This window comes from Triturus cristatus, chromosome 3_1 (genome assembly GCF_964204655.1).
Source record: "Triturus cristatus chromosome 3_1, aTriCri1.1, whole genome shotgun sequence".
In the NCBI taxonomy this organism is placed as follows: domain Eukaryota; kingdom Metazoa; phylum Chordata; class Amphibia; order Caudata; family Salamandridae; genus Triturus; species Triturus cristatus.
The window spans coordinates 1,102,845,181-1,102,917,269 of record NC_140583.1 but is presented as its reverse complement, the minus strand read 5'-3'; positions in this window follow the sequence as shown (position 1 = coordinate 1,102,917,269).

The following is a 72,089-nucleotide window of genomic DNA, read 5'->3' as shown; positions in this document are numbered from 1 at the left end:
TGCTTTCCAGCTCGAGACTATGCACGGGGACATATTTCCCCAAACTGCCATGTACAACAGATGGCAGGATTGGAAGCCATTTTGCCTGGGGCACATGAATTATGCATCAGGGGAGCGCTAAATTATGTGGCAGTGTTGACCAAAGTGTGCGTCAAGAAAAGAAAACATATGCGGCATAATGCAGCACATGTGTTAGTACTGCTCCTTATTTTGAAATTTTTACACATGGTAATGCTTTGTAGGCAAGGATTTCTCCTCATTACTAAGAGTTTAACCACCACATACAGATATAAGCAACTGAAAGATGACCAGGTAAACCTTGCTAAGGGCCTCTGTCATGAACACATTTCAACACATTGTTTGTTACTTTTGATCCGTTTGAGCTAGGAACTGTTTTTATAGTGAAAATCTGAGGATTATGCAGCAGATTATGGATTATGTGGCAAATAGATATTTTTTATTTTTAAACTGCAGAATGTAATCATTCCAGTGGCCCAGCCTCTTGGTATATTACACTCTTAACTGGTCTAAGGCGTTGCCTTCTAGCTGAAGGAAGAGGAGAATATAGAGAGCATTGTTAATGTTGTACAATTGCTTGCAAGTATATTCCCTAGCTTTCACATTCTAAATGGTTTTTGCTCGGAGCCGATAATGCTCTGAGACCAATCCCGTAAAATACAACCTGCCATTAAATAACATTAAAGAGGGTGGGACAGTTACTGCATGGAGATTTTAATGGATTTCTTAATTTTAAACAATTGAGAGTGTAAAATACTTGATGAGTAACAATGTAAGTGGTGCAAGAAACTGTTTCACTGCAGTAATATTTGCATTTTCGAAGGTTACACGGACCCAATGTACTGTATGGAACAGTCTCTTAAACAATGAAGCATGCAGGGTGCAACGACAAACACACCCCTGGCACATCTGCTACCCAAAATGATTGTGTACTGCATGCTTGCATGTGCACATATTGAGAGGAGAGAAGTGTAGGTTGGAAGGACTTCCCATTTCTGTTGCCTTTCTGTCTGTCACCATGCATCTTGGCCTATCTTTTTGTGTTCCTGTAACCTGTAACTAATCAAGTACTTGAAAGTTTGGAATCATGGAAAGTGGTGGTGTGGATGGGCATGTCGGATGGCATTCATCGGTAAATTAATCTGTATAGGTTTTACATGCTGATATTTGGGAAAAGGTAAGGGAGATTTAGAAACAATTATGGTAATGTAATTTCCCCATTGACTTTCAATTAAAAGAAAGCAGCTTTAAGCAGAGGGAGATGTGGCCTTGCGGCTATTGCTGCTGATTTTGCAACTGGAGAACAGGCTCAAATTTCAGCCTGTGATCAATATCCTGCAATTTTGGGCAAATCACCTTTAATCCAAATGTAAAAGCAGATTTGATTAATTCTGATGCACAGATGTGGATGAGACACTCAGCAACTGTCTGATACTCAGTCTTTAAAGAATTCTATATATGTTTATTTATTTGATGTGAAAAACAAATATTCATGTCATGAAAATTGAGTGAATTGCAAAACGTTTTAGAATCCATACATGAGAGGTGAGATCAGTCTTTTTGGGCCAACAGAATATCTTCTTGCTCCAACCTTTGCAATTCAGGTAAAGCCAGAAGAGATCATCCTTTCATACCTAACCTCCTCTACTCTTTGGTCCTTCAGGTCCTTATTTGTGAAGCAACATCACCCCAGAGGCAGGAACTTATCTGCAAATAGAATTCTTCCCACATCATTGCACGACTTTAGTTTTATCTGGCTTCTGAGAGATGCAAAAGAATGGTTCAGGCAGCTGCAGAGTTGCTGTTTTGTCTGTCTTCCTCTCATGCAGTAAAAGACTAGTGCAAGCAGTGGATATCTGTGGTCTCTCTTGTGGATACGGTTCTCCCATTGAGGGATGATACTTTAGACACCTTTTGATGTTCTCTGGGCTTGATCCGTGCAGCTGTTAGCCCTAGTCAAAAGAGCTGGTGACCCATTTATTGGATCCTTGTGGATCAGCCTTGGTGAGGTGTTCTTGAAATTTTTATGTGGTGCTCCCTAACACAATACCATGCTGACAGCAAACTACCAAGCATCGGAGGCATGAAGCAGAGGTCAGAGACCAGACATCTCTGATTTGGTTGACTGATTTATCTGCAATGCAAAACATGTGCTGATGTGAAACTCGTCTGCCATTTTTCACGTGGCTGATCAGAGTAAATCATACATGTTGTAAATAATACAAGTCATCATGTGGCTGCTGGTGTGAGCATTTTAGTTTGTGACATAATTATAGTACAACAGACTCAAAAGTGAATGTACCTAAACGTAGATCAAAATGCACTGTTTACACTGAATTTCAAGCCGTTCTTAAGAGTGTCAAATGCCACTGACTGTAGCTTGCTGTGCTTGCATGCACAGTGAGTCATTGGATGTTTTTGGTCCACATAGTCTTGCCTGCAGTGCACAGACACATTGCATTGCATTGCCGCACACAGAGGAAACAAATTAGAAGGAACAATTCCCCATAACCTCTCTGGTCCATGATCATTATCATGTCTTCTACTGCAGAAGTAATGACAGCTTCTGTAGAGAAGCCAGATATGATGTCTGCCTGTGTGGATGTAAGTGTTTTTTGAGTATCAACAAACTCTTGTAACTGTCTTGTGGTCACTTTCTCAAGAGTTTGGCTTTAAAAGAGAAGAGTGAAATATGCCTGAAATTTGCTGGGAGAGGTGAGGTACAATATTTATTGCAACGCAGGATTCCCTACTCGGGTTAGTATGCAAGAAGTTTCTTTGCTGGTAGATGTGCTGCAGTCTGGAACGGGCATATTCGCTGATTGTTGGATGTGGCCAGGCACAATGGACTTACTTTTGGTGCACCAGTGGCATATCTGCCCTGCAGACACCATTTTAGGGTGCCAAAAGCAATGCTTTAGGGGGAGCAGGCAATTAAATCCTGGCTCCGCCTATAATCATATGGAAGTCAGGTAACAAAGGGGAAAACAAAAACTAGCAGCAAATGAATAAATCTAAAATAAAGAATGCTAATCAATAAGAGCAGACAGGCACCCTCATAGAGGGGTACAAGGAACTGAAATGTAAACATAAAATAAATTGATTAAAATAACAATGGGGTCATGAGGGCAAGGAACCCCTCAGTCAGAGTGTTGAGTTACAAGGATTGCAAAACTGGTGATTGGGAGCTAAATTGCATCCGCGTGATCGCCCTCAGGTGAGAGGTGCAGGTTTATTTGACCAAGGAAGGTAGTGCTCCACAGAGACCTGGGTGGACTGCTTGTCCAACCAAAACTGGTAACTGACATTTAGATTCCCAGAGGGAAGTCAGACTGGGAAGAAACAAGTTGTGCCACTGTACTTAAGCGCCTGGAGGCCACTAGCAGAGGAAAGGAGCAAGCCAACTCTGCATGCGATGTGATTGCTCAAGGCAAGCCAGAAGCAGCTGACCACAGACCTTGAAGTTCCGTCTACTCAGGAAGACAGAGGAGAATGATCTACCTGCTCCATGAGCAGGAGCACAGTCGCTACCCACGAATAACCGTCACCTTGGCACTCTGATGAAGTAGTGCCTGAGCAGGTCTTGCCCCTGCAACACTGTGAAGCCATTCCCCAGGAGACTTCCTGTGCAACATCGTGAAGTTGACCTAGAGCAGACAGTGCCATTGAGATGACATGAAGGTGTGCCTGAGTGGACTGGGCCATTGTGACTTTCAACTGTACTTCAGTGGACTGTGCTAGTAATTCATCAGCATGGACTGTAGTGGGGTCACACTGCCGGGAAAGGAGAACCTCAAGACTGCCCTGTGACCCTTGACCTCACAGCCCACTACTTTAAATCACCAGAAGCCCAAGTACAGTTGCCTCACATCAATGAATAATCCATATTTGTGACCTGTAGTGTTGAGTTTTCTGTGTGCGTTCAAGTTCTTTTTTTATTGTACTATTGGGTGATTATTGAGTTTTGGGCTTAAGGCATCCTAAAACTACCTCACTGGGAAGCCTGTGTCTGCTAGTCCTCACTATCACTGAGAGTCAAGTGCTGAGTGAGTTCTACATGGCCCAGTGTGCAGAGCCATAGTGGGACGGGTCCGATTATATTCAAGACACCCTTCCATATACATTCAAGTAAGAAAGGCTTAAAGAACAGGCCACCCTATGGAAAATGTGCTGGTATGTTAATGCATCTAGCTCTGTTTGTCCTGTAATTTAAAGGGCCAAGTATGTTAAAATCAGTGCTGAGGCTGTTTTTGGGGCCCCCTAATTGAGATTACCAAGTGAAAGGTATTAGCAACAGGGAAACATGCAGTTTTTGGCTTGTGTATTCTTTCAAACATTCCACCACGGATTTTCTTATTATTTAGAAGATATAAATTGAAAACCACTGTAAAGCTATCTACTTGACAGCAGTTACTCCTATTGTACACACTTAAAGTTTTTTCATCAAGAGCACATGAAATGAACTAAGTACCATAACATCCTACATCTAGCTTACACGTCCCATACTAGTAAACATTCATTCTCTAGCCTACCAACCATGTAGCACAACACTATAGTTTCACAAATTACAATCAGTCATCATCACCACCTGATCTTTCCACAAACAGCATATTCATCAGAAGTCTGTATACCATTACCCACCAATGTGTTAGGTTTAATGGCCTAATTCTACTAATCTGTCCTTCTTCACGTATCATAAAATGAATGACACTCACTAAAATATACTGAAACTACTTTTAAATTGCCTACTGTATACAAGCATGCGCATATCTTGAAGGAAGGATTGACTGGGGGGTGGTGGCAGTGGGGAAGTGATGTAACACAAAATGAGGGGAACCCCTCCTTTGCAGCGTGTGAAGAAGGGCCACTGAGACTCCTATATCTGATGGATTTTCATTGTCCTTGGACTGATGGGGACAAATGGCTTGGAAGCCCCTGAAGGGCTGAGGTGCCTTTCACCACAGGAGCTGCAGGGGCCTGTGGTACGCCACTGCACTGGGGCAATATATGCAATTTCTTTTGCAAAAACATTATATAAATAATTTCCATTTAGACTTTATTTGGACGTAAGAGTTCTCTGCAAGGTAACAGACTTGCACCCCTGCCCTTAGTGCCCAACTGTACTGTAGTCTGGATCCCTAATGCTTACTTTTGTTGTGACAGGCAAATACGGATCATGCATGGGTGCCATGACACAGATTGCAGTTTTGTTGGACTGGGAGGGGCACTCAAAATGCTACCCTCCTAGTTGTGGAAGGCTAGTTCCTTCACCAGGAGTTAAGCAGCATGAGCACAGTGGTGGCAGCATACCGTGTAGTGATCAGTAGGAGTAAACAGGTCTTTTTGATCTATGTCACTGAGTGAGGCCTACAGGCTCTCTCACTTTTAAAGTTCTGCTGCTGTGTACTTAACTCATCCTTGGCCTTCATCGGTTTGGTGTGAATTGCTGCACAGCGTAGAAGTGGTATATCTATGCTGCGAGTGTGTGTGCCTAGAAAGGAGACAATACAGGGAGAATGCAGTACTGCACAGTGTATACATGGTAAATGCATCGGCTGGATGTATGTGTGCCTATGAGCGGTACGGTGCAAGGTGAATGTAGTGTTGTGCAGGGCATGCAGGATAAAGGCATTTGCTGGGTGTATGTGCACTTGTGAGTGGTACAATACATGAAGGCTGGACAGTTTGTACATATTAAATGCAGATAGCTGGTGGTAGGTGTACCTATGAGTGGTAATGTACGTGGAGGATTTGGTACTGTCCAGTGTATGTATACTGTATAAATGCACTGGGTGTATGGGTGCCTGTGAATGGTACAATACATGGATGACCCTGGGTTCCATTTTTGGAGACCCAGGCCTGCATGGTAAAACATGGAGAGGAGGTAGAGAAATACCCCCAAAAATGTTTGTGAATTGCTGCTTTCCTGTAAGCTAGGTGGTGGACATCTGAGGAAGGAGATGGGGATAAAGAAATAATCAAAAAGAGTAGGGTTGGGGACCCCTGGGCTAACCTTTTGATGCACATATCACTGTGGTTGACTTCCAGGTGTGAACTCTAGTCACTCTCATGGTCTTTTTTGTTAGATTACCAGCTTCGGAGACGATCCTGCTGTAAGAGACTGCTTTTCAAGAGGAAGAGGAAGCAGAGGAGTGGACACTACCAATGTAACTGAACTGCAACATAAAACTTTAACGACTCAGACCCTATATCACATTTGGGGGCCGATTCTGATTCCGGCCGCAAAACGAACCGACCGACACGGACCCGGACCGAATACCGACCGACACGGACCAGCGCCGTACAACCCGTGCAGTACGATGCAACGTGAGTGAATTACAACCAACACATTCGGAATACAAGCCGTACGACTGAGCTATAGGGAAAATAGTGATCCGGCCGGAAAACCGACGTGATTTTCACCGACCGACACGAACCCGTAATGAACCCGACCAATCCGTACCGGCGATGTTCGATCCGCGCAGTATGATGAAATGCATGTAAAACCAGACCGACTCGCACGGAAACCAAGCCGCACGACCGACACGCACAGACAACCAGGCACACAAGCAATAGAGACCGCCGCGACCGACGCGTATCAAACACAGAAGATAGGCAGCGTGAACGAGGGGGAGAAGCCGCACGAGACAACAGCAGCATCCGTTTCCGTCACATGAACGTCTCCTTCATGCCTACAAAACCCAAAGGAAAAAAGACAAAAAAGGACCAAACAAGCAATGACAAAGCCAATAAATACCAAATAAAAAAAATGGGACAAAGACACACCCACAACTCCAACTATATAAAGGACTACAATCACTACCATCATCCCTTGCAAACAGGAGACACAGCCAGCAGCAAACACCATTACCCAGCAACCACAGACACACTCACAACTCACCCATCACACAACTCACACACCATCAGCACCTCATACAAAAGCACACACACATACACCCAGCAAAACCAACACCAAATCACCCTCACTTGCACCCTCACACACACATCCCTCACCACCACCACCCATCACCATGCCCCCAAAGAAGAATCCAAAGTTCACAGATAGTGAGTTAGAAGTGCTGGTAGACAAGATCATCAGAGTAGAGCCACATTTGTTTGGTACATTGGTCCAAAGGACCCCCATCTCACAGAAAACCAAGATGTGGGCAAGGATTGTGGACAAGGTGAACGCTCAAGCACCAGCAAGGCGCACAAAGGATGATATCCAGAACAGGTGGTATGACGTGCGCAGGAGGGTCAAGAAACTCATCAAAAAAGATCACGCCGGGGGAGGAGCCTAGCGCGCAACCAAGATGGCCGCGTAGGTGCGAGGCTCCTGAGGACCTCCGCGACCTCCTATCACTATCCTGAACATATCCTGTCCCAGATGAGGGGACTGTGTTGGTGAGCCCGAGCTGAGGTGGCGCCCGTTTTCCGCTTCCAAATCGGACCTCGGACACCGACTTTAACACCGATTGAGGTTTGCGGCCTTCTCCTAGCCGAACCCCGGATTTGCGTTGTGGGGCGATCCAGTGACGAAGTGAATAACAGCGGCGGGCAGGGCTTGGTGGCTCGCGTAACCCGCACTTTCACTTTCGCTTTCGTACCCTCCTTGCTGTCTATGCGAGGTTGGGTCACGGGGCTTGGTGTGTTGGTGTGGCCTCGCTGGGGGACCCTGCCTGCCCGCCGGCTGTGATCCGCCCCGCAGATCTGGGGTGGCACCCCCCCCGGAGCCCGTGGACCGGCTTGCCCGCCCTTCACGACGTGGCTGGTGCGATCGGGAGACTGGGACCATGGCCACGAAACAAGATGGCGATCGGGCAAAGGTAAAATCGACCCGGCGTGGCGCAGCCCATCAGTCTAACAGCATGGATCGCTATACCCTCCAGAAGGGGTCTCCTGAGGTGCCACGCACGCAGGTCCCCTGAGGGCCCTACTGATGCCCCCGATCTGCCCACGGATCTGACTCTGCGGGATGTCATGGGCGCCATCGCCGAGATGAAGGCCTCTGTGGGCCAGCGTTTTGACACACTGGCGCAGAAGATCGACTCGGTCCTCGTAGATGTTGGCCTGATAAGGGCCGATCTCTCCAAGACCAACGACCGAGTCGATTCTTTGGCCCACACCGCATCGGGCCTTACAACAGATGTGGGTGCCCTGCAAACGGAGGTGCGCCGACTTGCTCGGGCGAGTGCGCTGATGGATCGTCGCCTGGAGGACTCCGAGAGTCGGGCCCGGCGGAACAACATCCGTATCATCGGGGTGCCTGAGGGACGTGAGGAAGCGGCGGCGGACCTTTTCGTGGAAGACCTGATCGTTACCCATCTCCAGCCACGGGGACTGAGTAAATTCTTTGCTGTGGAGAGGGCCCACAGGGTTCCCGGGGGAAGGCCTAAGGTCGGAGCCGCTCCGAGACCTCTCATCGCCCGGATTTTTAATTTTCGGGACAGAGACGCTATCCTGCAATCCTCCAGACTACAGGGACCGATTAGACTTGATAATATGGACATTAATTTCTATCCTGATTTCACCCCTGCGGTCCAGAAGCAGAGACTGAGCCTCCTTGGTGTCAAGCGCCGTCTTCGGGACCTAAATCTCAAATACGCCATGCTCTTCCCAGCTAAGCTGCGAGTGGAGGTGGAAGGTCGCACACACTTTTTTGATCGTCCCGAAGCGGCCGGGGACTGGCTGGATACTCTGTCTGGAGATCGGGATCGGGGTGGCGGGGGGGGAGCGGCCGGGGGAGAGGGCTCGCCGGATAAAGACTGAGGGACTAATATTAGGCCTCGCTCGGGACAAAAATGATGCCACTTTTGACTATACGTCGGATTGTTTAAGTTCCCCTCCTATGGAGGTTGTGTGGGGTCTCTTGGGGGTTCTCCCTCCTCCTCTGGGGGTCTAGTTAGTTTAACTATCTATGGGGCGACAGGCACACTGCACGTTGGGGGGGCTGTTTGGGCTCATGCAGGGGTGCAGGGAGGGGGGAGTTTTGTTGGGGTGGGTGGGCAGGGATGGGGTGTTGTTCGTTATTATCACAAGGCAACCCTTTTTTTGTGTTGGTTCTACTGTGCTCTCGGGGGGACGAATGATGGTTTTTGTGTATGATGGGGGGTAGGGAATTAACTTTGTTGTCTTGGAACGTCAATGGACTGGGGGACAGGATTAAACGAGGTGTGGTCCTGCAGAATCTGAAGCGACTCTCGCTTGATGTGGTCTTCCTGCAGGAGACACACCTTATTGGCAATTCCTTCTGCGCCATGAATCGGCGTGGCTACCGCCTCGTGGCCCATTCGGGCTTCACGTCAGGCTCGAGGGGTGTGGGTATCATGGTAAAGAACTCGCTCCCGTTAGAAATTGATGAGGTGCTCCACGACGACAGGGGACGTTACACTGTCTTGGTGGGGAGAATGGAGGGCAAAGTGGTTGTCTTTGTGTCAGTGTACGTCCCACCGGGGCTGCAGTCGACCACCTTTGCAGATCTGGGGCGCCTCCTCCTTGGCCTTCCGGGGGGGTCTTCTGGTGGTGGGGGGGGATTTCAACGCGGTGGTTTCTGGGACTGTGGATCGTCACCCCCCTAGGGACCTCCCCCGGGCACAGGCGTGGCTATCCGGCCTCTTGGATACACTGGGATTGGTGGACTGCTGGCGCTTAAAACATCCCACGCAGCTGCAATTCACTTTCCACTCGGGGGCCCATGGTAGTCTCTCACGGCTTGATTATGTCCTTGTCCCCGCGGCCCATGTCGGGAGGGTGGGGGAGGTGCGCCATTTGGCACGGGGTATCTCGGACCACTCCCCGCTATTGTTGCATTTTGATGTCTTTCCGAGGGCTGAGAGTAGGGTGGTCCCAATCAATTCCTGGTACTTGCGCGACCCCACCATTCGCGCTGACTTGATTAAATCCCTCCAGCGCTATTTTGAGGAGAATGTGGGGTCAGTGCCTTCAGCTATCTCCCTGTGGGAGGCCTTCAAAACAGTACTTAAAGGGGAGGCCCTGTCCCTTATTTCCCACGCCCGGAGGCGCGAGCGGGAGGAGGTGACCCGGGTGGAGGCTGAAATAGCTGAGCTGGAGGGTAATCTAGAAGATGGGGTGACGGATGCTGCATTACATGTCCTCCAGCTCAAGCAGGCGGCTTATAGGGCCCTCGTTACGGAGGCGGCCAGGGGCCTCAGTAGGGAGCAACAGGGGCGACTGTATGATGTGGGTGATAAGGCTGGTAAACTGATAGCGTGGTTGGATAAAAAGGAGAGAGCGAATTGTGTGGTCCCGCTGATCGAGAAAACGAATGGTGTATGTGTAACTGAGCCAAAAGAAATTGTCTCCTGTTTCGCGGAGTATTTCCGCGAGGTGTATTCCCCGGTCTCTTCTTGCTCGGAAGAGGATTCCCGTGCTCTGCTCAGGGATATCGCGCTGCCTTCCTTGTCCGGGGAGGACAGGGTGTCGCTGGACGCCGCTCCCACCTCCGACGAAATCGCCCTCGCCATACGCTCGGTCGCTTCTGGCAAGGCCATGGGCCCGAACGGTATCCCTATCGAGCTGTATAAGCTGCGACCGGATACATTGGCGCCTCACCTCCGCGCAATGTTCCTCGCGGCCCACTCGCTGGGCTCCCTCCCGCTTGACCAACGTCTGGCTACAATTGTGGTGATCCACAAGGAAGGGAGACCTCGGGATCGGGTTACTTCCTTTCGGCCTATCTCACTACTGAATGCGGAGCCCAAAATTCTCGCTAAGGTACTCGCCAATCGGCTGGTCGGTGTGGTGGGCGATCTGGTTCATCAGGACCAATCTGGCTTTATTCCCCATCGCAATACAGCCCTTAATCTGCGGCGTTTGCATGGGGTGCTTGCGCGTGTCCCGTCTATACGGGAGCCGGCCATTTTGGCGTCCTTAGACGCCACCATGGCGTTTGACACGCTTGAGTGGCCATACATCTGGGCGATGCTTGCGAAGTTCGGGTTTGGCCCAGGATTTATCAGTTGGGTCAAATTGTTGTATGCGGGCCCATTGTCGCAGGTGGTCATGAACGGAAGAGTATCGGCCCCGTTTGAGCTGGGCCGGGGCACGCGACAGGGCTGTCCCCTGTCGCCGCTTCTTTTTGCGCTTGCCTTGGAGCCCCTGGCGGAGTGGCTGCGGTGGGAGCCTTCCATCCGTGGTCTCCGTTGGACCCCCGAGTATGAGGACCGCGTATCCCTATACGCTGATGACATCCTTCTGTACCTAGCCTCCCCACGTAAATCGCTTATAGTCCTAGTTGATGTTTTACACTCGTTTGGTCGTAACTCCGGTCTCGTCATCAACTGGGCTAAATCGTGTGTGTATGTTCTCTCTGGGGAGGCTCCTATTCTCCCGCGGGGCTGTCCGATCCAGATCGCCCCGCAGGGATTTCGGTACCTGGGTGTCTTCATTACTCTGGACCCGGAGGCCCGGTATGAACGGAATCCTCCAGCGTTTGCGGGTAGATGTCGCACGCTGGCGGCGCCTGCCGCTTTCGCCGCTCGGCCGGGCGGCACTGTTCAAGATGATGTCTCTGCCGCGTTTTCTGTACGCTCTGCAGAACACTATGGACTTGGTCCCGGCGCGCTACTTCCGTGAGGTGGAGAGTCTGCAACGCCGCCTGTTCTGGGACGGGAGGCCGCGTATTGCTCTGGCTAAGCTGACGCTCCCATGGTTTGACGGGGGGATTGCCCTCCCAGATATTAAACGGTACTATTGGGCCTCCCAGCTCGCTGCCATTAACCACGGCCTCTATGGGCCCGCCTTAAACCCGGCATTTGAAATGGACAAGATGCTCCTGCCAGGTGGCGATTACAATCGAGCGCTCTACTCTAGCGCGCCCGACGCTCGTCTGACGGGCCCCACGCGTGTCATGGTGCAAGTCTGGCACGCGGCCAATGCAGCTATGGGGTGGAAGGACCGTTTGACCCGGGCATCACCACTATACGCGTCTGAGCGGTTAGGTTCCCTGTGGACCTCTAAGGGCTTCGAGAAGTGGGACATAATAGGTATCAGTAAAGTGGGGGATCTTTGGACGAGGGGAGGATTTAAAACGTTCGATATGCTGCAGACGGAATTTCAGTTGCAAGGCAGTGAATACTTCCGGTATTTGCAGGTCCGACATGCGCTGGGCTCCGTCTTCTCGGACGCTGCCTCCATCCCGGAATATTCCCCCCTGGAAGATAGAATGCTGGATGGGCACGTCCCGGACAGCACGATCTCACTTATATACAAAAAGCTGATAAACGACCGTTCAGGCCTGTTGACTGCCCTTCGTGCGACTTGGGTTGCCGACGGGCTGGAGTTGGACGACGAGGACTGGACCTCCGCGGTGGCCTCCCCGAAGGAGGTGGCCATACCGGCTCGCCTCCGCTTCGTCCAGCTCAAGATACTCCACCGGGTCTACATGACGGGGCCAAACCTTCTGCGTATGGGCTATGCTGGAGATGGGTTGTGTAAGCGTGGGTGTGGTGCTTTGGGGACCTTTATGCATATTTTGTGGGAGTGCCCGGAGGTAGAGGGGTTCTGGCGTGGTGTACATGAGGTGCTGCGACTGGTTACGCATGTGGCGCTGTTGCCTGAAGCGAGGAGATGCCTGCTGAATGTGTGGGAACCGACTGATTACTCAGCGCCGCAGACGTGGTGGGTGACTCTGGGATATATGATAGCCAAGCGTGATATTGCTCAACTGTGGGGATCCCAGAGGCCCCCGACGGTCTCGGCCTGGAAAGAACACATGGATTGGTGCATGTTTCGCGAAAAAGTGGTGTATGTGGCGAGGGGTAAGCCTGGGACATGGGTGAAAGTATGGGGCCCCTGGAACGCCTACCGAGGGGGTATCTGCGCGCCACCGCTGCTGCCTGATCCCTCGCCAGCCCCATCCCCTTAGCCGACTTGTTCCCCCGCCGCCGGGCATTGGGTTCCCCCAGTCCTCGCTTTGCTCTCTTCCCCCTCTTCACACTTCTGTGTATAGTTGGGATCCCCCTGTTGGGGAGCACGTGCTGCTATTTTTGATTGTGGGTTGCCTTGTGGGTGTGGTTTTAATTTTTGTTGTTCTTAATTTAAAATGAAACCGCATAATGGGGCCTGGATGCTGTGGCTTTTGACATTGGTATCTACTGAGAAATGCTCCTCCTGTAATACCACGTGTTCCATAAATGTATGTCGTATGTTCCTACCATTGCTAGCGGCCGGCCGGAAGGTTGTGGGCCCATACTTGTATACTTTTAAGACCTGTAATAAACGGTTTCAAAAAAAAAAAAAAAAAAAGATCACGCCCTGAATCAGTGCACTGGCGGTGGCCCTCCTGCCAAACCAGTCTACTTCAGGACCTGGGAGGAGATGGTGTGGGACATCCTACCACCAGAGAGCGTCCATGACCTAACAGACATCCCAGAGCCTGGTCAGTACACAAACAACATACCCAAGATTGTGTGGCAAGGGGACAGTGAAACCATGCACCGCAAGCAAAGCCACAGTAACCAATAGATAATCATCCCAAGATGTGTATGCCAGTCAGACAAACACAATACCTGCCATCTCATAGTGACTGGGAACTGTGTCATGACATGCACCAACCTACAAACAAATAGAGCAAGCCAGTGGCACAAAGCCAAATAGACCCTGCCAGACAGTTTGCCACCACAAACACACCACCTCACAGTGCAGCTGACTGACAGGAAGGAATAGTGGGGATGCAGGTGAAGTGAGTGTATCCAAAAGCATGATGGGGCCTGTAGTCACAGATAATGCTCCCCCTCCTGATTGGCCCATCAAGACCTCTCTGAAACATGCCCACATCACAGGGAGTGGAAAATGACTGACAAGATGGCTGACACTGGGTCCGGCTGTGGGGAGCACAAGGCCCTGCTCGGGGTTGTGTGCAAATCAGAAGCAGGACACCACTGACTGACATCCTGAAAGACAACTTGCACGCCCTACAGTGGAAGCACGTTTCATGATGGGAAAGAGGACTGACAGCCCTGACCATACTTACCAGCATGTGGAGACACCCCCCCTCAACACAAACTCCACACAACTCACCGGGTAGAATGCATTGACACACACCTCATTGAAATATCAGCAAAAGATACCCCGTACTGGGTGCTGCTGTGTGAAGCACAGGGGCTCACTTTGGACTTGTAGCCAAACAAACACCAGGATTTCACAGTCAGCCATCTTGCCATTGCTGTCATACCCCTCACAGGGAAGCAGAGTAAAGAGGGAGGAAGTATGGGCAGGCTGGGAAGGGGGTGTAGCCAAGGGTATGATGGGAGTTGCAGTCACAGACAATCTACACCCACCCACATGGCCCAGCAAGATCAAACTGAACCATACTCGCCTCACAGGGAGTGGGAAGGGACTGCCAAGATGTCTGACACTGGGCTCTGTTGTGGGGAGCACAAGGCCATGCTTGGAAATGGCCAACAACAAACACCAGGGCTACACAGTCAGCCATCTTGCCATTGCTGTCACACCCCCTCACAGGGAAGCAGAGTCAAGAGGAAGGAAGTATGGGCATGCTGGGAAGGGGGTGTAGCCAAGAGTATGATGGGAGTCGCAGTCACAGACAATCTACACCCACCCACATGGCCCAACAAGATCAAACTGAACCATACTCGCCTCACAGGGAGTGGGAAGGGACTGCCAAGATGTCTGACACTGGGCTCTGTTGTGGGGAGCACAAGGCCATGCTGGGAAATGGCCAACAATAATATCAAACTCTGTCCGTGACAAGCTGGAAAAAAGCAGTGTTCAGGCAGGCATCTGTTCGAAAAGTAGAAAATGTCATGTTTGTGAACCATCGATGCATGTTGAAACATAACTCATATTGTGTGTCTCTTCCAAACACAGGTGGTACTGGGCAACCAGCATCAAATGATGAGTATACCCAGTCCTAGACTCTGGCGGACACTGAGCTCTTTGGTCTGACTCTCTCTCTGTCCTCTTCGGATGACGACGACCAACCTGGCCCCTCCGGTGTGAGCCATCATGCAGCACCATCAGCATCAACATCTGCACCCCCTGTACCCACGCCTCCAGCATCTGGACACCAACCGGGCACCCCCGCCAACACGGACAGACCAAGGCCAATCAACACCCACAGCACAGAGACACAGGACCCCCCGGAAGCTACAGCAAACACCACCAGCAACACCACCAAAGGGTTCCCAGTGTTACCTCTGCGTCCCGCCGCTGGTCCTGCCCGTGTGGATAGGGGTGCTAGGAGGGGTGGGAGGCAGAGGGCGCGCCTTGCAGAGGGGTCTGGACTGCATGATGACCCCCACCTGGCATGCATCTTAGATGCGTACCAGGATAGCACTGGAGGATTTGGCCAAGTAGTGGGGATCCTCAAGGACATGCAACACGAGCAGGTCGCACACCATGCCCGCATGGAGGCCAAGTGGGATGAAATTACTGCGGTGCATCGGGACATACTCCAATGCCTCAGCCAGATCAACACCAACCTGTCCACACCTCCCTGTGTGGCCACAACATCTGTCGCAACACCATCTGCCAGCGCCACAGGGAGGGAGGAGGACTCTGGCGGAGAGTCTCCTGCACCGCAGAGGCCTGCACATGAGGATCCCCCCCCGGAAGAAGAGGGGTCGTCCGAAGAAGAACATGTGAGAGGCAGATGTCCCAGCACATCCCCCAGGGCCTCTAAACCTGTTCTGGACAATGTCCTTTGTGCGCAACCCGTTCACCTTGTCCAATCGCACACAACTTGCCCACATGACATGGAGGGTTCATGTTGGGCCAATGTAGCAGATGACTGTAGACTTTACTCTGGACATTTCATCTACCAGCACTTCCAACTCTAATGTGAACTTTGGATTCACAAACCAATGTACAGCACCCACCATCCTGTGCACTTCCCTCACACATGTGTGAAAATAAACTCACCAGTACACCATACTTGCCTCTGTTGTGATTCCAACTTGTCATGTCCAGGGAGATGTCGATCTGCTACACAACACTGTGCATGCCAAATACTGCAACAATGTGACCAACGTAAGGTGAGTCATGGTGATGTGACACATGTGAGGGAGACACACCACTATGGCAACACAACACATACTCACCATGGCCATGTTACTCATCACACACAATGATGTTGACCTGAAATACATTGGCATGCACAGACACACCACACACCAACCCCAGTCAGTGGTAACAAGTCCACAGGTGAGGTAAGCAGATTATTTTTTTTTTTTACAATTTATTTATTTTTACAATTTATAAAGCGCAACGTTTGCCCTTAGGCGTCTTGGCGCTAAGACTTCAGCAACAATCAAAGGGGATGAGTAAGACTTCAGCAATAATCAAAGGGGTTGAGTAATAGCAAAAACAGTAAGCATAGTTATTGGTTAAATAGCCAAGTTTTCAGTAATTTCCTGAACTGAAGAAGAGTTTGACTTAATTTGATGTGTAGTGGTAACATATTCCACATTCTAGCTGCTGATACCACAAAACGTCTGTCTCCCCAAGACACAGTTTTTGTGCGTGGGACAATGATTTGTAAACTCATCATCGATCTCAGGGATCTGGTGGGTTGATATAAGGTTAATTGATCTTGAAGAACTTGTGGACCTTGCTTGTTTAGGGCTTTAAAAGTAAGACATAAGGTCTTAAATTTGATCCTGTTCCTGATTGTAAGCCAGTGAAAATCCCTAATGGTTTGACTAATAGAATCAAATTTGGGGGTTTTAGAAAGCAGTCTTGCCACCGCATTCTGGATTGACTGCATTTTTGCTATCACCCGAGTTTGAGCATTTGCGAAAAGGCCATTACAGTAGTCTAAAGATGAGAGAACTAAAGTGCTCACTACTGTTTTAGCCGCGTTGTCAGGTAGGAATGGAATGACTTTTTTAATAATCCTTAATTTCTGAAATGCAGTTGAGGCCGTCTGATTTGCATGAGAGGCGAAATTAAGTTTATCATCGAAGATGATACCTAGGTTCCTAACTTTAGATACCGGAGTCGGCAGCGTTCCCATAGATGGAGGCCACCAGACGGATGACCACCCTGGGGAAAGTTTTCCAAAGATGATCACCTCAGTCTTCTCAGAATTTAATTTCAGGCAATTCGCTGCCATCCAGTCTCTGACTGCCAGCATACTATCCTGGAACCTTACCGCTACCTCCTCCCCATCGTTCTTAATGGCAAGCACAAGCTGGGTATCATCCGCATAAGAGGTCAGGCTCATCCGGTGTTGTTTAATAACCGTAGCTAAGTCCGACACATAGATATTGAATAGTGTCGGGCTTAGGAATGAGCCCTGCGGAACCCCACAAGGCAACGCCAGGCTTGCCGATTTAAAAGGGCCTAGCGTTACCGCCTGTGTTCTGCCTGATAAGAAGGAGGCAAGCAGGTCCTTGGCTTTTGCTTGAATGCCTAGGTTTCCGACACGATCAATCAAGATGGAATGATTGACCGTGTCGAAGGCTGCTGTCCCCCCTTGGTCTTTGATGATTCTGATGTCATCTGCGGCTTTAATCAGATGTCACTCAGATGTGGGAAGACAGACAATGCACATAAGAAAGCATAGCACAGGTTCATTACACATCAGCAACACGTTTATTCCACAATAGTTGCACGGTAATTCTACGTAACAGTGGACACACACTCACAATGTGTTGGAGAATGGAAGTCCAGGGATGTGTGGTACATCAGTTGATGGGAATTGTCAACTTCCACACTGTTGTTGGCTTCTGGGTGTTGGGGGTCAGTGTTGACATAACAACAGGCAAAGTACCCTGGGAAGGACAGACACAAGACACAGTCAAAAGCACAGAAGAACAGGAGAGAACTGCAATACACATGCACAAAACAAGTTGCAAGACACCTACACAAAAACTAGTTAGCAGTACTTCCCTATTGTGGAGTACACACCACCTGAATGGACACATGACTGCACGCATCCAGTCAAGTGGCACACAGACACACTCATACAGCAACAGAGCTGCCACAACACATTCCAGGCTACCTCCATACATTCACATACCAACCGTTGAAACTCACATTCAGGTGAAGAAGTTGTTGATGAGCTGTGAGCGGACGTCACCCTCATCCTCATCATCACTGGCATCTTGGCCCAGGCCGGGATCCTCCACAGGTGCCGGAGGTTGGTCATCATCATCATCTTCATCCTGGATGAGAGGCACCTCCTTCCGCACTGCCATGTTGTGTAGCATGCAGCATACAAGGATTATTTTGCACACCTTTGCAGGCTCATATGGGAGGGTCCCTCCAGTCTTGTCCAGGCAGCTAAAGTGGCTTTTCAGGAGGCCGAATGTCCGCTCAATCACCCTCTTGCTCCGAAAATGTGCCTCATTGCAGCGCATCTCAGCTGGTGTCACAGGGTTCCTGAGGGGTGTCAGCAACCACGGCATGTTGGGGTATCCGGAGTCACCTACACACACAAAAATGAACAAGTAGCTGAGTTTTGTAGGAGTGCGGAATACAACAATGACAAACACACACAATGATAAACAGTACACACCGACAAGCCAGGCATGCTGAGCTGGCATCTGTGACATCAGCGTTGGAATGCGACTACTCCTCATAATGTAGGCATTGTGCGCAGAACCAGGGAACCGTGCACACACATCTGTGATCGACATGTCAGCAAGACATACCACCAGAGCATTGATGGAGTGGTAGTGCTTCCTGTTCCGGTATGCCTGCTCATGTGCCTGTGGTGGTATCAGGGCCACATGTTTCCCATAAATAGATCCGATGACGTTCGGCATCCTCCCCAGTGTATAAAAGGCATCCTTTATTTCAGGGAGTTCAGCTGGGCTCGGGAACTTGATATACAGGTCTAGGAAATGCAACATCCCCTCCAAGACATCGCGTAGCACCCAACTAAACATAGTTTGCAACATACCACCAGCAGTAGCCACAGTTTACTGGAAGGTACCAGTAGCAAAGAAGTGCAGGGCTGCCATCACCTTCACCTCTGGGGTCAGTGCTGTAGGGTATGTCCGGCCAGGTAGCAGATGTGGTGCCAACTGCTCCGCCAACTCCTCAATCAGTGGCCTGGTGTAGCGGTACCGTCTGATGCAGTCACGTTCCTGCATGGTTGCAAGGTCTGGGAACGGTCGATGGACAGCTGGTGCCCTGCAGTATAGAGATGCACAAAGGAAGATTGTCAGTTCATCCACCCATGTGGCCATGACCAGGCTCAATATCATATGCTAGATCATGACATTATACAATGTACTGAGGTGTGTGCTGTTGGGCATGGACACATATGTCACCTACATGACCACCACCTCACATCTCAGTTCCATATGTCCACATGAGTCCCATGTAGTGCAATGGGCAATCATCTGGCTGTGTCACCCAACCTATGTACTGCTGCAGCGTTCCAAACACACACCACAGTGACAAGTGAGGCCTGATGTCTCCCAGGCATCACAGATCTTTGCCATGCTGAAACCCAGGGTCCCTGTATTCCCGCATCGACACAGCAATGGACATGGCGTAGCACGTACACACCACAAGGCAAGAGTAAGTCCCACAGGTAGTGGCCACTGTTGTTCCTGCCAGCCCTACATGCACGTCTCTTAGACACACACCACATCAAGATTGATGCATATACCACATGGATGTGGAGACTGTCACCCATTGGGCACATTTGATCAGACACATCTGAGATACAACATGCACACAGACAGTGGGTGCACATCAGTATTGTGGCTACAGGTCTCACTGTGACGTATATGCCATCACCCCCAGGACTCAGGGTGTATGTGACATGTCCTAAACATATCCAACCTGAAACTGTGTCCGTGACTCATGCCCATTACTGTACAATTGCACATCACAGTGGTAATGTGCCCAACACACAAAGGATTCTGCCCCCATGTACACGTGCACAGGCTGGGAGTGGCTGCACAAAGTGCCACCCAACACACCATATGTGGCCCCCCCAACCACCTAGGGAATGCAGCCTTACATGCCATGGGACACTGTGTGGCCAATGCTGTAGTGTGGTAGGTGTGCACAGGTGTCCCTGGCCAGTAAATGTGTGTTGCATCCGTATAATAATCACACCAATGATGTCCGACGCGGATGACAATGCGTATGCATTGCACGGTTCATGACCGAGCCATGCGTACGCTTTGCCATTGCCTGCAATGATGTCCGACGCGGGTGACAATGCGTACGCATTGCACGGTTCATGACCGAGCCGTGCGTACGCTTTGCCATTGCATGCAATGAGGTCCGACGCGGGTGACAATGCGTAGACATTGCACGGTTCATGACCGAGCCGTGCGTACGCTTTGCCATTGAATCGTATGGAGACGGGTGCATGTGTACTTTCAAAATACGCGTTGTACAGTCAGTTGAACGAGCCGGGCGCACCCATTGGCTCCGGATTGTCATGTTGGCGGATGCGGATTCAAAACTTGTACGAGTCGTGCACTAGAAATTCAGTTGGATGCCTACAACAATGTTGCAATTTCAAGTGTTCCATGAAGGTGAAGATTTGAACGATGCGGAAGGCGTGTACGAGTCATATATTTAAATGGATTGGCCAGATTCATAGAATGCAACCGTGTTGGACCTATCGCTTGGGACACATGGCACAGATTCTGCCTCTGCAGCACAGATATAAGGCTGGCTGGCCCCCAGGGAGCTCACTTGCCTGCACTACATGCTACTGGACCACATCCCTGCTACTACTGCTGCTGTCTCTGCATCCTCTGGCTCCTGCTACGGCACGTACTCTGGAGAGGGCCCCAGCCTTCACTGAGGAGGAGAACCAGGCCCTGCTGGACGGGCTCCTTCCACAGTACAGCAAGCTCTATGGGAAACCAGGGGAGAAGGTGAGTGTGCAGTCCACTGCCTTCCTAATTATGCATGTTGTCTGACTAGCAGTACTAGCAGTGTGTACACCAGTGGGAAGCATTCTCACTGACTACGTTCATCCACCAAAGTGTGTAGGTACATGTAAGTAATAGGTGTCCTGCTGCTAAAGTGCATTAGGGCAAGCTTAAACTATCCAGGCATTGTTAACATGTCAGACATGCATGGCATTTGTCCTTCACCATGGTTGCACTACCTGTGTAAATCATTTCCCTTTATGATGATGACATGTCTATCCAAATGTGTGCAGCACAAAAATGGGGCATGTGTGTCAATGTACTTTTCACTTTGTCATCCTCACAGGTTGATGCCCACCAGAAGCAGGAAATATGGCTGACCATCGCCCGGGCTGTTCGTTCGGTGGGGGTCTACACGCGCCGGATCCGCAACTGCCAGAAGAGGTGGCAGAATCTACGGGGCTGGATCCGGAGGATAGCTAGAGTCCAGCTGAAGCTGTCACCTCCATGCAGGAGGGGCGGACACCGGACCCTGACTCCCCACATGCTCCAGATACTGGCGGTGGTCTTCCCGGACCTGGATAGGCAGCTGAAGGCCAGACAGCAGCAGGAAGGGGGTAAGTCCATGCCTGATCTGTGTACTATGTCTGACATGCTAATAGCAGTCTTTTGGCCTGGTCACACTTCCACATTATGTAGGTCTTGTAGTCCAATACTCAGGTCCCTCAATTGTGTGATGCACCCTCCTCATCTGTTCCACAGGTGTGGCCCCTACAGTCTGTTGCTTGTGTCACTAGGGCACTGTGTCCCTGCAGTCAGCTATGCTTCAGCTACCGGACAGCATCTGGTTCCTGTGACTCTATTGTGGGTCTCATGTGTGGGTCAATTGTTTACACAATGCCTGAGATCTGACATGTGATCTGTGTGTGCCCTTGAGATGTGTTCCAATTGCTGGTCTGACTCGCCACATGTGGCTGGGGTATTCCAAACAAACCCATGCAACAGGGGACTCCAATTTAGGGGCCTCAGGAGTATGTATATCAAGTATGTCACACTTGCTTAGCCACCTGACTACTGTCCAGGGCCAAACACTGTTTCACGCAGACCTGGCCAGTCATGCCTCCTCAAGGGCATTTAGAAACACTCTGTAATCCCACTCCTGCGTATGAAATTGCAGGTTTTGTTTAGTGACATGTGCCCTCAGATTTTGGGCCTCTGTGTCATTAGGGTGTGGCTTGTTGTTACGTACAACTGGGGTGTACATGATTCAGAGGGTCAGCATGACATCTGAGATGTGACTGAGAGACAAGACCTGTGTGACATATAGGTGTGTGATCATCTGACAGCGCACAATGGTGTATGCAAGTGTGTCCTTCATGCAGCTGGGTTACATGCATGGCAGACTGTGATGTGTTAATGTACAGGGATTTGTGTTTACAGAGACTCATATGTCTGATTTGCATGATGTGGGGTCTTCTGGGTCCTGGATATGTTGTTTGCATGGGATGGGCAAGTGCGCTGGTCATCTGCAGAGTTGGCTTTACCCCTGAACTAGGATTGTGAGTTAGTGCATATTGTTGTTGTCTGGATGCCCTGCCCCTGTGACAGGAGACAGTGTTGACTGACTTTCAGGGCATGCCAGTGCCATGGCATTTAACTTGCTATGAGTGGTCCTGCATTGTGTTCAAGTGTGCACCATGCACCCCATTGTGGCATTGCCCATCAGGACATGAGAACATCATAGTGTGTGTTGCTGGCATGCATCACAAGCATGTGAAATGAGTCTCTGCCCATCCCTTCATCCGGACACCTGTACTGAGTCAGTAGCAAGAGATGCGCTATGTGTATAGTGACATACTCCTATATGTTCACTTGCATGTACAACTAATGTGTGGGTGGTGCATGTTGGCACATTGGGGTGTTAGCATCCAACATGCAACAGACATATGTGTGAAAGTCAAGGAGGGATATGTGTGCCATGGTTGATGTTGAGAATGACAATTGGCGTATTCTAAACAGTGTTGGCACTTTGAGCTGTGTTCAGCTGATGATGCCAGGGCTTGCCCTGTGATGTGATGTACTCACTGTGGTGTGTGCAGTCGGTGCAGGTGACTGATGTTGTTCTCTTACTTCCTATTCCTATCCAGATACATCCACGGCCACAGGAGGGGACAGCTCCACGGACCAGGAGGAGCCACAGAGCCTTACAGGGACAGAAGGAGAGGAGTCGGGGGGACCCAGTGGCACGGAGGGCGAGTGGAATCACACAGAGGAGTCGTCAGCACCATCCCCCCAGCTGAGGGCCACAGCAGCTCCGAGGATGACTCCCTTGTGGAGGCGGGTGTCAGCAGCCACCAAACCCCAGCTAGTGAGGCTGTCCCCGCCACCGCCACCTCCACCACCACCCTCCCATTGGTCCCTGTGGGCTCCCGTGTTCGTGAGCATGTCTCCTTTGTGCCAGGCACTGCACCCCCTGCCCCTGTGTCCCCTGCTGCCCTGAGTGAGGAGTCTGTGGACTTACTTAGACAGATCTATATAGGGAAGACGTCGATGCTGAAGGTCCTCCATGCACACACAAGTCTGTTGACACAACTGGTGTCATTCATGGAGGGCATTTCCTCAGGCATGTCTGCCCTACAGAGGACCAATCAGTCTGTGGCCTCCTCCCTGACAGCAGCAGTGTCCCTCCTCCAACAGTCCTGCACCCCTCCTACCCCTGCACCACCCACGATTCCTAGCAGCCTACCTGTCCCAAGCACACAAACACCCAAACCAAGGTCTAGACGTGCACACAAGCAAGCGCAGGGGACTGATACCACACTCACAGGGGCTGGTTTGCAGACACACACACAGTCATCCACAACCACTCCGCAGTCCTCCGAGACCTCTCCCTCCCAGCCCCCTTCCCTTGCATCACCTGCAACCCCATCTCCCCAGAAGCTCTTCCTCTGTGACCTTGGCCTCTTCCCCACCGGCCCAGCAGATCCTGATTACAAGGGGAAGAGGAAGTCCCCACACACAGAGGAGAGTGCCCCTCACACCCGGACACCCTCCCCCAGGTGCAGTCAGAATGAGACCCCCACCCGCAAGTCCCCCCGGGGCCGGAAGAGCAAGACCCCCCCGCCACCCCGCAGCTCCAAGGCCAAGTTTCCGTCCTCCATCCCCCAGGCCACCACTCCAGAGGTTCCCCCGCCACTCCCTGCCCCGGGTTCTACCACCCACAGGTACACCATCCACAAAATGCTAAGGGCATCCCCCCCTAGCACTTGCTCCTCCACACCTGGTCAGACGGTTAGTGCCACTGATGTGGGGACCGTGTCTTCCCCCCTGCCCTGCCAACCTCACCTGCCCCCATTCCGCTCCCTTGGATGTAGGCTGTGCAGTGGAATCTATGACCACCCCGTCTGACTTAGGCACTGCAGTGGTGACCCAATACACTCCATCTGACCTGCCCACTGGAGTTGTGCCGGCACCCACCCCATCTGACTTGTGCCCCACAGTTGTGACAGCACCCACCACTTCAGTCAGCTCCACTGCAGTTGCAAGTGTCTCGCCTGCATCCACCACCTCTTCACTGCCTCCTTCTGCTGCGCCCTGATCCTGTCCCTGCGGTGCCTGGCCTGCCCCCATGTATGCCCCTCCAGGGGGATGACCCCGGTCCTTAGCAGTGCAGGCAAGCAAGGTGTGACAGTTGTCACTCTACTTCACTTCTTGGCATTTGGACATGGACTGGCCATTGGCCTTTTGTTTGAACAGACTTTTAACTTTTAATATGCTGAATAAAGCTTTTTTCTTTATCCTTATGAACTAGATTTAGCTGTACATTATGTTGATGATGTTTAACATGCCCTTGCACCTGTGATGCTTGGTTTCCAATGTTGAATACTGATGTGTTGCTGTAAGGTACTCCCTGTGGTCCATGAGATATGTATCCTATTCTGGTGGGTATCCATGTCATCCTTTGCAACTACCTGGGTTTGTCAGGATCAACTATTTGTGGACATCTCTGTGAACATTTTATGTGCATGGTCACATCTCTGGCTTGCACCCATGCACATATGATGTGCTTCCCATTGTCCAATTTGTCACTTCCACAGACTTTGTGCGCATCAACACTGGACCTACAGGTGTGGGCATCATTGGTATAGGAGCAACTGGATCCTCTGTGCAACTTGCTAGACATATGTTTTGGGTATGTGCAGATGACTTATGGGAGACCCACGTACCCAGGCTATTGTGACCAGAGCCTTCATTGTGTGGTAACTGATGGCTGACTGACCAAGTGTTCTTCAGACATGAGTGAGACGTGCGGTGAATATGTTTAGCACAGCTGGGCTTCCACAGGAGTTGGGTCCCCTCAAGTAAGTGTGTTGTCCCGTGACATAGCCTGGGCCCATGGTGTGTGTTGTATGAGCATGTGTGTCCACATCCCTGTTCATACACAGACAGTGTTCCCTTGATATGTTCCTGTTGTTGATGCCTGCTGAGTGGTACTGGGTTCATCCCACTACTTTTCCAATGGGCTACCAGATGTGTGGGTGCATGACACACTACTGTTAATTGGTGTATCATCACTGGGATTTGTCAGTTCTGAGTGGTGATGATGTTGTCAGACACAGATGGGACACAGTCAGGGTTCCCCAAGGCACCTGTTTATTTGCTAAATCATGTAGTTGTCCCTAGGGGGTACTTTTCAGTGATTGAGACATGTGTATGTGTGTGTGACTGATCCCACTTGTCGGGTTCATGGCTGCAATGCTGGCAGGTGTCAACATGTGTGCCTTGTGGTTCTCCTTGGCTTCTGCATTGTACTGGGACAGTGGCAGGGATTCTGAAGGTTACGTGAGCTTTGAGGTCATGGCCATGTACCGCATGCAATGCAGTATGTCTGTCTTTCCCCAGGGTTGTAAACTGTCCTTGTGTGATGTGTCTGTACACCTTAGTTCCTCCCAACATTCCTGTGTTTGTCATGGGTGCATGTGCAATGTCACCTGTCCATGTGGGCTTCACAGATACACATTGTTGCAGTTCAGGGTGGGTGGTGTTGAGGGTGGACTGAAATGTTTGCATGGATGGTCCCCTAGCTCCCGTTTGTCCATGGATGAGGGGCCATGCTGAGTGATTTGTATTTGTGTATGTGTGATGTACGTTTGTGGAACAGGACACATGTCTGGGTTCCCCAGTTTGTGCGACATCTGCCTTTGTCATCACAGTGGAGGTGTCATGCATGCTTGTGTCAGCCCAATGTCTGGTCCCTGGGGGTAGTACTGTTGTGTGTCAGTCTCTTGTTGTGTTAGTTGGTGTTCATTCCAGCTTGTGTCACATGTGTCTGTTGTGCTCCCTCTCATCTCCCAATGCCTGATTGCCTACTAAGGGTGTCCCAATGATGGTTTACTTTTGTATGGCACTGTGTCCACCTCTGTGTCACTGTGGTTCAGCGCCCCTCATGTGTTGTGTAGTTGTGTGGGGATACTGTGACACACACACACACATGCTGTGTCAGATGTGCAGTGTGAGGTTGCCTGTTTGTGTTTGTGCATCTGCACCAGTGCATTGGTATTGCTTTTGTGGGCCTTTGTCTGGATGCTGTTTCTGTGATTTTGCCTTCTGTCCCTGTGAGTCATATCACATCATTGTGCACATTCATCCTGGTTGTTAGGTGCCATTGCAGGCATGGAATGTGAGTTTGTGAGCTGACACCTACAGTCTACACATGTTGTTTTGATTAGTGTGTCTATTTTCGAGATGTGTGCATGCTTGGTGATGGTCACTTCTGCTCTTGTGTCATTGTACACTGTATGCATTGTCAGCCCCCATGTGTGGTGCTTGTCTGCACATGGCCGAGAGTGTGTTATGTTTTCACAGCACTGTTAGCCTCACCACATCTCTGTGGGAATGGGACACAACCACTAGTTTGCCACAGAAGTGTTTAATGTGTTGGGAGCAGGGATCATACATGCTGTTTGTTATTTGCAGCTTTGACCATGATGACACTTACCTTTTGGTCACTGTGATGAGGGGGGGTTTAGTCCCCATCACCACAATGCTCAACATCTGCTGCAGTTTGGAAGCCCCCACTTAACTTCTGTTCTACACAGTGAGGGGGTGTTCTTTTTACATTGCCACAGTGCTATAGTGATCCTTGCCTTGAGTATGGCACACTCATGTGTTGGTCACACATGTGCTGTTAGTTACATTGTATGTTCGAAGTCATATTCACTGTTGTGGGCATTTGTCACAGACTACACACTGTTGTCATGATGTTAGGGGGGATGTATTTTGCTGACATACCTGATGTTGGAATATGCTGGATGTGTGGCGCATCATCCATCCTATGGCTGGGGGTGGCAGGGGTGATGGGCAACATATGCCCTATGGGAGGGGGTGGCAGTAGTGATGGGCAACATAGTCCCTATGAGTTGGAGTGGCAGTAGTGATGGGCAACAGGTCCCCTATGGGTGGGGGTGGCAGTAGTGATGGGCAACATAGTCCCTATGAGTGGGGGTGGCAGTAGTGATGGGCAACAGGTCCCCTATGGGTGGAGGTGGCAGTAGTGATGGGCAACATAGTCCCTATGAGTGGGGGTGGCAGTAATGATGGGCAACAGGTCCCCTATGGGTGGGGGTGGCAGGGGTGTTGGGCAACATAGTCCCTATGGGTGGGGGTGGCAGTAGTGATGGGCAACAGGGCCCCTATGAGTGGGGGTGGCAGTAGTGATGGGCAACAGGTCCCCTATGGGTGGGGGTGGCAGGGGTGATGGGCAACATTAACCCTAGGGCTGGGGGTGGCAGTACTGATGGGCAACATAAGCCCTATGGGTGGGGGTGGCAGTAGTGAGGGGCAACATAGTCCCTATGAGTGGGGGTGGCAGTAGTGATGGGCAACAGCTCCCCTATGGGTGGGGGTGGCAGTAGTGATGGCCAACATAGTCCCTATGAGAGGAGGTTGCAGTAGTGATGGGCAACCGGTCCCCTATGGGTGGGGGTGTCAGGGGTGATGGGCAACATTAGCCCTATGGCTGGGGGTGGCAGGGGTGATGGGCAACATAAGCCCTATGAGTGGGGGTGGCAGTAGTGATGTGTACCAGGTCCCCTATGAGTGGAGGTGGCAGGGGTGATGGGCAACAGGTCCCCTATGGCTGGGGGTGTTGCAGTAGTGATGGGCAACAAATGCCCTATGGCTGGGGGTGGCAGGGGTGATGGGCAACATGAGCCCTATGAGTGAGGGTATTGTAGTTAGCCGTAGTTACTTCAGCATAACATATGATACATTTCTGAAAGCAAGAACATTTCTTAAACAAATGGGGGAAGGAACATGAACACAGAAAAATGGTTTTTCATTGATTTATATATCAGAATTGAGAGCATTCGTTATGCGAACCAAATTACATAAAACAAAAATACATTGCAAAAATGTTTGTACTTCCAAATTCATACAGTGATACACAATGGTGAGATAGTGGTGCTCAGTGGTGATATAGATACACAGTGCAGTGAGGTGGTAGTGGTGGGAGGGGGGATGCGGTTTTTTTTTGGAGGACCAAATTCAAGAAGCAGTAACAAGTAAATTAAACAAATTCTATAGTTGATAACGACTATGTCCTGCAATCTGTGCCAAAATAGATCGTCGACGTTTCAACCCTATGGGCGCTTGGTGGAGTGTCACAAGCGGGTGTGATATGAATTGCACAGAAGATCAAAGAATGATTGTATTCTGCAATACAATCATTCTTTGATCTTCTGTGCAATTCATATCACAGTTGACATCTTGCTTCTACCCAAGGGAACCATTGTTCTTTATATATTAAATACCCAGGTTCCTAGGGACACAGGGTCACCCCATTTTGTTAATATACTATGAGTGAGGGTGGCAGTAGTGATGGGCACCAGGTCCCCTATGAGTGGGGGTGGCAAGGGTGATGGGCAACAGGTCCCCTATGGCTGGGGGTGGCAGGGGTGCTGGGGAACATAAGCCCTTTGGGTGGGGGTGGTAGTGGTGCTGGCCATACCACCCCTATGGTGGGCTGTTGTTAGTGGCCAGGATGTGGATCCCCTGTGTGTGTGTGCCATTTTGCAGGTACGTGTCGTTTGTTTATGTGGTAGGTGTCTGACTTACCGCCTGCGCCGTAGGCATCGGTTCCTGATCCGGTCATAGATGTAGAGTACTGGTATGACCTACGCGATAGGATTCATGATGTGTTTGTGTCGTACACGCTGCTTGTTGCTCCGTCTTGTACCCGCTGCAAGTTGGTCCGTCTCGTAGCAGTGTATTGAGTTGTGGCGTGAATCGTAGCTGATATGCTTGTTTTCCGGATGCTGTGAATGTCCCGTATGTGGCGACCCATCCGGCGCGTAGGAAGTACGCATCGTACTTGTCATGCTGGAAACTGCTATGGATACTGCTTCCGGGCAACTCGGTTCAGCGTTAGGAATTACGGCTCGGACGGAGAATGGAGCTTGAATCACAGCCTACGTGTCGGTCGTGTTTTTGGCAGTTATGCGCATCGTACTTCCTCTACAGGACGGACCGGCTACGGGTACGTGTCGGTCGCACGGTAAGGCTACGGACAGACCCGGTATCGGAATCGGCCCCTTGGTGTTTTTGTAATGGACTATAAGAATATGAGTTTGAGACCTCAAAAACTGCCATCTGGCAAGCTGCCAGGCTGGCTCTCAGGAGCGGTTTCCTCTCTATGGCGTGAGGGCATTGCCCCTCCCCCACACCCAGTGCTTAAATGAAAGTACCTGACCTGCTGGTGTTTAAAGGAATTGACTCTGGCAGTGAAAACTTACTTTTTTAATTAGGGCAGGATTTTACGTCAGTGTTCAGGCAGGGTGTGGCCAATCCTACTGACTAGGAATGAAAGCGTTGTCTGAAGTCCAATGTGCATGTCAGGTTGGACAGGTCCCAGACAATGGCCAACCAGACATGTGCACTTCCTGCCTCCAATCCAGGCTCTGCTACAGAGTCAGGAGGAATACAGGTGAGCCCCTCTGGTGTCTTTTTGGGTGCAGGATTCGCCTGCTCAAACCAATCCTTGCTTTGCTCTCATGCATTTGTGTGTATAAAATGCATGAGAGCAAAGCTTGGATTGGTGCTGGGCAGGCTGGCCTATCCCTAGTCCCATTATTGCTGAAACAGAATATCAAGTTGGAAATGTCGACTTACACAAATGTGAGGTGGAAACATCGTGATTCAGAAATATCAACAGCAAGAATATCGTGGTCAAGAATTTTGAACTTAAGGTAAGAAATATAGGGGCACATGCATCATTGTTTTTTGCGCTCGAAAAGGGGCAGATTCACAGAATCTGCCCCTTTGCGACCGCAATTTTTGCATTTGGGATGCATCATCCCAAATGCAAAAATTGCTATTTAAGTAATCGCTAAATTTGCGATTACTTAAATTGCGATTGCATTTAGGGAATCGCAAATTGCGATCCCCTAAATTCAGTGCAACAAAAATTAAAAAATGTGATTTCTATTTTTAGAAACGCAAATTACCATCAACTTCAAGTTGATGGTAATTTGCAAAAACTTTGCAAAATGCATAAAAATGCATTTTTCAAAGTCACATTTTACACACACTCATACCCTTGGGGCATGTGTGTGCGCAACATGTGTAAAGATTGGAATTTCAGGGGTGCAACAGGATATCCTTTTGGAACCCTTGCACCCTTGAAATTGCATGCACTATTTGCGAGTACCAATAGGTACTCGCAAATTGTGCATGCAATTTCCGTTCATTCCTATGGGCCTCTGGGCCCATAGGAATAAATGGGAATCAATTCCTTAATTGCGACTCAAAATTTGTGAGTGGCAATTAAGGAATTTTAAGGAATCACATTTTTTTTCGCAATTCCTACATGAATTGCATTTTCCAATTTCTAAATAGCAAATTGGTAAAATTCTCTATTTAGAAATCGCAAAATGCGGGCGTAATGCATGTGCCCCATAGTTTTTTAAAATATAGAAGTCATTACTATTGTTTGCAAAAATATAGATGTTTAAAATATAGGTTTTTTAATTAGTGTTATATTTTTTAGTTTATAGTTAAAATGTATGTAATGTATGTTTTTAGTATAAGTAGTGTTTCTTTTTTTCAATATCTGTGTTAAATTTTTTGTAGTTATGAATTTTATTTTAATTACATTTTGCATTTTTTAGTTCCGTAGCGGGTTGTGGGTTTGGTAAATAGACATAATATCGAAAAAAAAATATCGAGTAGCAAGAATATCGAGTTTTTAATATCGAATGGACAGAATATCGACTTGCAAAAATATAGTGGTGAAGAATATCGAAAAACAGGTAAGAAATATCGATTGCAATAATATAGTTGTTAAAAATATCGATTTTTTTATAGTGTTTTAAGTGTTAGTATATGTGTTAAAAGTATGTATTAATATTGGAATGTATGTTAGAATATTTTTAAATTATTGAATTTTATGTTTTTTTATTTTTTTGTAATTTAATTCCGTAGCGGGTTGTGGGTTTATAGGGGAGTAGGGTGGGAAGTAATTTAATTATAGTACATTAAATAATAATTTATAGGAATTATTAATTATTTTTAATTTAATTTTGCGTTTTACTTCTGTAGCGGGTTGTGGGTTTATAGGGGAATAGGGTGGGAAGTAATTTAATTATATATTATTAAATAATAATTTATAGGAATTATTAATTATTTTTAATTTAATTTTGCGTTTTATTTCTGTAACGGGTTGTGGGTTTATAGGGGAATAGGGTGGGAAGTAATTTAATTGTTATTAGTTAATTATTAATTGGTATTGCAAATTAATTGGTTGTTGATTAATTATTAATTGGTAAATAATTAGTATTAATTGGTAATTAATTTGTATTAATTGTTTAATTGATAATTATGTTAATTGTATTCATTTAATATTTGTAGCGGGCAGTGTGTTTATAGGGGAATATGGTGGCAAGTAATATAATTGTAAATAAATAATTATGTAATTTATTTGTGTATATTGTTAATTAATATATCTTTAATTTAATTTTGCATTTTACTTGTGTAGCGGGTTGTGGGTTTATAGGGGAATAGGGTGGGAAGTAATTTAATTGTTATTAGTTAATTATTAATTGGTATTGCAAATTAATTGTTTGTTGATTAATTATTAATTTGTAAATAATTAGTATTAATTGGCAATTAATTAGTATTAATAGGTAAATTGATAATTATGTTAATTGTATTCAATTAATATTTGTAGCGGGTATTGTGTTTATACGGGAATATGGTGGGAAGTAATATAATTGGAAAAAAAAAATTATTTAAATAATTTGTGTATATCCTTAATTAATATATTATAAATTAATTATTAATTGGTATTATTTGCATTTATTAATGTTTGTTATTGAAAAACAATTGTTTGTTAATTAATTATTAATTGTTAATTAATTAAACAAAAATGTATTGGTATTTAAAAATGATCAATTCTTGTGTGATTGGTAATTAATGGTAATACTTGTTTTTGTATTAATAATTAATTAATTTAAAAATAAAAATACATTTATTATTTTCTCTACTATTGCACTTACTTGAGTGGGAATAGTAATTTTTACCCCTACGCTATCCAATGCTTTCCCTATTATTGCACTCTCTGGAGTGTGAATAGTAATTTTTACCCTCCCGCTATCCAACGCTTTCCCTACTGTTGCACTCACTGGAGTGGGAATAGTAATTTTTACCCTCCCGCTATCCAACGCTTTCCCTACTGTTGCACTCACTGGAGTGGGAATAGTAATTTTTACCCTCCCGCTATCCAACGCTTTCCCTACTGTTGCACTCTCTGGAGTGGGAATAGTAATTTTTACCCCTACGCTATCCAACGCTTTCCCTACTGTTGCACTCACTGGAGTGGGAATAGTAAATGTTACCCTCCCGCTATCCAACGTTTTCCCTACTGTTGCACTCTCTGGAGTGTGAATAGTAATTTTTACCCCTACGCTATCCAATGCTTTCCCTACTGTTGCACTCACTGGAGTGGGAATAGTAAATGTTACCCTCCCGCTATCCAACGCTTTCCCTACTGTTGCACTCTCTGGAGTGGGAATAGTAATTTTTACCCCTACGCTATCCAATGTTTTCCCTATTATTGCACTCTCTGGAGTGGGAATAGTAATTTTTACACCTACGGTATCCAACGCTTTCCCTACTGTTGCACTCTCTGGAGTTGGAATCGTCATTTTTACCCCTACGCTATCCAACGCTTTCCCTACTGTTGCACTCACTGGAGTGGGAATAGTAAATGTTACCCTCCCGCTATCCAACGCTTTCCCTACTGTTGCACTCTCTGGAGTGGGAATAGTAATTTTTACCCCTACGCTATCCAACGCTTTCCCTACTGTTGCACTCACTGGAGTGGGAATAGTAAATGTTACCCTCCCGCTATCCAATGCTTTCCCTACTGTTGCACTCTCTGGAGTGGGAATAGTAATTTTTACCCCTACGCTATCCAATGTTTTCCCTATTATTGCACTCTCTGGAGTGGGAATAGTCATTTTTACCCTCCCGCTATCCAACGCTTTCCCTACTGTTGCATTCTCTGGAGTGGGAATAGTAATTTTTACCCTCCCGCTATCCAACGCTTTCCCTACTATTGCACTTACTGGAGTGGTAATAGTAAATTTTACGCGCCCGCTATCCTAATCAGAAAATATTGAATATTTTTAATTAATATCACGTTAAGATATATGTATTAATTTTTTTTTTACTTACTTTAATTATTCATTAAGTTTACTGTTATTTAAGTATTTTTAAGTATGTGTCAGTTAATTATATGTATTATTTCATTTATTTAACATTACTTTTAAAACATTTAAAAAATTCGATATTTTGACTAACTATATTATTTACAACGATATTTTGGATTCGATATTTTTGTAATTTCCTGTTTGGAGATAGGACTTCGATATTTTGGCATTCTATATTTTGGCATCGATATTTTTGTAAGTCTATATTTTTGTAGTCGATATTATGTCAGTGATCCTGTGGGTTTACAGGGAAATAGGGTGGGAAGCAATTTAGTTATAATAAATTAATGATTATTTTATATTTATTTAATTTAGATTTTATAGCGTTAATTGTGGGAAGCAATTTATTTGTAATTAATTATTAATTGGTTGTTAATTAATATTAATTATTTGAAAATTATTATGGTAATTGTGTAATTTTTTCAGGTGCGGGTTGTGGGGGTAGATAGAGGTAAGGGGTGGGAAGCAATTTATTGTTGATTAATGAATACTTAGGTGCCGATTCCGATCCTGTAGAACCCGGGTACGAATGGTCGTACGGAGCGTATTCTCCATACGACTCGTACCCGTGAAATCCTCCTTACAAACCAGCAAGTACGATTCGTACAGAAATACCATTTCCGTACGATTCATAAAAATCTACATGCGGCTAAAAAATACCTACAATTCTGATCCGGGACATCGCGTACGTGACGTCCGGACGGAGTCAGGCAGCGTTTTACAGACCAGCAAGTACGATTCGTGCCTACGTCACTCCGCACGGCTCATTTTTTACGGCACCCAAAAACTCCCGGGAAATTGAGGACGACGCAAAGAAGGAGCACCGGTAGGCGACGGACAGCCATGGACCCCATCCTACGTGTCATCCCGGCCCTCCTAGCCTATGACCTGGTGCACCGAAACCGCCGCGCATGCCACAGAAGGTCAGAACAACACTCAGGGGAAAAGGGGGGGCGAGGGGCAGGAAACGTAACCTCTACCTAATTTAAAAAATACCATATTCTGTACATACATTACCTCCAGGGTCTGGTCACTTTGGGGGGCGTGTCCACCAATCCCTGCGTCCCGCTACAACGGCAGTGGGCGTGTACGTATACCCGTCACCACTACAATGGTGGTACGTGCCGTACCCATGCTCTGAGGGCGTGGGTACGGCGCGTACCCCTACATCACCACTACAATGGTGGTACGGGCCATACCCATGCCCTCAGAGCGTGGGTACAGCCTGTACCACCATTGTAGTGGTGATGTAGGGGTACGCGTGGTACAGGCCGTACCAACGCTCTGAGGGCGTGGGTACGGCGCGTACCCCTACATCACCACTACAATGGTGGTACGGGCCGTACCCATGCCCTCAGAGCGTGGGTACGGCCCGTACAATGCGTACCCCTACATCACCACTACAATGGTGGTACGGGCCATACCCACGCCCTCAGAGCGTGGGTACGGCCCGTACCACCATTGTAGTGGTGATGTAGAGGTACGCGCTGTACCCACGCCCTCAGAGCGTGGGTACGGCCCATACCACCATTGTAGTGGTGATGTAGGGGTACGCGCCGTACCCATGCCCTCAGAGCGTGGGTACGGCCCGTACCACCATTGTAGTGGTGATGTAGGGGTACGCGCCGTACCACGCCCTCAGAGCGTGGGTATGGCCCGTACCACGCGTACCCCTACATCACAACTACAATGGTGGTACGGGCCGTACCCACGCTCTGAGGGCGTGGGTACGGCGCGTACACCTACATCACCACTACAATGGTGGTACGCGCCACACCCACGCCCTCAGAGCATGGGTACGGCCCGTACCACGCGTACCCCTACATCACCACTACAATGGTGGTACGGGCCGTACCCACGCTCTGAGGGCGTGGGTACGGCGCCTACCCCTACATCACCACTACAATGGTGGTACGGGCCGTACCCACGCTCTGAGGGCGTGGGTACGGCCTGTACCACTCATACCCCTACATCATCACTACAATGGTGTTACGGGCTGTACCCACGCTCTGAGGGCGTGGGTACGGCCCGTACCACCATTGTAGTGGTGATGTAGAGGTACGCGTGGTACGGGCCGTACCACCATTGTAGTGGTGATGTAGGGGTATGAGTGGTACAGGCCGTACCCACGCCCTCAGAGCGTGGGTACGGCACTTACCACGTGTACCCCTACATCACCACTACAATGGTGGTACGGGCCGTACACACGCCCTCAGAGCATGGGTACAGCCCGTAACACCATTGTAGTGGTGATGTAGGGGTATGAGTGGTACAGGCCGTACCCACGCCCTCAGAGCGTGGGTACGGCCCGTACCACCATTGTAGTACCCCTACATCACCAATACAATGGTGGTACGGGCCGTACCCACGCTCTGAGGGCGTGGGAACGGCCCGTACCACCATTGTAGTGGTGATGTAGGGGTATGCATGGTACGGGCCGTACCCACGCTCTGAGGGCGTGGGTACAGCACGTACCACCATTGTAGTGGTGATGTAGGGGTACGCGTGGTACGGACCGTACCCAACCTATGAATGCGGGGGTATGGACCGCATCACCCATACCCCTAGGGCACCAGTACATTTGTGATACAAGGCGTACACACACCACAAATGTTGGCTTAGGGCCTGGTGCAGCATATAACCAGTATATTGGGGTGTGTTCATGGCCAGGACAGCAGTGTACTGCACCAAGGGTGCGGGTGGGTGGGTGGGTGTCTGCCTAGGATTCCCAGCAGTGGACAGAGACATGTGAGGGGTGGGTGCAGAGGAATACCAGCAGTGGACAGAGACATGTGAGGGGTGGGTGCCTATCACTCCCAGCAGTGGACAGAGATATGTGAGGGGTGGGTGCAGAGGAATACCAGCAGTGGACAGAGACATGTGAGGGGTGGGTGCAGAGGAATACCAGCAGTGGACAGAGACATGGGGGTGGGTGCCTATCACTCCCAGCAGTGGACAGAGACATGTGAGGGGTGGGTGCCTATCACTCCCAGCAGTGGACAGAGACATGTGAGGGGTGGGTGCCTATCACTCCCAACAGTGGACAGAGATATGCGAGGGGTGGGTGCAGAGGACTCCCAGCAGTGGACAGAGACATGTGAGGGGTGGGTGCAGAGGAATACCAGCAGTGGACAGAGACATGTGAGGGGTGGGTGCCTATCACTCCCAGCAGTGGACAGAGATATGTGAGGGGTGGGTGCAGAGGACTCCCAGCAGTGGACAGAGACATGTGAGGGGTGGGTGCAGAGGAATACCAGCAGTGGACAGAGACATGTGAGGGGTGGGTGCCTATCACTCCCAGCAGTGGACAGAGATATGTGAGGGGTGGGTGCAGAGGAATACCAGCAGTGGACAGAGACATGTGAGGGGTGGGTGCAGAGCAATACCAGCAGTGGACAGAGACATGGGGGTGGGTGCCTATCACTTCCAGCAGTGCACAGAGACATGTGAGGGGTGGGTGCCTATCACTCCCAGCAGTGGACAGAGATATGTGAGGGGTGGGTGCAGAGGACTCCCAGCAGTGGACAGAGACATGGGGGTGTGTACATCATTAGCAGATGGCCACAACTCCATGGGTGTATGTACGCATCCCTAATTTTCGACTGTGTTGATAGTGCCATAACAACACATCACTGACAGCGGTGTCCCACTCCCATGAGGATGGATGTCTTTCCCCCACTGCATGACACACCACATGTGGGTGTGAGGACAAATGACACATGCATACCCACCCCTGGCGGATGCAGCACAATACACAAACAGAGATCATGCCACAAGACTGTATAGTCATGTCAATGCCTACTAAACTAAGAGAGCCAAAGGGAACACACACTGTCACGCACATCCCAGGACTGATAGGAATGTACAGGTGCTGGGACAGCCACCAAGATGTTGTCTCTCATGGAAGGAATAGGGTGGAGTTCCCACAGATACAATGCCCACAATTGTCAGACAAGTGCCCAAATACCCTGCAGAATAAGTACCATATGTGTGATAGGCTGGGATAACACACATGCATAGTGCGGAAAAGGGACAATTTCTCCATGAAGGCATGAAAACATACTCAATACACAAGTACAGTGACTAGCAAGGATGGCACAGACGATGCAGCCGGAGACATTGCTGAGCAGGCATGGCCATAGTTGAAGGGATCCGTCACCAACAAAGGAAATGTAGACACATGTCAGCACAACAATTGTGCAACTCCCTGCAGGGAAGATGTCAGATGCCACAGAGGAAGGAACACTCCTTGGGACAATGTCTCCAAACACAAATAGCACACACGACCAAAGATTCTTTGCAGAGACCTTGTGATGGCACGCAGCTACCATGGTCCACCCCATGAGCATCAGACTACAACATTTCCCTGAAACATAACACATTACCACAACCCCAACTCCTGGAGCATCAGCACCAACATCAATACCTGAAATGCAATAGTGTTCAAAGTGAAAATAAAATGCTTTATTCAGCATTCAATGAAAAATAATTAAAGGACACTATTTGCAAAGGCCAATGGCCAGTCCAGATCATAAGTCCTTGGGGGGGACACATGGTCACGCGTCTCCCCTAGCTTGCCTGCACATTAGAACCCTCACGTTCGTCGACTGGGGGGGCATCATGTGGGGAAGGACCAGGCACCGCAGGGACAGGAGGGGGAAGGGTAGGTGTGGTCGGTGCAGGGCTGGACGCCTCCACCACAGGGGGTGGGGCAGCGCCAAAGGTGGAGGTGAGCTCGGCACTGCAAACTTCTGCCAGGGCGTCCAGAGTATCCCCTGCACCCGAAGAAACCACAGGCACAAAGGAGGGGGGGTTCAGAGGGATGGGGTGCAGCGCTACTGGGGGAGGGGGTGGACAGGGGGGGACTCAACTCCCCTACCCGTGGAGTGCCTTGCCCGTTTGCGGGCTGGTGAGCCAGTGGGGCTGAGGCCCAGCACAGCTAAGTAGCTCTCTTTGTCAGACTGTGTGGCAGGGGAGCCGAGGGGAGTGCCTTTGGAGGGACTGGGTAGTGAGGCATGCAGACTCAGACTTTGGCTGCGTGTATGCATGTGTGCCCCAGACCCAGTGGGTGTGCCTTTATCCCCCTGAGTGTGCGTGCCAGGAGGTGTGCGCCTGTCCTTACGTGTTTGTGTGCTGCCTGTGTCTGGTGGGGTGCGTGCTTGGGAATGTCTGGGTGTGCATGGGACAGGCATGGGAGTGGGAAGTGTGGATGGTGCAGGGGTGGGGGGGACAAAGCACTGCAGGAGACTCACTGCTGCCGTCAGTGAAGAGTCCATGGACCTCAGCAACATCCGTTGGTCAGACATCGCTGCTGACATGCCCTCCATGAACGACACCATCTGTGTCAGCAGTCTGATGTGGTCATGGAGGACATTCAGCATCGATGTCTGGCCAACCTGCAACTGCCGCTGAATGTCCACAGACTCTGCAGTGAGGGCAGCAGGGGGGACAGGGGCAGGGGGTGCGGTGCCTGGCACGAAGGAGACATGGTGGTGCCCTGCACGGACAGAAGGGACCGGAGCAACTGGGAGGGCGGTGATGGGAATGGAGGGGGCGGTGACAGATGTTGTAGCAGCCCTCCGCCCCCTCGAGGAGTTCAGCCTCGGACCCGTCTGCGTCGTAGTCGGTGTCGCCACCAGACAGGTCCTCCGCCTGACTCCCCTCGCCCTCCGTGCCACTTGCTCCCGCAGACTCACCAGCAGTGGTGGCACCGGTGCTGGATCCCTCCTCCAGGTCCGTGCAGGTGTCTCCCTCGGTGTCCTCCGATGATGCTGTGGGCAAGGTGAAGATACAGAAAATAATCAGTCACCTGTATACATCTGACACCTGAGTCCAAACAAAATATGTTACAGTGCATATCAGGAAATGCATCATGAGTAACATCTAGAATACTCCGCACATATGTAAGCCCTGCACTCCCCAGTTAGTTGACCCACCATGCCACTTGGAAACAAGGAAAATTAGGACACAACAGCAAATAACTTGATATCGAATTAAACTGAGAAGCTAGTGTCTGGGAACAGTTGAGCACAGCAAGACTATGAAGGCATGCCACCTCATGTTCACTGTGAATGAAACAGTATTGGTGCACCCAAGGCCAAATAACAGACCTCAATGCTGAAGGTGTCCCCACACTCAGAGACCTGTGAGTACTTGGAAACCCAAACGAAATATATTGTGATCCCTTGGGAATAACAACACTTTACACAATCTCCATGTTTAGAATGTGTGAATGTGCCACTTTGTGAACAGAACACACATGTGCCTGTATAAAAGAAGTCACACAATGAGGTGCACACAAAACTACATTCACATAGTCATTGTATGAGCTGCCAGCCTTATTCATATAAGCCACTGTTAGGAAGAAATGGGGTTTCAGTAAGTACATATACATGGCACCACAGCGGTCTGGATGACCTGACACTCGTAAGTTGGCATCAGCAACAACCAAGGACTTACCCAAATGCAACCACACTGTGGGAACATGTATATGTATAATCTGAAAACAAGTGTTATTCGAACTGTGCCTTCCTTTAGAATGTGCCAGCTTGTCCCCGGAAAGTGTAAAGGTGGTTTCTTGCGCACTTCCTTGGGAGACATCTGTCATGCAGGCACATTATTGTCCTTCACAACAAAACATCAAAGTCAAGCATAGAAAAAATCGAGACATGTTGACAAGTGTAGTGAGTGCCAAGGTACAAGACTTCTTGACTAACAACTTGAATCATGCCACCTGTCACATGGCCATCCGTACCATGATGACACAGTTGGCAACTAAACTGACACACTGCCTGTCATGTGGAGTGGCACACATGTCCAAACACAGGACAATGCATAAGCTAATGGGTCTGCAATTGTGTCGGAATAAGGAGCACCTGCACTGAGGAGACACCCTCATGGGAACCAAGAATGTCCACACAGAAGTCAGCACACAAAGACCAAACTACGTAGCATCTGGACCACACCCTGGTGCAAAAAATGGATAAGCAGGAACCATGTATTTCAACTTTTCACACATGCTGCAAAGCACAAACATTAAACCCTTCACAACATGACTGGGTCACTGCATGTTGAGTGTCTGTCCAGACAATTATCACACACAGGTCAGACCTGGTAAGGAACATAAGGTTTGGACATGTAGCCCTTGCCCGCACAAACCCCCCATACCTGAAACAATGTTTTTTGAGACAGATCAAGAAGTGACATCTCTTAATCTGAGTTTACTAATATGTGCATCAAGATCTCCTAAATGTACTCCACATCACCTCGTGAGGCTGCCAACACATATGTGACAAACAACCATCAACAGATAGTTGTACATAGATACACAGGCACTGCCCAGTGTGAGGATGCCCAGGCCAAATGGGTTCACCCTGTACAGTGGACACATGTAGCACACTTTACATAAATACAAATGAGGCCAGGGAACAATGCCACAGAGGCCAACCTATGCTGAACACACAGAGAATGGGCACAATGTTGGATGACACACATGATTCCGAGGTAAGGGTGTCTCAGGGGACTGTAGTGGGCACAGTGCTCCATGGTCCTGGAATGATCTGACTGTAACATGACCAACCGTCCCGGCACTATGCATATCTCCCACTCATGCACATCATGTCTGAGGCCACAATATCGATCATGCATGCTGCAAGTCTGTTAATATGAATCCTCACACTCCTATGTTGAGACTCAGCATCAGTGCCAACAAATATGGACGCCCAAATGACTCAACAGGACAGGGCACAGGCAAGGTACCAATACATGTCACAGACCACCCCCACACATGATGCAGAAATCAATGTGCACGTGGATTAACTGGCAGCCTAGATTACCATGTGCAATAGTGTTTACACACAGACCAGGGAACACATGTCAAGGAGGGGAAGAGAGGAAGAACAGCACTGGTTGACTTGGGGAAAAAGGATATGCACTGCACATATAAACCCTGGCAGTGTATCCAGGCGACTGAGCACTTCTAAAAGCTGGTGACACACAACAAACACACATGTACCTACCCCCTTCCTGCTGCTGCATCTTCTGTAACTGCCTATCCATGTCAGGGAAGACCACCGCCAGGACACGCTTCATCTGGTGGGTCAGGCGTCGGCGCCTGCCGTGGCGGCGTTGAGGTGAGTCCTTAAGCAGGACCGGGGTCCAGCACCGGATGTCCTGCCACAGTTTTCTCACTTGTGCTAGGCGCCGACTGCGACCCTCCACCGATCTCACTGCCCTGATGGCCTGCTTCCAGATCTCCCCCTTGGCATAGGCAGTTACCTGTGAGGATGACAAAGTGAGGCAACATCACTACACCTGCTCCATGTCAGAGAGACACACATTTGAACATCTTTGAAATGTTGAACAGGGCATAGGATGCTGCCAAGGAATTGCATCTTAGTCATATGGACATTGGCCTCTGTGTTAGCCCCAATGCACTACATGGCATGTAAAGTACACAGGTGGCATGAGGGGTGCGACACACTCCATGAACATGGCACACACTGTGCATCACAGGAGACACCAGGCTGATGGACAGCACCTCCAAGCAGTTACATGCCCCAGGCCACTGATGCAACCTCAGCAGAGTACACAGACGCACACAGGCACAGATCAATCACATGCCGTTGGCAACAGCGGATACAAACCTCACTCTGCACATGTGCCACTTGCCTGTGGGGTGTGACAGGTGTGGGGCTAGCTCAGCAAGTCAGACACACAGCATGGCTTACTTCTCACCTCAGATGGGTAGAGCTGTTGCCTCCTCCATGCAGCTGTGGTGCAACATTTCACATAGACACTCACCAACATGACAAGGAACATTCACACACATCAATGTCCATGGGGCGTACACATCACTTGGACACTCTCACCACAGCTCCACTCAACTCAGACACATCTGTGGGAACAGTCACCTGTCACACCAGGGGGACCACTGAATCACCTCAGGACAATAGACAAAATATGCCACAAAGGATTAGCCAGGCTGAATGTGCCATGGACTAAGCAGTGAATGTCACAGTAAGCACAATGCAAGTGAGGAGTGCACACATGAACTACATCATGCTCTGCATGGGAGACATAAGCCATCCCCCCCTGGGACCCACTCTAAACAACATTGCATGTCTGTCACACCTGGACACAATGCCAGAAGTGACAGTCACACAAAAGGTACACAGTCAAAGCTAGTGGAGTCAGCACTCACCTGCTCCCTTGGTCTCCCATACATGCTGGGGTACTGTGGGAAGATGACATCAAGCAAAGCCTCATTCTCCTCCTGTGTGAAAGGCTGGGCCCTCTCCACAGACCTTGACATGGTGCCAGAGGAAGCACAGGCAGCAGCAGTGGTGTTGACTGAAAGGTTGTGCAGTCAAGTGCCCTCTCATGGGTTCTGCCTGACTTATATCTGCCTTGCTGGGTCCTTTCATTTTCAGGAGTACAGAGTGATTGGTCAGACTCATTTGCATCCTACGTTTCCTCCAATCCCTTTAAACATGCACCAGTGACAGCATTTGCATGGTTCAAATTAGCAGCATCATGTCAAGTCAACAACCACTTTGCAACAATGTAATTTTGTGGCCAACTGACTTTTCAAGGCCACCTGATGGAAAAAATTGAACAGAAAACTCGGTACCCATGACAACCAGCATGCATTTATGGCCTAACACTTGTCCCTTATGTGTCCCCTATGTAAATTTCAAATCCCCACACAGGTACGGTGCGTTTCACATGTACGCGTAGGCACTGGGAGTACACATACGTGTACTACCAGTGCCTACACGTATGTGTACATGTACGTGTAGGCACTGGTAGTACACGTACTTGTACTACCTCAGTACACATACGTGTACAACTAGTGCGTACACGTACGTGTACTACCTCAGTACACGTACGTGTACTCCCAGTGCCTACGCGTACGTATACTGAGGTAGAACACGTACGTGTACTACCAGTGCCTACACGTACGTGTATACCTACGTGTAGTCACTCAGTACACGTACATGTACAACTAGTGCGTACACGTACGTGTACTCCCAGTGCCTACGCGTACGTGTACATGTACGTGTAGGCACTGGTAGTACACGTACGTGTACTACCTCAGTACACATACGTGTACTCCCAGTGCCTACGCGTACGTGTACTGAGGTAGTACACGTACATGTACTACCTCAGTTCACGTACGTGTACAACTAGTGACTACACGTACGTGTACTGAGGTAGTACACGTACGTGTACTACCAGTGCCTACAACAGTACGTGTACATGTACGTGTAGCCACTGGGAGTACACGTACGTGTACTACCTCAGTACACGTACGTGTACAACTAGTGCATACACGTATGTGTACTCCCAGTGCCTACGCGTACGTGTACACGTATGTGTAGGCACTGGTAGTACATGTACGTGTACTACCTCAGTACATGTACGTGTACAACTAGTGACTACACGTACGTGTACTGAGGTAGTACACGTACGTATACACACTAGTTGTATACGTACGTGTACTAAGGCAGTACACGTACGTGTGTACGTCCCATAACACGCGTGCTCCTACAGCAACACTACTATAGTGATACGGACCGTACACACGCCCTCAGAGCGTGTGTATGGTGCATTAAAGTTTTTTTTTCTTCCATCTCAGTCCTAGCGCCAAGATACCCGTAGGGTGATAGATGCGCTATACAAGAACACTCTACAATACAATACAATACAATACAATTTCACACGCTTACACTGGTGATAGGGGGTGCACACGAAATCCATGGAGGTCTCAGACTCGCACAAGACTGTACATCAAGTCATTGTCATTAATGTCCTTCATGTGCAGGGCCTAGGTGTGTCAGGCAGTGATATTGCACATGTCTCCTCATGTTTGAGCACAATAGATGTGTGATGACCTGTGTACACATGTCATGTGTGATGTGACACTATGTGGCACACTTCCCCTTCACACTTTGCATATGTGTGCATGTAGTCCAAACGTGTCAAGCACAGCATCACTGGTATGGCACAGTCACCAACTGTTGCATGATGCCAGGGACAGGGACACTAATAACTGACATTGAACAACCAGCGTGCCACGATGTGACTATGTCATGTGTGTGTCATGTGTTCCCATGAGCTGGCAGTTGCTGTCCCGTCAACTGCATCTGCTGTTGCTGCATCCAACATGTGACGGTGTGTAGATGGGCATGTCACACATCTACACACACCATGCCACATGTGGAATCCCACGTAACATGTGTCTGTATGCATTGAACATGGGATTTTGACATGAGGACATATCTGCGTTGTCTCAATGTCTGTGTTTTCAGTTTTCCCGTGTACCCCTTCATCGCAATGTGTGTGATCTGTACATTTGACCTTCCATGTGACCTGTGCGTCTAGCTTGCAGTCAGCTGTCTGTATGAGATGACATCCTTCAAATGCAGCTATGTGGATGTATGTCGCTCCTGTGATGTCTATGGCTGTTCACTTACACTGGCCCACAGCTCGTTTCAGGGCATGTCATGTAGACTTGCCAATCAACGGTTGTATCTGGCTTTTCGTAGGAGTATCACCTGGCTGGCATACGTGTCCTGGATGTATTGCACAGACCAGACTCTGTAGTAAGCAGATGTGTAGTAGCTGTTGAGCATGTGCTCACTTCATTGACATTGATGTTGTTATGTTCTCACTCTTCGTTATTCATTCCAATTTTCTGCAGGGCACCGCCTCTCCCCCGACCAATGCCACACTTGGCTGCCATGAGGGAACGTGACAGCATAAGAAGTTACTGATTCTCTCAACAATTGATTGAGGACTTGGTATCCTACAGCGCTGACCCCCAAGATGAAGGTGATGATGTATACAGGCCCCAGCTAGGCCCGCAGGACACAAGGGTTCGCTCTCCTGCAATGGAATCTATAAGGAAGTTGGCACGGAAACTGCAAAGTACAAAGACAAGGTTTATTAACCCTTAAGGGTGGTCCTACAATCCATACAATACCCTTCAGTATTGCATAGAGTAGCACCAAGAACTTGCGTACACAGTCCCCTTTTATACACAACAGAGGGGCTCATAAGTGGGAGGATACAACATGAGGCAAGGAATGTTACCTTTTATGGACATTTTCGATACAAGATCAATATGTGGGCGGAGCTGACATACTCCTTGAGCCCGCGAAAACATGGTCAAGCAAGGACTAACTGATAACAGATGTGGTCAAGCCTGGGCATGCGCCAGGCGGACAAAGGAACTATTTATAGACTGTTACTAGGCAGATTACAAGAGCAACTAACACGGAGATAGGACTCTTCTCGTGTTGAGCACGTGGAGACATGACAATACAAAATGGAGTCCAAACTTCAGTCAACATAACAAGAGACATGTGTAAGGCAGGAGAATTCATGTCTTTAGTAAATGCTTAATCACATTGTGGTTTCAATTTACAACAGACGACCCTTTCAGCATTTACTGAAGACATCCGGTTTGTTAGGATAATCATCGTATATGTCAATTGTCATCATTTCTTCTACTTCTTTAGCTAAACGTTTCTGATAAGTGACATTGGCAATAGCTTTCTTATCGGGAATACAGAATGATACACATAAGGAACAGAGCAAAGGACCACATTGGACACAGATGCAGCAAGAAAACAGAACTGCTATAATTATACAGAGACCAGTTAAAACCTTCCAACCCCAAGCAGTGATCAATGCCCAAAACCATCCAGAAAAGGACCAGGTGCCGTTTTCTGTATGGATTTCAGCTGCAATTTTATGCAACCTGTTAATTGCATTATAGACTGACGGTGTGTGGTCAGGGATAAACACACAGCAACTACTCCCGATAATTTTACAAGCTCCACCTCGATCAGCTAACATAACATCTAACACCATACGATTCTGCAATGCAACAATTCTGGTAATCTGCAATTCTTCCGTAAGATTCCCAAGAGCAGCAGCGGTTTGGTTTGTCACAGCCTCTACCACTCTTGTTAATCTTCGAACTTTCCTACTATTTAGGGCAGCTCCAACGAAGAAAAACAATCCTAAATTAAAATCAATGTACTGCTGCAGACTGGTGTCAGTCTGATCCACGTCATCAATTGATAGAGTACGCTTATACCTATTTACAGTCACATTATTTAACAACTTCAAATCCTTATGATAGGATGCAGGTGCCAAAAATACAGGAGGCAACAGAAATGCTACATAACATACTCCGGACCAACCGGCTGGCAGACGGTAATAACCTTTATTTCCGCATACGAAGTATGTATTATGGGATGCTAAGAAGGTACTGTTATTCAACCCGTCGATGTTTAATATGGTAATACAATCACTAACCCCAACAGGAATATAACCCACACTCTGGACACACAGGTCCGCTTGAGCTTGTGCCACTTGAATCACAAATTTGTCTTTTCCCACAGTGTCTCTGGTGTTCGTGAAAATATAAGGAATCGATTCATTGTCTGGTCGATACTCTTCCCATTCCCAAATTGTCCCATTCGCTTGCGGATATCCATCTTTATCCTGATGACATTCTTTATTGAGTCTGAAGAGTAATCGTCCCACTGTGGGTTTCCGGGTGGCAAAAAGCAAAGTGTACCATGCTCTACAAGAGCCATTATGAGAGAAAGGAAGAGGTATGAATGGCGTTCCTCCTTTCTTCTGATGAGCTGGCATCATACCACATATCCAACAGTTCGTAGCATTCGTGGCAACGTGGGTATGATGCAACATCTGGATGAAAGTGTTATTCGAATAGGACTGACGATGCTTCAATTCTTGATACGGAAGGGTATAGAAGTAGTGCTCCTCAGGCACTGGAGTGGTCAACACAAGTAACTCTCGAGCAGGAGTCACATCCTCCACAAACCATGTGGTTATCCCAACAATAGCTACTGTGAGTATAAAACCTGTTGCACAAAGGATCTTCTTTTTCTCCATGTCAGAATAGAGAATCAATATCTTCCTGAAACTAAAAGGTTTGTCAGAACTCTTCCCCTTAGGCAGCGGTCGATTTCTTCACCAACGGGCCAAGACGGGTGTCGCTACACTAATGCAGGGCTGATCCCCCCCCCTTGCCTCATTGGCTCTCCGTTTCATTAACCCAAGGGCCGTTCTGACAACATGTCCCGATACTGAAGGATTCACTTTCTTGGCCTCAGATGATATCGCTTTCCTCCAGGAATCGCGTGGTCCGGAAAGAGCTCCTCAGCGTCGTTCGATTCCACAGCACGGCCTTTCTCTGTGGTCAGAATCTCTCGTTGATCGGTCAATACAGCAGGCTCCACCAATCCGGGCGGTACTTTGCGGCAGTGCAGGGAATGGATCCAATTCTTTCTGTTGGAAATTCGCACAGCCGTCCTCGTTGCAAGTAAGACTTGCTCAGGACCAACCCATCTCGGCTCCAAGCTGTTCGTCCTGTCAAAAATCTTCACCATGACATAGTCTCCAGGCCGGAGACTATGTCCTTCGCCGGTGGACCGATCAGGGAGCGCCTCCCGGACCTGTTGATGAATAGAAACCAAGTTATCCGTTAACTGCGCCAGATAATCATTCATCATTACACAAGGTACATCATACACAGTCTTAGGTTTTGGCGGACCCCAAATATTCATTGGGCGTCCAAAGACAATCTCGTACGGTGTAAGACCGGTTCGAGAGTGCGGTACCGACCTAATTGACAATAACGCCAGTGGTAAAGCATCTGGCCAAGTCAAAGACGTCGAAGCTTGGATTTTAGCGATCTTGAGCTTCAGTGTACCATTATACTTCTCGACTAGTCCTGCAGATTGAGGGTGAAATACTGCGTGGAACTTCTGGGTGATGCCCAGACCCTTCAAAACATACTTTATAACATCCGCTATAAAGTGGGGTCCGTTATCACTCCACAGAAGTCTACAAACGCCATATCGAGGGAAGAACTCCTTCAACAGCATCTTGGCGGTAGTCATTGCAGTATTGTCTTTCATAGGGTATGCCTCAACCCATTTGCTAAAGGCACAAACCACTACTAGAACATACTTCAAATTGTTACAGCGCTCAAGCTGGATGTAATCCATCTGCAGAACCTCAAAGGGTGCAGTAGGTGTTACAAATCCTCCTGCTGGGGTTCGAGTACCCTTTCCTGGGTTGTACCTCAGGCAGATCATACAGGTCTGCACCACCCTCTTTGCCGTGCTAGCAATCTCTGGATGCTCCCAGACTTGGGTAAGCAATTTTACAATTGCGGAAGCTCCAACATGTGCTAGCCCATGTGCCATCTGAACCATAGGTTGTACAAAAGCCGCGGGTAATTTCCATCTATCCAACTGCTTATTTCTCCAGCAACCCTCATCATCCAATTCGCCCTCACTGGACCATTGCTCCCGTTCTTTATCAGAAGCGGTCCTCTGTATTTCTCGCACTTCTTCCTTCGCATCATGCCATCTTTCTACTTGCGACTTCACTACATACATGGCAGTAGCACCAGGCTGCATCGCAGTCTCCCGTGCCACCCGGTCTGCTAACGCATTCCCTTCTCCAACTTTATCGACTACTTTCCTATGGGCGCTACATTTAATGATGGCAATTTTCTTCGGATATGTCAATGCAGTTAAAAGATTATGAACTAACTCCCCATGCATTATTTGTACTCCATGTGACGTTAAAAACCCTCTCTCCTTCCAGAGCAGGCCGAAATCGTGCGCTACTCCGAAGGCATACCGGCTATCTGTATAAACATTCACACACAATCCTGTACTGAGCTCACATGCTCGTGTTAATGCTATCAGTTCCGCTGCTTGAGCTGATTTCTGTGGTATGCGTGCTGTCTCCACTATTGTTTGTAATGTGGTAATTGCATACGCTGCTGAAGTCGTACCATCTGGTAGCTTCAGGCAGGACCCGTCCACCCACAGTTCTCCATCTACATCTGGAAAGGGCGTATCCTGGAGATCAATACGACCCTTTGTTTGTTCCTCAGTCACAAGAATACAATCATGTGCTTTCCGTGCCTCAGACTGAGTCTCGAGGTATGGCAACAATGTGGCCGGATTTAACGTCACGCACCTCTTTAACGTAATATGAGGAGCCAAAAGCGTCAGCTCATATCCCGTTAAACGGGCACTGGTCAAATGCTGCGTCTTTGTCTGATTAAGCAGGGCATCAACAGCATGGGGGACTAATACCAACAGCTTATGAGATAACACAATTCCCTCGCTTTGGCGTATTGACACAGCTGTCGCCGCAACCGAGCGAAAACAACCAGGCAATGCTCGGGCAACAGGATCAAGTACAGCCGAAAAATATGCACAAGGGCGCTGCTTGTCGCCGTGCATCTGCACTAAAGCTGATAATGCACATCCATCTTTCTCATGCACATACAGCGAAAAAGGTTTGGTATAATCAGGAGTCCCTAACACTGGTGCTGAACAGAGAGCTTGTCGCAATTTCTGAAAGGCAGTGTCACACTCATTCGTCCAAGGAAGCGGAATAGGTGTGTCTTTTGTCAAAAGGGCTAACAATGGCTTAGCTATGTGTGAAAACCCTAGTATTCATTGCCTACAAAACGAAACGAGACCCAAAAATGCGCGCACGTCCTTCTGCGTGGACGGCGTCGGCGTGTCCAGAATTACTTGGACACGATCTGGTGTGAGTGCACGCCCCTCCTTAGACAAAAGGTGACCCAGATAAGTCACCTTTGGTCTACAGAATTGCAACTTTTTCCGAGATACTTTGTGATTGTGGGATGCCAAAAAGGAAAGCAAAGACAACGTACTCGTTTCACACAACTCCGGAGTGTCGGCCGCCAGCAAGATGTCATCGACATATTGAATGAGGGCGACACCCTCGGGCAGAACAAAGGAGTCCAATTGTCTTTTCAAAGCTTGACTGTAAATGCTAGGGCTTTCCGAGTAACCCTGAGGGATTCTACAAAATCGGTAAGACCTATTATTTAGAGTGAAACCAAAGAGGTATCGACTATCGGGATGAATAGGAATTGAAAAGAAGGCATTTTTCAAATCAATAACTGAAAACGTGGTCGCCGTAGGCGGGACCAAAGTAAGCAACGTCGTGATATCAGAAACCACTGGGTACTGAGGTATCACGATCTTGTTCACTTCTCTCAAGTCAATTATAAACCGATAGACTTTGGCATCCGTATCCTTTTTCAGAATGGGTAAAATCGGGCTATTACAGACGTTATAGGGGACTTCTTCCACTACTCCCACCTTAATCAAATCCTGCACTATCTGTATAAGAGCCTCTTCCCCCTCCTGCGAAATACGATACTGTGGAAGGCGTGGTAACACCGCCCCCTCCTGGACACTAATGTGAACAGGCGGAATCACCATCTGTCCCACATCAGTATCCGAGGTGGCCCACAGAGCACAAGGGAGGGTAGCTAACACAGCATCTTCTGCAACCACACACATCCGTTCAGACAGGGGGTAATTGTCATTCAATATCACCCGCACTCCAGCAGGGGAACAGCGGATCGTAGCTCTAAAGTGCTTCAGCATATCAAGGCCCATAATATTGTCCGGCGTGTTCGGGGCAAGCAAAAACGGACAGGGTGCAGAAAAAGAATCAACCTGAAATGTGAGGGGCCGTGAAAGAGGGCTTCGGGAGAGTGTACCATCAAACCCTACCGATGTAACCATTAAGCCAGATGGGGGAGCCCTCGGAACCAATTGTTTAGACAGCGCACTACGAGTCGCTCCTGTATCCACTAGGAACTGATCAGTAGAACCCAAAACCGCAGCTGATACGTAAGGACCCTGCTGATCAACCGGCACCTCAACTGATTCTAACCCCCATCCAACGCATTCCTATGCATGCTGAGAATCATGGTACCCAGAACGGTCAATCCCCGACACTTGATACTGGTTTTGTCGATCGAAAACATTAGGCCTATCTCGTTGCTGCCCGGCAGGGTCAAAACGAGCGTGATCGTTAGAATTCCCTCTAAAATTCGAGAAACCCCCTCTACCTCTCGGGCCACCCTGATTGTGTCCCTGACGCAAAGCATGCAACGCCAGGCAATCTCTGGCCCAGTGTCCCGATTGCTTACAATACGCACATTGATTCCTGTTCAAATCAGATCGGCCCGAGGGAGGACCATAAAATCCTCCCCTACCTCTATTTACACCCCGTCGGGGCGGACCATATACTTGTGCTAACATCACCTTTGTTTTCAAATCCCTCGATTTCTTCTCCTCCTGCCCCTTCGCTTCTTGCTCCTGGCGCTCATAGTACTGAGCTATAGTCAGGAGGGCTGTCGGGGTCGCAGTGGACCAAGAACTTTCACTCGCTTTTAGGCGGGCTGCGATCGCCGGTAATAAATTCGCCACATATTTATCAGCAACAAGGTGCCGACCCGTGTCATCCGTAAGTGACTGACCACTAAAATCATGAAACGTCTCCTCAAAGCGCGTAAAGAAATCTGCAACTGATTCATCGACTTTCTGCTTGCACGAGGCTAGCATATTCCAGTCAATCTTTTTAGGGGGGATGATTGTCTTCAATTTTGCCAGAATAGCAGCAGGGAGATCTAAGATAATCTGAGGTGGTTTCTGCGCGGGTTTTCTCTCCCTATCCTCATCCTCAAGCTCAGACCATCGAGCCTTAAAAGCGGCAGCATCATCCACCTTCCGCACAGATCGCCACATATCTGGTGGTAAAATAAGCCCAAAGAACAAATCTATATCTGCTAAGGTCATAGTACAAGAATTCAAGGCCCCCTCGACTTCTTCGTAAAAGGCCGCTGGATTCTTGCGGCGATCAGGCAACGCATTCTTTAACGCCATGACGTCAGCCCTGTGCCAGGGAGTATAAACCCAATTATACACAAAATATCCCTTAGCATCGGCGGAGGTAATATCTGAGCTAGTCCCCGCTCCTTTAGGAGGAACATACAAAGGCGCCGCCTCTCGCATTGGTTTAGCATGCACTAGATCGCTCTTATCTGATTGAGAGGTGGATGAATGGCCATCTCCGGCACGCGAATCCGACCGCTTCTCCTCCTCAGCTTGTTGGCGTGCTTTCTCTTTAAGGTCTTTCGCTGCATCCCGCAACGCAAACAGTCGCCGAACCTCCTCAGGCGCCTTAGAGGGAGAGAAAACACCATTACGCAATGCTTTAACATCTAATACCACATCGTCAGGTTCAAAGACACTGGAATATTTCCGGAAAGCAGCAATCACTTCCTCAGAAAATTGGCCCAAAAAATACAACCTTTCTCTATCCTGCCACGACTCCCAAGAATCCAACAACTCAGCAAGGGATAACTTGCCCTTAAGTGCACGATAGGAAACTTGCCGAAGCTCACCCATTCGCTCAGCCGATAACATGGACCGCGTGTCTACCTTACCCGAACCCGATCCAGAATCTTGTGGCCTCGGGGCAGACGCGCCGACATAAGGAGGCGGAGAACGATCTAATAAATAAAAATCATCATCATGATTATTAAGGACAGGATAGAGTGACTGACGAACAGCATATTGACCCGAGACTTGTAACCTACGCTCTTTCTCTTGCCTCTCCGTCTGTTCTCTTTCCTCCCGACGCTTTGCTTCCTGCGCTCTCACATGATCATTCTTTCGTTGCTCTTTATCAAACAGCGCTTTCTCACGTTTCTCTCGCTCACGCACTTCCTTCACCCATAATCGCACACATTCAAACATGTCTTGACGAGCACGCCGCTTACACATACACTGTTCCACATACTCAATCTTACGCATATCAAACGACCCATACAACGGCCACCGTAACTCAGGATCCTTTCTGGTATATTTCCTCCATACTGTGCTGTACATTATGGAAGAAAGACCATGCTTCACATACATATCCCTATTAGGAGTCCCCTCTGGGGGAGCTGGAGCAGATTCCTCGAGGTTTAACCGGTTTCCAAAGCAGCAGCACCACTTACGGAGTGCGCTAGAAGCAGGCATGCTCAAAAATAATGCAGAATATGCAGTATTATCAAAAAAATGGCACTTAAACGTTGTGCCGTTCAAAGTTACACAGTTCCGGAGAAATATCTCCACATTACCTGCCTATATGTGTTGCAACGCATATATTCTCACAATAATCAATACAAGATATGACCGGTCATCACAAATCAAACTCAAATAGCCAAACCAGGCTTCAAAAACTCGGAGCAAGTACCGTACAACGGTTCTTACCAATCAAGAGTCCAGATTCCAACTGCCAAGCTCCAAAATTCGCCCAAACGGCTGTCACGGCAGGACCGACAGAAGAGGTCTCAGTCGAGGACCGGCGCCACCCAGATGGTCAGGTCGGAAGGGAAGGAAGAAAAACCTCGGGATGCCAGGACTAAAGTGCCTCTGGCAGTGATCACATCCCCGGCCACATTCCTCACCTTCGTCGCGACCAATCCTTCGAGCATCCGAGTCGCCGATGAGCCCCACGTGACGGGCGCCAATTGATGTATACAGGCCCCAGCTAGGCCCGCAGGACACAAGGGTTCGCTCTCCTGCAATGGAATCTATAAGGAAGTTGGCACGGAAACTGCAAAGTACAAAGACAAGGTTTATTAACCCTTAAGGGTGGTCCTACAATCCATACAATACCCTTCAGTATTGCATAGAGTAGCACCAAGAACTTGCGTACACAGTCCCCTTTTATACACAACAGAGGGGCTCATAAGTGGGAGGATACAACATGAGGCAAGGAATGTTACCTTTTATGGACATTTTCGATACAAGATCAATATGTGGGCGGAGCTGACATACTCCTTGAGCCCGCGAAAACATGGTCAAGCAAGGACTAACTGATAACAGATGTGGTCAAGCCTGGGCATGCGCCAGGCGGACAAAGGAACTATTTATAGACTGTTACTAGGCAGATTACAAGAGCAACTAACACGGAGATAGGACTCTTCTCGTGTTGAGCACGTGGAGACATGACAATACAAAATGGAGTCCAAACTTCAGTCAACATAACAAGAGACATGTGTAAGGCAGGAGAATTCATGTCTTTAGTAAATGCTTAATCACATCGTGGTTTCAATTTACAACAGTGATGGCAGCCTTACATTTTTGTGCCACCGGTACGTTTCAATTCACCATAGCTGATGCCGGTGGCATGTCTCAGACGATGTTCAGCCGTGTCCTGCATGATGTTTTAGAAGCCATGTTGGAGCACCTGGATGAATTCATCCATTTTCCGACTCCTGAGCAGTTGACATGTGTCAAGGGTGATTTCTATGCCCTGGGAGGGATGCCCCATGTAATTGGGTCCATTGATGGGACACATGTGGCTTTGGTACCACCACAGGCACAGGAGGTAGCCTATCGCAACCGTAAACCATACCACTCTATTAATGCCCTTGTGGTGTGTCTTGCTAACATGCTGATTTCCCATGTCTGTGCACGTTTTCCAGGGTCAGCACACGATGCCTACATCATGAGGCGTAGCAGGGTGCCAGAAATAATGCTGCGGCTGCACAACGAATGAGCATGACTTGTTGGTGGGTATACTCTGTTTGTCCTGTGTGTTGCGCTATCTTTGTATCTTACGGCATCTCCGGACCCACTTCTTCACATGATGTTTCCATGTAGGGGACTCTGGCTATCTCAACATGCCATGGCTGATGACGCCTCTCCGCAACCCAAGATCAGCTGCAGATCACCATTATAATAATGCACACGGGCAGACCAGGCGAGTGATTGAGAGGATGTTTGGCCTCCTGAAGAGCCGATTCCGGTGCCTTCACAAGACAGGCGGGTCCCTCCCATATGCACCGGCAAAGGTCTACAACATCTTCCTCGTGTTCTGCATGCTGCACAACATGGCAGTGGAGAAGGCAGTGCCACTCATCCTGGATCTGGATGAGCTGGAACATCCACCCGTGGAGGATGAAGGGCTTGGTCACGAGGCAAGTGAGGAGGAGGAGGAGGAGGACATCCGGAGTCAGCTCATACGCAACTTCTTCTCATGATGGTGAGTCACTGGGTCTCAGTGTGCACGCTTGGAGCCTTGTGTGGCAGGTGTTGCAATGTGTGTGTCCAGCTGACTGTATGCTAAGTGACTTAGAGGTGTGTTCTGATGTGTCACTCGAATGATGATGTAATTCCACACATTTTAGCAGAGACACTAAATTTTAAATTAGCATGGTGACAACATTATTCATGTAGAGTAAATGACCATGCATGCGGATAACAATATTTTCGCTGTCTCCTTGTGTGTCTGTCATCCCCAGGGTCTTGCGCATGTTGTCTGCTCGGGTCATTGTTGGCCTCCTGATATTCCTCATGAGTATTGCAACGTGTGCTGAATCAGCGTTCCATGCACGGACATGTTGAAAAGACATTTTGGGTAAGGATTGCAGCAAGGCATTTTGGGGGTGTTACGTGTTTTGAATGTGTGGGCACTGCTCCTGTGCATGTTGTGTTACCATGCATACATGTCGACTCACCATGGGGCACATGACATGTAGCATGACTCCCATGAACTGATAGTCACCCTTCGTGACAGTCATCTATAATGGTTTGTGGATTCTGAGGAAGGCATCAATGTGTGTAAAACTTCACTCAGACACATACAGGATGCTACGGGTGGACATAGTGTGGGACATCCCCATAGGAGGCTCACTGGGGAATTGCAGCCTCTCCGTGTGCAGCAGGGGGTGTTTGGCCCACCTCCTTCACTTGTGTGCCAGTTCATTTGGATTTACAACATCTGTGTTGTGAAGGGGGTGTCCAGTGTAGGTCCCACATGTTCAGCCAAATGACCTGTGAGTCTGTTCATATTGATGCATTTCCCTTAGTGTGAGCCTGAGTAATAAAGGTGTTCCTCACACTCCAAGGTGCCTCATCTCTGTCAATGCAGGTCTCTTGCCACTTTGCATGCGGCATCTCTGGCATAGTTGTCAAAGATAGTGCATATGAGTCTATGTGTAGTTTAGCAACATGCATGCAGTTCTTCATGGATTCGAATCTGTATTGTGCATAAAGTCCATGGTTGTCTATGTATTTGGGCATGTTGGTCCCCACAACGGACCGTCAACACCTGCGTGTGTCTCCTGTGCGCAGCTCGGCCTTCTGTTTCCTGATCCTGTGTCAGTCATCTTTGGTGATTGTGCATCCATTCTCTCGGGGTGTGCCATGGGTGACCGGGCACTCCTTACTTTACATACGCCTGTTGCAGTTGTCCTTTCTGACATCCTTGTCTTTGTGTGCAACTCTTGGCATACTTTCCAGGGCATGGCACCTGCTGCTGCAGCCCCTGCAGCAAGGGCCCACAAAGTAGCGGGAGTCGGCAACACACACGCCTCAAAGATGCTCCTCCCTGCCTCCCTCAACCCATTCATTTGGCTGTCATCATCTTGTCTGTGCCACTGTTACGGCCACGCGGTGCCAAAGGCTGGACCGTCAGCACATGCAACGTGCACATTGCACGACCCTCATGTCCTTGCATGACCCACATCACACTACAGTCTGATGTTGTAGCCACCCTCCAAGCAATGTCTATCCAAAACTCAACCGCCTGCTCTCAGGCATACCCTAACCGCACACACAACACCTTTGCATGCTGAGTGTGCAACTCCAACTGGCTACACAGTGCTGCCCCGCCTTCCAGGCCCTGTCACACCAACCAGATCATGTCCCTCCTGCTCCACACAGGCTCCCTCCACCAGCAAGGCCATGGGAGTGGGACTCAAGCCTTCAGCATGTGGTATAGTGGTGTCATCTGGCACATGGCCCAGGGATCATCTCTCAGCGTGTCAATCTTCAATGTGTCCAGGACCCCCCTCTCCACCGTCACATGCGCACACAACCTCCACATCATGTCGTATGCCATTGACACCCAGGTGCTCCTCAGCCTCACCAAAGACGCAGCAATTTCCAGTTCCAACATTCAAGAAGGCATGAGGTCCATTGATGAATGGCTGAACATCAGCCACCTGAGGCTGGACTTGTACAGGACTGAGGTAATCATCTGAGGATTGTCCCCTTACATCTGGCTCAACTCCTTGTGTCCCACCCGCAGATGCCCTACACAAGCACCCAGTGGGCACGCACACAAGATGGTGTGCATCATGGATTTGTCACTCACATTTGCCATGCAAATCACCAGCATCTGTACCTCATGCTGCAACACCCTCTGCTTGATGCACATGATCCTCAGATAGATCCACTCCAAGGAAAGACAGACCATCCCCCAGGTCCACGACACCAGCCGTGTCAACTACTGCCCCGCCCTCTATGGAGCAAGTACATCCAAACTCACAGGAAACTTGTCCACATCCAGGGTGCATCTGCACAACTCAGCTTCAACATCCCGCACCCCATCAACATCACCGTCCACCTGAGCTAGCTGCAAGGGTTCACTGTGTGCTGCAGGATCCCCTTCACACTCCTCACACACACTCAGGAGGCAGTCAACAACCCCATATCCCAAAATCAACCTTGTACGTCTGTCATCCAAGACCCCGTTGGCCCAACTCTATGCATCCGAACTTGGCCTGGACAACATTCTTCACATCCACAACACTCCAGCATGAAGGAGATGTTTCTCACGCCTGGACAAACATACCTGGGGCTCCCTCCCCGGGAACCTCCACATGAGCCATGACCTCTAGGCCTTCATCATCCTCTTCCTGATTGGTGTGTCTGCACAGTATTTCAAGCCCCCCCTCAGCAGCCTGAGGCCATCACGGGTGAGTATTGTGCTCCCAGGCTGTATCGGACGATACATTGTGACCCATGTGTGTCCTGTACCGGACTCAGATACCAGGGTATGGATGGCTGGAGTTAGTTCAACACTCAGGCATAGTTTGACATTTACACACACGTATGTTGTGGACTAATGCAGAATGACAGCAACATCTCATGACAAATAAATAGTTTTATTGTCGGTGGGGTGCGTGTTTTAGTAGAAAAAATAAGGTGCTCTACCGGGTGCATAGAATCCAAAGTTCACAGGGGGAGATGGGATCCTTGGCATTTGAAGTCATCAGAGTCCAGACCACAGTGTTGGTCATCATTGGTCAGACTGTGACCAGCAAGTCCATGTGGCAGAGAATGTCAGTGAATGATGTGCTGCTGTTGCGCATGAAGGCCAGGTGCCAGGCCAGGTGACCTGGGAGATGTGGATGGTCCGCTGCCTCTCACGGTCTTTTCTGTGGACGACCCACCTTCCTCCGGGGACCCTCAGATGCAGGCGTTGACGATGTTTGGGAGGCTCCGTCGGACGAATCCTCCTCCTCCTCCTCCCTCCCTGTGGCTGGTGCTGGTCTACGCCTGGTGTCACAGGGAGGGTTGCCCATGTTGTCGGCGATCCGACGGAGTGTATGGCTCATGTCCCTTTGCACCGCCAGGAGCTCAGACAGTCTTGCCTCCATCCGTCCTTGGTGTTGTTGTTGACTGGCGTGTTGCTCGGCCTGCTGATTCTTAATGTCTGTGAGGGTCGCCACTACCTGACTGATGGCCCTGGTGTCACGCCGGTATGCCTCCATGATGTTGCGTACGTGTGACATACCGGTCCCTTCAGCTGTCTGGTCAGGTTCTCGCCTCTGCCTGCCTCCACTCCCACCACCCCTGCCCACATGAGCCTGGCCTGCTGTTGTGGGCACATCGGGTCTACGAGACCCCTGAGGGATGGCAGTGTCGGTGTTGGCTGCCTCCTCCTGGGTGCCCGGCGAACCTTGTCCCTCCATATCAGACTGGCTCAGTTGTTCAGTGTGGGCAGGGCTCCTGGGTGTCTCCTGGGATGTGGCAGTAATGGGGTTGGTGGTTGGCACAGATGTACCTGAAGCAGGTGCTGCAGGGGCTTGGACACCAGAGGGGCAAGGTGGGTTGGGGTAATCCGCGGAGTGTTGTGAGGTGTCGCTGCCGTTGGGATCAGGTTCCTCCCGAGCCTGGGACTGTGGTACTTCCCCCCCATTGTTGGGGGGCGATCCATGACGTTGCCCTGTGTGTGAGAGAGAGACAATGTTAATGCTGTTTAATGCGACATCCATGTTTCATACATCTTCTAGTTGCCACAGTTCCTCCAGGTAGTTGTATGTGCCTAGCATTCACATCAATGTTCACTTGTGGATGGGTATGTTGCAGGGGACTGATTGAAATGGTCTCCAGGGTGTTTGAAATGTCGAATTTGGGCTTGGATGCTTTTTTGGCTGTGGCTTGATCTTGTTGTGTCACATGTCCATTGTGAGAGTGGGTGACTCCATTGGCTGCCCCAGGGTGTGTGCTTGTGTAAGGGGTGAGTGATCATCCCTCAGCCCGACGCTGTTCAACAGCCACATGGCCCCCTCACACAAGTGGCCCGCCACCACAACCTCCTATGCCGACGACACCCAGCTCATCCTCTCCCTCACCAAGGACCCTCACACCGCCAAAACCAACATCCACGAGGGTCGGAGGGCCATTGCTGACTGGATGCGGAGCGGCCATCTGAAACAGAACTCGGACAAGACAGAGGTCCTCATTCTGGGACCCACACCCTCAGCCTGCGACGACTCCTGGTGGCCGATCGCACTGGGGACATCACCGACACCCACCAAACACGCACGCAACCTAGGATTGATCCTCGCATCCTCCCTCTCCATGTCCAAGCAGGTCAACGCTGTCTCCTCCTCCTGCTATGACACCCTACGCACGCTCTGCCGGATCTACTGGTGGATCCCGACCTAAACAAGTAGAACAGTGACACAGGCCCTCGTCAGCAGCTGACTGGACTACGCCAATGCACTCTACGCAGGAGTCCCATCCAAACACCAACGGCGGCTACAACGCTTCCGAAACGCCTCCGCACAACTGATCGTCAACGCCCCCTGCCACAGCCACATCACCCCCCTCCTGAGTGACCTGCACTGGCTCCACATCGACAAGAGGATCACCTTTAAGCTCCTCACCCATGCACACAAGGCACTCCACACCGCAGGACAAGCCTACCTGCACATCAGACTCAGCTTCTACACCCCCACCCGCCAGCTCCGCTCCGGCATCCTCGCCCTCGCAGCTGTCCCCCACATCCAACGTATGCCCGCCTGCAGCAGATCCTTCTCCTACCTCGCCACAAAGACCTGGAACACCCTCACAACCCACCTACGACTGACCCAAGACCTACTTGCCTTCAGAAGACTCCTCAAGACCTGGCTCTTCGAGCAGTGGTGGAACCCCCCCCCTCAGCACCTTGAGACCCTGACAAGTACCCTGATCGATTGTTGATTGCTTGACGGTGGCTGCTGGTGGTGTGATTTGGCAGTGGGTGTCCCAGGTGATGTATCTGTCCCCCCATGGCGCATGCTGCCATGTCAGTGAGTGTGAGTTCCTGTCCTAGATATCTGAGCTTGTTGTGTTTGTGTTCGAGTTTGCAGTTGTCACAGGAGGGCCTCGTGCTGCCTACTTCAGGGCCAAGTGTCAGTTACCTTGTCAGTACTTTGCCAGTCCCTGTGCATTGCACATGGTGCATGGGTATGTACCTGGGCCATATGGGCTGAGGGCAATAGTGTCTGTTTCTGAGTTGTACAATATGTTTAGTGATCCCCACCCTCCTAGCATCCCGGACATCCTGTCTTGGGTTTGTGGTTTGTGTAGGCTGGGACATGGCATGGCCTTGCTTTGTGAATGGGGCACACTCATGTTAGTGGCATGAGCGTTGTTTTTGAGTGTGGTTGTGTCCGGTGAGGGCTTGGGGTAGGTGAGTGCATTTGTTGTAGTTGGGGTGTGGATGCCATTCCCCCATGTTACGTAAGTTGTTTGTGTACTCACCAGGCTCTCGAACTCCTTCGACTCCGTGTACTCTCACCGGCGGAAGCAGGGCCATCACCTTCTTCTCCCAGTGATGGTAATGTACCGGTCTGCGGCGCAGCCCACCTCCTGTGATGTTACTCTGGGCGTAGTCCTCGTTCATTTTGCGCTTGACTGCCCTCCGCAGATCGTACCACCTGGCTTGGCATTCATTCCTGGTCCTTCTGATGGGCGCAACAGCATTCACCCGATCGACAATCCTCTGCCACAGGCGTGTTTTTTTGGCTATGCTGGTCTGTCTGACCAATGTTCCAAAGAGCTGTGGCTCGACTTCGTTGACAAGGATGTCCATTTCCTCCCTTATGAACTTTGGATTCTTGTCTGTGGGCATGGTATGGGGTGTGGGTGTGGATGGTTGTGGGTGTGTGGGTGTGAATGTGTAGGTGTGTGTGTATGTGTAGAGGGGGTATGTGTGAAGGAGGTTGTGTGAAGGTGTGTAAGTTAAGGTGTATGGGTGCAGTTGTTTGTGTGTGATGTCTGTCAGCAGTGGGTCTGTTGCAAAGGCTCATGGTTTGTGAGTGTGGGCCCTTTTTATTGGTCCATTTGTGGGTGTGGCTGGGTTTGAACTTTTGGTGGGTGTGTTATAAGAGGTGGTTGTGAGTTTGACCCTCTGTTTGCCTGTTTGGATCTGCCAGGTTAGTCTTTTAGATGTTTTTTGTCCTGTAGACGTGTTTTGTGGTGTTGTGCGAGTCGAATTGATGGTCCTTGTGCTGTTTTACAGTGTCCTGGTTCAGTACAAGTCGTTTTCGTGTATGTAATGTGCGTACATACGCTATGTTGTTGTACAGTGATCACATATGCAATGGTGTTGTACGATTCGTACATACGTGATGCTGGGGTACGGTGTTGGGGTACGGTGCGTCCGAGTACGGGGCTGGGGTGGGGGTACGGGGCATACATATGCGGGTGGTGGGGTGGGGGGTACGGCGCGTACATACGCGGGTGCTGGGTTGGGGGGTACGGCGCGTACATACACGGGTGCTGGGGTACAGCGCGTACATACGCGGGTGCTGGGGTGGGGGTACAGCGTGTACATACGCGGGTGCTGGGGTATGGCGTGTACATACGCAGGTGCTGGGGTGGGGGGTACGGCGCGAACATGCGCTGGTGCTGGGGTGGGGGTACGGCGCGTACATACGCGGGTGCTGGTGTGGGGAGTACGGCGCGGACATGCACGGCTGGGGGGGCCGTACGACTCGTACCCCGGGCCCAAGTGTACCCGGGATAGGGGTCGTACAAAGTTCGCTCCGTACGGGACGTTTTCCATACGCTTGTGTATTCGGGACGCCGGTACGGATCGGACTTGTGCGCTCGGAATTCAGTTTTACGACTCGTATGTAAAACTGTCCGTGGACGTCTCGTAGACTTTTCCAGATACGATTTGTATGTATTTTTACTGTACGAATCGTACTTCACCGTTTGTACGGGACTTGTACGACCCGTACGTAAAAAAATAAGGATACGAGTCGTACGGTAATTTTTTTCCCCGGATCGGAATCGGCACCTTAGTTGTTAATTTATATTAATTAATTGATTGACAATTAATTATGGAATTTTTTTAATTTATTTTAGGTGTGGGTTGTGGGGTTTATAGGGGTAAAGGGTGAAAAGTAATTTATGTTTAATTAATTAATAATTAGTTGGTAATTACATGTTAATGGAGTTTGTGTAATTAATTTTAGGTGTGGGTTGTGGGGTTTATAGGGGTACAGTGTGGGGAGTAAATGAATTTTACTTACTGTATAATTAGTTGTTAAATGCTATTAGTTTTTTAATTGAAAATAAGTTTTACTTGTGTAAATACGTTTTTTTACAGTTTAATTTTAGCTGTGGGTTGTGGGGATTATAGGGGTAAAGTGTGGGAAGTTAAATAAGTTTTATGAGTTTTAATTTGTTTTTTAATTAATCATTTTTCTTAAATTAGTAATTAATTATGTTAGTTGAGGAACTAATTTTTTTTTCAAATTTAGATGTGGTTTGTGAATTGTGTGGTATCATAGGGTAGGAAATAAAAAAGTAAATTTATGTAATAATTAATATTTTTGTTTGTAAATAATTTTAAATTAAAGATATTTATTTGTTTGGAAATTATTTTTTATTTTATTTGATATAATATTTGTAGGTATTTGTTATAAGTATGTACCATTATAATATGTTTTTTTAACTAATATTAAATATGTTTGTATTTGACTTTTTAACATATTTCAATATATTTTAATTTTGTTGTACCAGTGGAGTGAGACAGGGCTGTATATTGGCCCCGTTCCTGTTCTCTCTGTACATTAATGAATTGGAACAGGCATTATGTAAGCTGAACGTAGATACCCCAAGGGTGGGCTCCCGTTCAATTCCGGTGTTGTTATACGCCGATGACGCGGTCCTACTGGCACGAACACCGAAAGGTCTGCAGTGTCTAATAGACGGTTTTGTTGATTTTATGGACACCCTGGATGTGTCAGCCAATTTATCCAAATCTTATGTCTTGCTAGCAGGAATTAAACCCTGTAAAAAATGTACCTATAGTATAGGCACACATATATTAGAACAAGTGAAAACCTTTTCATACTTGGGTCTTTTATTTGACGGGCTTTTACATTTTTAATTGAAGAACGGAGCACAAAACTGGTCTCGTCATCCGGGGCTATAATGAATTATGGACGAAGGCTGGGTTGGTGGTCACCAGAACAGGTTATGCACCTGTATAGCTCTATTTGCTGCTCCAAAGTAATGTATGGAGCAGAAGTCTGGGGCTTTGTTGGGACCCAGCAAATACAGACTGAGGAGAATAAATTCTTGAGAAAGATACTTAAAACCCCTCAAAGTTCCCCGGCCCAGATGCTGAATTAGGGAGGGTACACATCGAGGACCTGATCAAGGCCAGACCTCTTATGGCTTGGCTCAGGATCTGGACCAACACTGAGGCAGATCTGAGTAGGCAAATCCTCAGAGATTGCATAAGTAGGGACAAGGGGATGTGTATCCCGTGGCTCAAATATGTAAAAACCACCCTGGAGGGAATAGGATGTATGGATCTTTTCACCAACCCCACCACAATTATTCCCCAAGACAAGAATAGAATTAAGAGCTTGCTCCTGGCAAAGGCGGTCGAGTGCAGAGCCCACATTGAAGGTAGGAAGCCCACAGTCTGTACTTATAATATGGTAAAAATAGTAGATGGTATGGAACCATACCTCACCTTAATGCATAATGCACAAAATAGGTTTTTATTTACTCGTTTTAGACTTAACCTTATACACCATTTATTGGCGGACCCTTCTGGTTTTACCGCTACAGTTGAGCAGAAGGGTACCTGCGGCTGCGATAATAAATCTCCGCAGGATACCCTTCACTTTGTTTTATTATGCCCTTTTTATTCTTCTCCTAGGCGTCGCTTCCTAGTAAGAATTTTAGAAAAGGGCACGTTTAGACAGATCAAGGTTGTCTTATTATATTTGCAAAGGGCTGAAGACCCACTGACCCTTGCATGTATAACAATTTTTTTAAAGGTCGCTTTTAGATTAAGAAACCCTAGAGGGTAGTTCGGATTAAAAAGGGCTGAATGTATTAATCTGTAATTGCACTGAATTGAATGTGGGTATTTCTTTCCTTTTTTTTTTTCTTTTTTTTCTTTTTTTGATATCTTTTAGATATCGAATAAGGGTTTCTTTGACCATAAGTTAGCTATGGTTTTTTTGCAGGAACTAGAAACACCTGACATATCTGATGCGATCTTAAAATCGCTTAGAAACGCAATAATATGGAGGAAGTGGTCTAAATCAAGCTTATTGACCCTTAAGAATTATTTTACCTTAGTGTAGCACAGTTTACTACGAGGCCCCTTATTCTAATACAGTCTGCACAGTATTTTAGCTTGTTTTTAAATAAAATGTTGCATTTTTTGCATTATATCATTTTTGCATGTACTGATCAGGTGGAGAATTTGGTAAAGGTGATGTAATGTACATCTGTAATTGATTAACTTTGTTCTTTTATGTCTATCTGTAGCCGAATAAAGATTTTATTGATTGATTGACAATTTATTTTGTCTTTTAAATATTTTATTGTTGATAAAATTGTGTTTGTTTTTTAATTTTGAGCTGACTAGAGTGAGAATAATAATTGTTACTCCTCTGCAATCCAACATTTTCCCTACTGTTGCTCTCACTAGAGTTGGAATAGTCATTTTTACCTCTCCCTATCCAACACTTTCCCTACTTTTACACTTATTGGAGTGGAAATAGTAAATTTTATCGCGTCACTATCCAACACTTTCTCTACTGTTGCGCTCACTGGAGTGGGAATAGTCATGTTTACCCCTCTGCTGTCCAACACTTTACCTATTGTTGCACTCACTGGAGTGTGAATAGTAATTTTTACCCCTCCGCTATCCACCACTTTCCCCACTGTTGCACTCACTGGAGTGGGAATGGCAATTTTTACCCCTCTGCTGTCCAACACTTTCCCTACTGTTGCACTCACTGGAGTGTGAATAGTAATTTTTACCGCCCTGCTATCCAACACTTTCCCCACTGTTGCACTCACTGGAGTGGGAATAGTCCTTTTTACACCTCTGCTATCCAGCAATTTCCCTACTGTTACACTCACTGGAGTGGAAATAGTAATTTCTACCCCTCCGCTATCATACACTTTCCCTGCTGTTGCACGCACTGAAGTGGGAACAGTAGTTTTTACCCCTCCGCTGTCCATCAATTTATCTACTGTTGCACTCACTGGAATGGGAATAGTAATTTTTACCCCTCCGCTATCCAACACTTTCCCTAATGTTTAGGTTCGAAGATTTTTAAATAGTTTAATGTTTTAATTTATAATTGAATGCTTTTTTAATTTAGATTTTATGTTATTGGTACACACACACATACATACATATATATATATTCACAAAAAAAACATAGGTTTCAGGGGCGTTATAGTTAGCTGGACATTTCCCTCGTACAAAACCCTAGAAATTCCCCTGTTATAGTTAGTTCAGCTAACTATAACTCGCGCCCCCGCAATGCACTGCTGATGACGTCACATATTACATCACTGATGACATGGTCAGTGACATCACTGATGACATCACTGATGACATCTCAAATGACATCACTGATGCGACAGGTACGCGACTCCCAGCCTATACGCGACACGTTCGAAGTACGTAACACGACGTTTACGCGCTTCCGCGATGCGTCATCTGCGTCTATGACGAGGTAGGTGAGCGGATCCCGCAAAATATTTAACATTTAAAAAAACATATATATATCAATTCAATTTCAAAAGCTTTATTCAACAGTTTGTCTTAAAAGCACATTTAGTACATAAAATAGAGCACAATAAATATCATAAAACTATTTACACATTTTAAGAAATACATTATATGTATTTCATGTGACTATTAATTGAAGACAAACTTTAAACTAGTCTTAAAACTAATATATTTTTACATCTAACCCTATAATTCTTTTTAATTCAATTTCGCGGATGCGTGCTGGGTGCGTGCTGCGTATACGCAGGGTGCGCGGATCCCATGTGACCTGCAAAAAAAGAGATTTGATTGGTTCATTACACTTCCTCTTCTAACTATTGAAAGACCCCACCCAATTCAATCATTCTTCTTTGACCTTCTTTGGAGGAGCACCTCTTTGCAGAGAAGAAGATTTTTTTTAGACTAAGTTTACACTTAGCTCTAACTTTTTTCAACTAAAAATGGCTTCAGGGCAGCAGGCATCACCTGCATCTCCTCATACATCTGAGGATGAATTTTTGGAGGAGGCACCACGCAAAGAACGTTTTTCTTCAGTGGTGTGGAAATTGTTTACTTTTCCCGAGGGGCAGAATAAGACCAATTCCACCTTGGTCACATGCAAGATTTGCAAAAGAGTGCTGTCGCGAGGGGATCCTAACAAGAAATACTCGTGCGGCACGGCTAGTATGATGAAGCACCTAAGGACCCTTCATCCAAACAATCTTGCACGAGAAGAGTGCAAACGGATGAGAAACACTCCTGCTCCTGCGACTTCCACCTCATCACAGCTGAGCACTTCAAGAGTGCATCCATCAGCCCAAAATTTGGACATCCGTCCTCAATTTCAATTTTTAAAAGTGCTCTGCACTGAGTGCAATGCGACTTTGTGCTCAGGTGAGCATTCGTTCGATCTGATCTGCTGCCGGCAAGAAAGTCACATTTGCTAGTTTTCTTTGGTTTTTTTAATTGTTCCCTGAAGTTCATTGTTTGGTTCTTCCTGGGGTTTTTTTTTGCAGAAAAACCCCAAAAATTAAAAAAATGTTCAGAAAACCCCCCAAAAAATAAGAAACAAAAAAGAAGAAACTAACTTTCCTGGTTTAAAAATAAAGAGTTAAATTTCTTTGTTAGTGTGTGAAACTTTAGATGAATGTATGTGTAGTATGTAATTGACTGAATTAATGCATTAGTAGCATATGGTGAATGTAAAGTGCAGAACTATGAGGAAGTGCTGCAGCATCACACAGTAACCTCTTTAACTGCAGTGTGCTGTAGTACTTCCGAAGCACAGGGATGCAACATATGTACATAAATATGTTGCAAATCTATGCTTCTCTCTGCACGGCTGCTTAAACTGCAGCCATGGGGTGACACAGGCACCCTTGCACCATAGTGTAAGGATATCTGTGTCATGTGCTGCAGGAAGACACACCTTCCTGCACAAAAACAATCAGTAAAGGTATTTTTCTCTTTCAATGTATGCTGAGCATTGTAGCATGCATTGAAGATATAAAAATGTGGAGAAATGAAAACAATTCTCCTTGTTGTGCTTTCCTACACCAATTTTAGAATGGTGCAGCATTCACACACATATCGAGATTTATGATTTCTGATAAAGCTAGACATGTGTCTTGTTCTATGAGTATTCAGTGCAATCATGCACAACAACACTTATAGAACACCCTTTCAACGCAAACTGGTGTGCATAATGAGATTGTATTTACATGGAGTATAAAAAGTGCACAGAGTGCCTTTTCCTCTCTTTGTAAATATGAAAGAGTGTCTTGCGCAATACCTATGTTACAAAAAGTGACATATTTCCGGTTTTAAAATTCCTTGCGAATGATAAAAGGTAAGCACAGAGTTTTGTCTGCAAAGATGTTCAAAGAAGAATGATTGAAATGATTGTGGTCCTTCAATAGCTACAATGGGAAATATTATGACCACTCAAATCTCTTTTTTTGCAGGTCATGTGATATCTGATTATGGTCAGATTTCAAAACTACAAAGGTATAAACAGAGTGTTTTTAGAAACGTGTTTCAACTTTGTAGCTTCTTGCAGACCTCATCATTCTGAACAGATCTGGGCTTGATCCATCACCGTCCTTTAGCCCACTCTGCCACCCCAGTTCAGACATGGCCATATGCAAATCAGTCTGACCCTGTGCCTCATGGGAACAGTCCAGCCCGAACTGCCAAGCCATGCCTTCCCTGGACCGGAAACAAGCTTCCTAGGACCGGTTTCTGGCATTTCAGCCGTCTTCAGCCAGGCTTGCTTAAATCCAGTGGCAAAGTGAGCAAGGGACTCACGTCTGAGCATACCCTGCCAACTTATGGCGAACAAAGCGGTACAAAAGGGGGTGGTGATGGACGGAGCATCAAAACCATTCAAACACTCACACCCAGTCACCAGATCGGGGTTTGATCCATCACCGTTCTTTAGCCCACTCTGCCACCCCAGTTCAGACATGGCCATATGCAAATCAGTCTGACCCTGTGCCTCATGGGAACAGTCCAGCTCGAACTGCCAAGCCATGCCTTCCCTGGACCGGAAACAAGCTTCCTAGGACCGGTTTCTGGCATTTCAGCTGTCTTCAGCCAGGCTTGCTTAAATCCAGTGGCAAAGTGAGCAAGGGACTCACGTCTGAGCATACCCTGCCAACTTATAGCGAACAAAGCGGTACAAAAGGGGGTGGTGATGGACGGAGCATCAAAACCAATCAAACACTCACACCCAGTCAACAGATCTGGGTTTGATCCATCACTGTTCTTTAGCCCACTCTGCCACCCCAGTTCAGACATGGCCATATGCAAATCAGTCTGACCCTGTGCCTCATGAGAACAGTCCAGCCCGAACTGCCAAGCCATGCCTTCCCTGGACTGGAAACAAGCTTCCTAGGACCGGTTTCTGGCATTCTGGGCTAAAGAACAGTGATGGATCAAACCCAGATCTGTTGACTGGGTGTGAGTGTTTGATTGGTTTTGATGCTCCGTCCATCACAGCATAATTTCCACAAAGTAATTTGTTTGCCTTTTTTGCTGTTCTCAGAATATATTGAATTTCACTAAAATTAGTGATTTCAATCGTACTCATCACTTAACAGCGGGCAAAAAAATAACAATCAGAAAGAACAGTTATCTGTCAGCAAATACACAATGTTACCAAATGCTTCTATCACAATCCTTACCCAAATGCACACAGACTCACAGTGTGATTTTAGACAAGCAACACTATCCTAGGAGTTTACCAAAACTCATTCACTAGTCTAGAAGAGGTAAGGGTACTGCACACAATCTACATATTTAAGTATAGCACATTAGTGTCAAAGCATGACTCATTTAATCAAAGCATAAGCAAAGACTAGCTTCTAATGCTACTAAAACTTGACAACATGACAGGTTTTAAAAAAGTTATCTGTCAGAAAATACACGATGTTACCAAATGCTTCTCTCACAGTGGTTCCCAAATGCACACAGACTCACAGTGTGATTCTAGACAAGCACCACTATCCCTAGCAGCTTACCAAAACTCATTCACTACTGTGCAAGGGGTAAGGAGACTACACACAATCTACATATTCAAGTTCAGCACATTAATGTCAAAGCATGAATCATTTTATCAATGCATAAGCAAAGACTGGCTTCTAATGCTACTAAAACTTGACAACATGACAGGTTTTTAAAAAGTTATCTGTCAGAAAATATACGATGTTACCAAATGCTTCTCTCACAGTGGTTCCCAAACGCACACAGACTCACAGTGTGATTCTAGACAAGCACCCCTATCCCTAGGAGTTTACCAAAACTCATTCACTTCAGTGGAAGTGGTAAGGAAACTGCACACAATCTACATATTTCAGGACTGCACTTTTGTGTCAAAGCCCGACTCATTTAATCAAAGCATAAGCAACAATTGCCTTCTAATGCTACTAAAACTTGACAACAAGACAGGTTTTAAAACAGTTATCTGTCAGCAAATACAGGATCTTACCAAATGCTTCTCTCACAGTGGTTCCCAAATACACACAGACTCACAGTGTGATTCTAGACAAGCAACACTATCCATAGCAGCTTACCAAAACTCATTCACTACTGTGCAAGGGGTAAGGAGACTACACACAATCTACATATTAAAGTTCAGCACATTAGTGTCAAAGCATGAATCATTTTATCAATGCATAAGCAAAGACTGGCTTCTAATGCTACTAAAACTTGACAACATGACAGGTTTTAAAACAGTTATCTGTCAGCAAAAACACAATGTTACCAAATGCTTCTCTCACAGTGGTTCCCAAATGCACACAGACTCACAGTGTGATTCTAGACAACAACCACTATACCTAGGAGTTTACCAAAAATCATTCACTACTGTGGAAGTGGTAAGGGAACTGCACACAATCTACATATTTCAGGACTGCACTTTTGTGTCAAAGCCTAACTCATTTAATCAACGCATAAGCAAAGACTGGCTTCTAATGCTACTAAAACTTGACAACATGACAGGTTTTTAAAAAGTTATCTGTCAGAAAATATACGATGTTACCAAATGCTTCTCTCACAGTGGTTCCCAAATGCACACAGACTCACAGTGTGATTCTAGACAAGCACCCCTATCCCTAGGAGTTTACCAAAACTCATTCACTACAGAGGAAGTGGTAAGGGAACTGCACACAATCTACATATTTCAGGACTGCACTTTTGTGTCAAAGCCTGACTCATTTAATGAAAGCATAAGCAAAAACTGCCTTCCAATGCTACTAAAACTTGACAACAAGACAGGTTTTAAAACAGTTATCTCTCAGCAAATACATGATGTTACCAAATACTTCTCTCACAGTGGTTCCCAAATGCACACAGACTCACAGTGTGATTCTAGACAAGCAACACTATCCCTAGCAGCTTACAAAAACTCATTCACTAGAGTGCAAGGGGTAAGGAGACTACACACAATCTACATATTAAAGTACAGCACATTAGGGTCAAAGCATGACTTATTTTATCAATGCATAAGCAAAGACTGGCTTCTAATGCTACTAAAACTTGACAACATGACAGGTTTAAAACATTTATCTGTCAGCAAATACACAATGTTACCAAATGCTTCTCTCACAGTGGTTCCCAAATGCACACATACTCACTGTGTGATTCTAGACAAACAACACTATCCCTTGCACTATACCAAAACACATTTCTTCATCTAGAAGGAGTACTACATTTTAGTATAGAAACATAACTCATTTCACAAATTCATAAACAATGACTGGTTTCTAATTCTACCAAAATATAAAAACAGCACAGTTATCTGTCTGCAAACACATGAAAAACACAAATGCGTATCACAGAATGGTTTCTACATGCACACACACTGTCAATAAGATTGTAGAGAAAAAAAGTACTCCCTACACTTTAGCAGGAGAAATACATTAGTCTGATTAAAATCTAAATAGTCTACATACATCCCCTCACAATTAAA